The 72,089-nt window shown below is 37.8% G+C and overlaps 1 protein-coding gene and 1 pseudogene across 1 annotated transcript; one reads left to right on the top strand and one right to left on the bottom strand.

The window, feature by feature from the left end:
* Positions 1-15,502: 15,502 nt before the first annotated feature.
* Positions 15,503-43,961, top strand: LOC109021109 (annotated as a pseudogene).
* A 12,677-nt stretch (positions 43,962-56,638) lies between these two features.
* On the bottom strand, positions 56,639-57,169 carry LOC109013814. The gene has a single exon (XM_018996025.1). The coding sequence runs from the start codon at positions 57,167-57,169 to the stop codon at positions 56,639-56,641; it is 531 nt and encodes a 176-aa protein (XP_018851570.1).
* Positions 57,170-72,089: the final 14,920 nt, after the last annotated feature.

The following is a 72,089-nucleotide window of genomic DNA, read 5'->3' on the forward strand; positions in this document are numbered from 1 at the left end:
TAGTTTAAGGTCGATGGTAGTGAGGAACAAGAAGACCATTTCTGTCCACCTCCCTTCTCACACATGGACATTATTGCTCATACAACTCTCAGCTAGCATATAGCCTTCCCCTACAAACAATGGAAGTGTGAATGACTCAATGTCAAATGGAGACCTTCGCATGAAACCCCCGTACAATCTTGAATTTCATCCACCTTTTGTAATACCCAATTTGAATTTAGACCTACCTAGTTTGTATCAGATTGACCGAATGCCTCTCACCATTGTGAGAACTCCATTAAATAGAAAAGTCTGGTAGCTATACATGGAAACTCTATATATGGAAAACTAGCTATACACAACTATACAATTAGAGCTATACACGACAAAGCTAAGAAAGGAAAACTAATATGTACAACTGATGTAAATAATGTAAGAAAGATATAGATAGAATCTTCCAATCATAGAATCTGTCGATCCTATTGACATCCCCCCTCAAATTGATGCGGCTGATCAAGAAGCATCAATTTGCCAACTAGAAACTGATGTCGTGGTTATGGCAAAACTTTGGTGAAGACATCAGCAGTCTGAAGATCCATAGATATTTGAGGAAGAGTAAGTATTTTATCGTCATAGTCCTCACGAATGTAGTGACAATCGACCTCTATGTGCTGTTAATAAGATGTGCGGCAACCTATTAGTTAGGTTTGCTGCAACTGGCTTTCATTATTTTGTACAGATTATACTTTCCTTATGTCTTTAGCTTTCCTTATTTTGTACAGATTAGACTTTCCAGAATAGGGGTAGCGTGTACAGCTAGGGGATTGAGAGAAAATCTCGGTTGTAATTAGAGGAAAATGCTTTTATATCTTGATGTATAGTTTCTCTATATATGAAAGGTCTCAAGACATGAAGGCCATTCAGACAAATTGACATGGTATCAAAGCTATTTTCTGAACCAGAATTCTTTGCTGTCTAAATCTCTCGTAGTCTCTTGGTTTATCCCTTCGGGATCTTTGGTTTTCTAGTCAATTCTATGGCTCTTGGTGGTGTGTTTTCTTGGAGGATTTCTGGAATTTGAGGGTATTAGAAGTCAATATTGTTTATGATGTCAGGAGAAAACACTATTGTGCATTTTAATGGAAAAAATTACTTGGCCTGAGAGTTTCAATTTAGGATGTTTGTGAAAGGGCAAGAGTTGTGGAGCCATATCTATGGCACCAATAAAGCTTCTGACAGCGAAACAAATCTTGTTCAATGGGAAAGCAAGGATGCAAGAATTGTATCTTGGCTGTTGGGATCTATTGAGCCTCACATGGTGAATAATCTTCATTCCTTCACAACTGCTAAAAATATGTGGGAGTATTTGAGGCATATCTACACATGATCCAGTGGACATTGCACCTCGACGATCTAGCAGTCACTCAACCCCGAGATAGGTATCGTTTTCCTCATACCTCACTCACTGCGACTTTGGATACTATTGTAGTGCCTCGTTCTTATTCTCAAGCATCTTTGCAAGCTTATTGGTAGCGAGCTATCCAAGGAGGGCTTCAGGCACCATAGGAAAATCACACTTGGGATATTGTACCTTGTCCTCCTAGTGTGAAACCTATTGGGTGTAAATGGGTTTATTCGGTTAAGTTTCTATCTGATGGCTCCTTATAGAGGTATAAGGCTCATCTAGTGGCACTTGGAAATCGCTAGGAGTATGGCATTGATTATGTGAAACTTTTGCACCTGTCGCTAAGATGACTACGGTGCAGACTGTCTTGGCCATTGCTACTTCCGAAGGTTGGGCTCTCTGGTAGACGGATGTCAATAACGCTTTTCTACATGGGGGCCTCAACGAGGAAATCTATATGACACCTCCCTAAGGTCTGTTTTCTACACCATCTCCAGATGTTTGTTGCCTGAAACGTTCTCTGTATGGCTTAAAGTAGGCACTGCGTGCTTGGTTTGATAAGTTTTGTTCCACTCTTCTTGATTTCAATTTTGTTCAAAGTAATTTTGATTCATCTCTCTTTCTCTGAAAGATAGCTACTGGGATTGTCTTGCTTTTGGTCTATGTGGATGATATCGTGATTACAGGAACAGACTCCCAGTTGATTAAGTAGTTACAACAACACCTCAAGGCTTCCTTTCATATGAAAGATCTTGGTCATCTTCAATATTTCCTCGGCCTTGAGGTTCAAACCACATTAGAAGTTACATATTTGCATCAGCACAAGAATACACAGGAGGTGATTACTTTGGCTGGTTTTTAGGAAGGAAATTATGTTCTTACACCTTTGGAGGTGAATTTGAAACTGTAACAAGGGGAAGGGGAGCTTCTTTCTAATCCCTCATTCTACAGGCAATTGGTTGGGAGTTTAACCTATTTAATGATTACAAGACCCGATATTTCCTTTGCTGTCCAACAAGTTAGTCAATTTATGTAGGCACCTTGCTAGCTTCATCTTGTTGCTATTCGACGTATCATTCGTTATCTCAAAGGGACTTCTCGACATGGGTTGTTCTTTCCGGTTGGATCTCCTATTCTACTGGCAGGTTACAGTGATGCAGATTGGGAAGGATGTGCAGACACTCATTGTTTTGTCACAGGGTGGTGCATGTTTCTCGTAAATGCTCTTATCTCTTGGAAGAGTAAGAAGCAGGCTCGTGTTTCAAAATCCTCTACAGAGTCCGAGTATCGTGCTATGTCTTATGCCTGTTCTGAGATTGTGTGGCTTCGTGGGTTGTTGGCAGAACTTGATTTTCCTCAGCTCCAGCCTACTCCATTTCATGCTGACAAAACGAGTGCTATTTAGATTATTGCTAACCCGGTCTTTCATGAGTGGACCAAGCAGATCGAAGTGGATTGTCATTCCATATGTGAAGCTTTTGATAGGGGTGTGACTACTCTTCCTCATAATTTCATTGTTCTTCAGACAATTGATGTGTTCACCAAAGCTCTTACTCGACACTAACATCAGTTCATGATTGACAAATTGATACTTCTTGATCTGCCCGCATCAACTTGAGGAGGGATGTTAATAGGATCTGCGGCAACCTATTAGTTAGGTTTGCTGCAGTTGACTTTCCTTATTTTGTACGGATTAGACTTTCCTTATGTCTTCAACTTTCCTTATTTTGTACAGATTAGACTTTCCAAAATAGGGGTAGCGTGTACAGCTAGCCAGCTAGGGGATTGAGAGAAAATCTCGGTTGTAATTAGAGGAAAATGCTTTTATATCTTGCTGTATAGTTCTATATATATGAAAGGTCTCAAGACACGAAGGTCATTTAGACAAATTGACATGTGTTTGGTGTGTTCATGGAAGACCGGATTGGCAGCAATCTGAATAGCACTAGTGTTGTCAGCATAAAGAGGAGTAGGCTCGTTCTGAGAGAAACCAAGCTCTCCTAACAACCCATGAAGCCAAACAATCTTAGAGCAAGCAGAAGACATGACACGATACCCGGACTCGGTGGAGGACTTAGAGACCTGAGTTTGTTTCTTACTTTTCCACGAAATAAGTGCATTTCCAAGAAACATGCATCAACCAGTGACTGAACAACGATTATTCACACAACCCACCCAATCAGCATCACTATAAGCCACCAATTGAATTGGTGATGCAGTAGGAAAGTAAAGACCCAATCAGAAGTACCCCTTATGTACCAGACAATAGCCAACTGTGGAAAATGAGGAGTCTGCATGAACTGACTACCCTACTGAACTGCAAAAGAAATGTCAGGCCTAGTGATGATCAAATAGTTCAGGTTGCATACCAATTGTTGATAGAGAGAAGGATCGGGTAAAAGCTCGCCTTCATCTTTACGATGCTTCACATTCACCTCCATGGGAGTTTGCATAGAATTCTCTTCCTGAAGACTTGCCAATGCCATCAACTCCTGAGCATACTTGTGTTGATGTAAGAAAGTACCGGCAGGAGTAGATTTCACTTCAAGACCTAAGAAATACTGCAGAGGACCTAAATTCTTAATATGAAAAGAGGCTTTGAGATGTTGCTGGAGCTACAGAATCAATACAGAATCGGTCTCTATAATAACGATATCATCCACATAAACCAGAAGCAAGACAATACCACTAGCCGTCTTGCGCAGAAACAAGGAAGAATCATATTGGCTCTGGACAAAGGAAAAATCAAGTAAAGTAGACCGGAACTTATCAAACCAAGCTTGAGGAGCCTATTTCAACCCATAGAGTGGCCTTTTTAATCGGCACACATCTGAAGGTGTAACAAACAAACCCTATGGTAGAGTCATATAGATCTCTTCCTTAAGATCACAATGCAAAAAAGTGTTCTTGACATCCATATGTAGCAAAGGCCAGCCCTTTGAGGCACCTATGGCTAAGATGATCCGTACGGTAGTCATTTTAGCCACAGGAGCAAAGGTCTCCTTATAATCCACCCCATACTCTTGCCGATTACCAAGCACCACCAACTGTGCTTTATACCTGTCTAGAGAACCATCAGACTTTAGCTTGATGGTGTATAGCCATTTACACCCAATGGGCTTAATACCAGATGGACAAGAAACAATATCCCAAGTATGGTTCTACTGCAAAGCCTGCAGCTCTTCATCCGTAGACTTTACCCAACAGGCTTGCATAGCTGCCGAAGAGTAAGAATTGGGCATACTGATCTGAGCTAAAGTCGCATTGAGTGACGTGTGGGAAAATCCATACCTTTCTGGTGGATGAGAAGGTTGGGAGGAGCGTCGAGGAGTAGAAGCTTCAGGAATAAATGTCGGATCAGAGTCGGGAAGGGGTGGATGAGAAGGTTGGAGGTTGCCGTCTCTGATAAACAACACCTGGTTTTAAAGCGCTCAATAGGCCGAGATACATTATCAAAGTTAGGAAGCATAACCAGGTCAGAACTAGGAACAACATGGCTTTGAAAGAAATATTGATTCTCAAAGAAGATCACATTCCTAGAAATACGAATGTGATAAGCTGCAACATCAAAGCACTCAAAACCTTTTTTGAGGCACATTGTCTCCCAAGAAAGCACATTGAATAGATTGAGCAGCAAGTTTGTGATGTTCATGAGGACATAGACGAACAAAGCACACACATCCAAATGTATGCAAGATTTGATAACTAGGATGTGAACCAAACAGACGATAATATGGTGACTCAAAGTTCAAAATATGAGATGGCAAACAATTAATCAGATAGACAGCAGTGGACAAAGCTTCCACCCAAAGCTTAGGAGGAACATAGGACTCTAAAAGCAAAGTCCGAACAACATCTAACAGATGCTGATTCTTCCGTTTAGCCATACCGTTCTATTGAGGTGTATAAGGGCAAGAACGCTGAGAAATAATACTTATATTCTGCAAAAAGCTTGGAAAGCATGAGACATATACTCACCACCATTATCTGACCTCAAAACCTTAAGACATGTAGAAAACTGGGTCTCAAGGTAGGCAACAAAGGTCTCAAAAACCTGAAGCACCTCCCCCTTAGAATGGAGAAAATACACCCAAGTAAAACGGCTATAATCATCAATGAACGTCACAAAATATTTATAATGGGCATGCGAAGCAACTGTTGTAATACCCCAAACATCACTATGGATAACATCAAAACATTTGGTAGCGCGACTACCATGCATAGGAAAAGAAAGAATTTTGCTTTTGCCAAGTTTGTAAGAAGTACAGTCAATAGACAAGCCATGAGTAGAAATCTGATCTTTATTGCCCAGAAAACCATGCTTAAACAAATGATGTAAAATCAGAGAATTGGGATGGCCTAATCGCTTGTGCCAAACGTCACTCTGATTGCTTACAGTACTACAAGCCAAAGATAAAATGCTAGGAATAGAAAACTACAGAGGAAACAATCGCCCCACTTTAGGCCCCTTTGTGATCACCTTCCTCTACACCTGATCCTACACAAGACAATCACCACAAGAGAAGGAAAACGTTACAATTATTATCCACTAGCTGTTCAACTGAAATAAAATTAGCAGATAACCCAGGAGACACAAACACGTTATGGAAGGAAGATCCAATATCTCCAACTGCATTAATAGGTAGGTGACTCCCATTCACAATCTAAATGTATTGAGGACCATTATAACTTCGAACATTAAGCAATGATTCAGACTGACTAGTCATGTGATTGGAAGCTCCTGAATCAACAAAACAAGGAGAGGAGACTGTCTTACCATTACCTTGAAGTCCAAATGTAGAAAAGGCTGAGATGATCATCTGCTGGACCATCTCAGGAGTGAGGGCAGCCTGACTAGTACTTGTTGTAGTGACTGTCAAAGCTACAATAGGTGAAGATTGTGTTGCAAGTGTAGCTTGGATAGCAACTTGAAAGGCCTGTGCTTGCCAATTTTTAGGACGGATTGGACACTCTTTAATGATGTGCCCCAGTTTCTTGCAATATTTACAATATGGCTTTGTGTAGTTGGTAGCAATATGGCCTAATTCTTTGCAACTGTAGCATTGGCTTTGACATTTTCCTCTTCCTCTTCCTCTTCCCTGGGTTGCATAGGCGACATTCACCATCTTTGAATGTAGCCTCTCTTGTCCCATTCTTGCCTGAGTAGCCAATCTCTGTTCTTCCCGCAGCAATTCTCCAAGACAAACATCTAATGTAGGAACTAGATTTCGGTTTAATAACCCAGCCCGTGTAGCCTCATATTCTGGCCTTAATTTCATCCGAAATTGATCACGTCTACTCTCCTCATGAATTGTTTGAAGTGCGGACATCGCCTCCTTGGGTACCTTAGCATGTATAATACCCAAATTTTTGCTCCACAAGTTCAAGAAACCTGAATAATATTGCTCAATAGAAAGGTTACCTTGATTGAAATTTGCTATCTCCAATTCCAGCTGAAAACGGCGTGCATTGTTGTCTTGATTATATATCTACCCTAGATATTCCCACATCTCTTTAGTTGAAGAAAAAGACCTCAAGTTGTTCACCATATGCAGTTCAATGGAGTTCAGCAACCAAGAGACAATGCGTTCATCCTTGTCAAATTGGTCTGAATACCCTTTCCATAGGGTTTGCTTTCATTATATAGAAAAGATTTACATATTGATTGCCAGAATTCTAGCGCCTAGAAAACTATACAAGGTAAGTATTTCCAATCTTATTTCCAAGCTAATTATCTGCTAAATACAATCTAGATATGAAGGAAAAACATTCCTAAAATAGTACAAATCAAATCTCGTAACATTCCCCCTCAAATTGATGCTGGTAGATCAAGAAGCATCAATTTGTCAACCAAGAACTGATGCCAGTGCCGAGAAAGAGCTTTGGTGAATATATCTGCAATTTGATGTTCAGTTGAAATGTGAGGAAGAGTAATCACATGTTTGTCAAAGGATTCAAGTATGGAATGACAATCGACTTCGATATGTTTCGTACGCGCATGGAAGACAGGATTAGCGACAATCTTAATAGCACTGGTATTATTAGCATGAAGAGGAGTGGAATGAAGATGAGGGAAACCAAGTTCACCCAATAATCCACGAAGACATGTGATCTCCGAGCATGCAGAAGACATAACACGATACTCAGACTCAGTGGAGGACTTGGAGACTCTGTCTTGTTTCTTACTCTTCCAAGAAATGAGTGCATTGCCTAAAAACATGCACTAGCCAGAAACAAAGCGACGAGTATCCACACATCCGGCCCAATCAGTATCACTATACCCCACCAACTGTAAAGAAGATTCCTTAGGAAAGAACAACCTGCGTGTAGAGGTAACCTTCAGATATCGGATAATGCGGCGGACAGCGGCTAAGTGAAGATGTCGGGGGGCCTGCATAAATTGACTGACCTGCTGCACAACAAAAGAAATGTCAGGACGAGTAATCGTCAAGTAGTTCAAACTCCCAACGAGTTGTCGATACAAGGATGGATCTGATAGAAGCTCGCCTTCCTCCTGACGAAGCTTAAGATTTACCTCCAAGGGAGTAAGAACGGAATTACCCAATTGGAGACCAGCCAATGAAATCACTTCCTGTGTGTATTTGTGCTGGTGTAATAATGTACCAGTCGAAGTTATCTGCACCTCAAGGCCAAGAAAGTACTGCAGGGGACCAAGACCTTTCATGTGAAAAGAAGCCTTGAGATGTTGTTGTAATTGCTTAGGGCTCGTTTATTTTCAAAGATGAGATGAGATGAGTTGAGATTAAAGTTAAAAAGTTGAATAAAATATTGTTAGAATATATTTTTTAATATTATTGTTGTTTTGGAATTTGAAAAAATTGAATTGTTTATTTTATTTTGTGTTGGAATTTGAGAAAGTTGTAATGATGAGGTGAGATGAGATGTTTTTGGAAAACAAACAAGGCCTTAATTAACTCAGTATCAGAGCCAGTAATCACAATGTCGTCAACAAATACTAGAAGCAATACAATTCGTGCAGAAGTCTTGCGAAGAAATAGAGAGGAATCAAACTCACTCTGAGTAAAGTGAAAAGCAAGCAGAGTAGAGTGAAATTTATCAAACCATGCACGTGGAGCCTGTTTCAGTCCATACAAGGATTGGCGTAGCCGACAAACCTCTGAGGAAGGTGTAGCAAACATGCCGAGAGGTAGAGACATATAGATTTCTTCTTTCAAATCCCCATGTAGAAAAACATTCTTCGCGTCCATCTGCCGGAGAGACCACCCCTACGACATAGCAATGGCCAAGATAGTCCGTACAGTAGTCATTTTGGCAACAAGAGCAAATGTCTCTTCATAATCAATACCATACTCTTGTCGGTTCCCAAGTGCCACAAGACGGGCCTTATATCTGTCCAGTGAGCCATCAGACCGAAACTTGACTGAGTATACCCATTTACAACCAATAGGTTTGACACCAAAGGGACAAGTCACAAGATCCCAAATGTGATTGTTTGGAAAAGCTTAGATTTCTTCTTGCATGGCCTGCTACCAACATGCTTGGGTAGCTGTCTGAGAATAAGAGTGAGGAATAGAAATAGTGTTAAGAGTGACAGTAAGTGAGGTATGATGAAAACCATACCTATCTGGTGGATGTATAACCCGGGTGGAACGCCGAGATATAGGAACTTTAGAATCAGATGACGGAGCAGTGTCTTGAAGAGGCGTTGAAGGAGAACGTCTGTGATACACCAAACCTAGTTTAAATCGCTCAATAGAAGAAGACAAATCATCAAAAGCTGGTAGAAGAGTAATAGGAAAATCAAAAGTAACCTGAGACTGAAAGAAATATTGATTTTTGAAGAAAATCACATTCCGGGAGATTCGGAATTTGTTTGCATGAGCATCATAACAAACAAATCCTTTCTGATTAGGGCTATATCCCATAAAAGCACACGTGACAGACTGGGTAGCAAGCTTGTGATGATCAACAGGTAGCAGAAGAACAAAACAAACACACCCAAAACTATGAAATGATTGATACTCAGGAGATATGCCAAATAATCGAAAATATGGAGAATCATAATTTAGAGTGGCAGTAGGCAAACGATTGATCAAATAAACAGCAGTAGATAAAGCTTCTACTCAAAACTTAGAAGGTACAGAAGAATCAATCAATAAAGTACGAACAACATCTAAGAGATGACAATTCTTATGCTCAGTGACTCCATTTTGTTGAGGGGTATAAGGACAAGAACGCTGGGAAACGATTCCTTTTTGCTGAAGATAAGTCTAAAAGGAATGAGACATATATTCCCCTTCTGAGTCGGAGCGTAAGATTTTGATACAAGTACTAAACTGTGTCTCAACAAACGCAACAAATTTTTGAAAAATGGAAAACACATCAGCTTTAGAACGGAGAAAATAAATCCAAGTAAATCGACTATAATCATCGATAAACGTCACAAAATAACGATATTGACCATGAGAAATAACATGACTAATACCCCAAACATCAGTATGCACAATCTCAAAGTAATGAGAAGCACGACTACCATGCATAGGAAAAATGTAAAGTTTTACTTTTACCAAGACGACAAGTAGCGCAATCAAAAGATATAGGAAAAGAAGAAAATAAATCTTTATTGCCCAAAAAACCATATTTCAAAAGATGAGTCAAGACAATAGAATTAGGATGACCCAATTTCTTATGCCAGACTTCATTATTATTGGCAGTAGCCGTACAAGTAAAAGAAACAACATTAGGAATAGAAAACTGTAAAGGAAATAGACGTCCCACTTTAGGCCTCTTCGCGATCATCGTCCCCGACACCTGATCCTGCACAAGACAACCATCACGAGAGAAGTGAACATCACAGTTATTATCCACCAATTGTCTAACAGAAATCAAATTGGTAGATAATCCAGGAGAGATAAAAATATTCGAAATGAAGAGCCCAAAGTACCAACAGCAGTAATAGGAAGTGTACTACCATCATCAATCTAAATAGTCTGCGTGCCTCCATACTTACGAACACCATGGAGACCCGTCGTACCACCGGTCATATGATTTGACGCACCCGAATCAACAATCTAAGAAGAAATGGAGTTAGGATCCGTACCTTGCAGGCCTAAAGCCGTAAAAGCAGACAGAATCATCTGTTGGACCATGGCAGGTGTGAGAACAGATGAATTAGAGCTTACAATGGGGGGTGCAGAAGAAGACGAGGGTTGAACAACAGCTTGAAAGGCTTGGGATTGGAGATTCTAAGGCTGCACTTGATAGTCTTTGATGATATGGCCCTCCTTCTTGCAGTAGTTAAAAACTTTCTTCGGACAGTTACGAGCAATATGACCGAACTCCTTGCAACTGAAACATTGCAACTTGTTCCTCCCTCTCCCTTGAGCTGCATAGGCTACATTCACAGCCTCAGAAAAGACCTTCTCAGAATTTATACCCATCTGAGTGGATAACCGCTATTCTTCACACAATAAAGCTCCCAAGCAAATATCCAAGGAAGGAACCGGATTACGGTTCAATAAACCGGCTCGAACAGGCTCAAATTCAAGTCGAAGCTTCATCAAAAATTGATCGCGTTAACTCTCAGCATGAACTGCGTGAAGAGCCGCAAGTGCCGCAGTGGGAACCTTAGCATGAGTAATAGCAGAATACTCGCTCCAAAGATTAATAAAACCAGAATAAAATTGCTCAATGGTCAAATTACCTTGAGTGTAATTGCTAATTTCCAACTCTAATTGGAATTTTCGAGCACTGTGGTCTTGCTGATAAATACGATGCATGTAGTCCCACATAGCCTAAGCTGTAGTAAAACAGAGAAGATTGGTGACAAGATGGGGCTCAATCGTCTCCAATAGATAGGAGATCACCTTAGCATCCTTGACCTCCCATTGGGCAAATTCCTTTTCATTAGTGGGAACTCGAACAGAGCTATCAATATGATTAGATAATTCTCTCCCTTTCAAGAACATTTTAAATTGAAATGCCCACGTAGAAAAAGTCTTTCCAGTAAATCGTACTATAGTATTTTCAATAGACATGATGAAAGCCCACTAAAAAAGAATCAGCCGAAGCAGTTAATAAAAATAATAGCAAGCCCAAATCAATTCAGTTCCAATTTAGAATGAAAAAGAGGCCCAAGCACGCAAGACAAATAAGAGAAAAACCAACGGACAACGTACGTAGGTCCATGAAAGAGTAAAAGAAAAGGTAAACAGCCCAGCACAAAGACTCAACAAACCGATACCTGCCTAGCACCCAGCACAGACGGCAACAGATGTCACCGATCACCTCGTCACCACCACAAAGAGAGCCGACATGCCAACAGTGACCCAGCCACCACAAAACGATCATCAAGAGAGAAAAGACAGCCCAAAACCAGAACAACGGCCACCAAGAGAAGGTTGAACACCACTCAACCACCACAGAAAACGTCGAACACCACCCCAAAAAATGTCGAACACCACCACAGAGGAGGTCACCTGCCACAGAACAGTAAACCCACAACGTGGTTCACACAGAAAGGATCGACACACAAAGAGCAAGATGGAACTTGCCGAAACAGAGGAAAAAAAGTATTCCCTTCGCACACGAAGGATTAAGACCACAGAGATTAATATCAAAGTAGGGGCTCTACTACCATGTCAAATTGGTCTGAATACCCTTTCTATAGGGTTTGCTTTCATTTTATAGAAAAGATTTACATATTGATTGCCAGAATTCTAGCGCCTAAAAAACTATACAAGGTAAGTATTTCCAATCTTATTTACAGGCTAATTATCTGCGAAATACAATCTAGATATGAAGGAAAAACATTCTTAAAATAGTAATAATCAAATCCCGTAACAATCCTTTGCCTCCCATGGACCGAGTTCCTTGGGGTCTTAGAGGCTGAAGATGTCCCATCAATATGTCCCCACAACTCCTTTCCTTTCACAAACATCTTAAACTACAACTCCCAACTAAGATAGTTCTTCCCATTGAAAGGAAGAATAGAGTTTTCTCCAGACATTGTGAAGATAGAAATAGCCCAGAAAAAACACCGTAAAAGAGCCTAAAAGCTGAGAACAAACCTCCAAATGACCTGAGAATATCGAGAGTCAAAGATCTCCAAGAGCCCAGCGGCAAAGAAACCCAAAGAAAATTCCAAGATAGCACCACAGATGTGCTGTCGCAACCACCAGAAAAACAAGAACCCAAAAAAAAATTGTGCTAGAGTCTGAGAGCCCCTAGGCTAAATCCGAGAAAACCAAAGAAAAAAAAAAAACTAGGAAGCGTGTTTACTCTAGGTTCAAAACACAAGCTTTGATACCATATTAGATTGACTGTAGCGCCCCAAACCGGGTGGCTTGGAGAATTACTATCTGCCACTTATAAATATGTCTCCCAACACATCTAAAAAATCTCTAAAGACTTCATAAGCAAAATCAATCTCATATCTTCTAAATAACTCATTACAAACTCCACATAGTCTATAATGCATTAATAATAAATCAAGGGGTCCACAATCTTCCGGTGATGATAACATACCAAACTGATAAAATCATAGGTCCTACTAAACCAAAGTATAATTAATTCTTAACATAATAAACTGATACATCTTAAGTCTCAATAAATCTAAACATCAAGAAGAACTTCAAACTCTTCTTCTCACAATGGTACCTTAGGTACACAACCGTCTATCCATATCTAGCCAAGCTCTCATTTCTATTCCTGACCCCCAGCTGGGTCATCAATATCATCTGAAAAATAATGAAGATCAGGGGGGTGAGTTATCAACAACTCAGTAAGCAGAAAACCTATACTAGTGTGTAAACATGAGCCATTTTTAGAAAGTTTGGTATGCAGAAACAAAACATTTTATTTTCATGTGCATATCTCAATACGTGTTATTAGAAAAATCAGAGCGACATTTCAACATTTTCTTATTCATAAACCATTTCATATACAAGAATACTTTGGCATAACATAACTGAATATCTTCATCTTATCATATCAAATACCATGTTTAACCCTCGTGGTAGGGTCGTGCTATCCCCGGTGGCCAAACCAGGTAGTATCATATTGTGAAACTTTCCCTTTTTCAATCTTGGAGTCCTGAGTGTGCACACAGGAAAGAACACATAAAAGACCACTTTGTTTCCAAAGTGGTTGCACTCATATCATATCATGTTGGTACCAACCATATCACGTGAACCAGTATCATCATATCAGAACCATATTCAGAATCAGAATAAAAACAGATAAGTATGCCAAAGGTTTTTCACATTCATATCATATCAAACCAAGTGTCGAACATATTCATATCATTTCCATTTTATCATAAACAAACCCAAATTATTTTATATTATACAAACAAAAATTCACAGATATCATATTCGCTCTTTTGCACATTTCTTATACGTGTCAAATGTTGCTCACGTCCACACTATTCATGTCAAGAAAAAGTATTTTCTCTTTCATTTAGATTTTTATGAGTGAATACAAAGCACACATACTGAGGTCATTTTCACATTTTCTTTTAAAAACATATCATGCATATTTTATAAACCAACTTTAGTTCATTTTCTTTATTTTTTTATGTAAATCTAGCATAGGAACCCCGCTTACTTGACTCTTGCAGCGTATTATCTAAACCTTGAAAATGACCTTTATCAATCTCGTCACCTATTCATAAAATAAGATATATAAACTAAGTGTTAAAAGACAATTGACACAACTTCTATCTAAATAAATAAAACCCATAATCCCAAACCATATAATAGCAAAAATAACTCACTATGACAACCATATAGTAATCTGGACAGCCCACATTCCAAAACAAAGTACCATATACTAATCTTAATATTGTCCAATACAACTATCAAAATTAATGTCAACTCAACTCATCAATAAATCACATTTATTTCAGCAGCTCATGATCCCAAGCAATCACCAACAATTTAACTAAAACGACACAACACAATGCACATTTCTCTCCGTTCACAACTCTACAACAGAAAAATCCCAACACTGCTAGATGTTCATCGGCACCCAACAAACTCCCTTCTAATTATTTCTAAAACACCAAACCAACAAACCAAAATTTATAAAATACTCAACAAAGTGAAAAACTTACAATGAATGCTCAACATTTAAGTGAAACCGAGAAGATTAAGAACTCACTGCACTGCAACACAACACACACAAGGCGAACCGAAAGAAAAACCACCAACTCACGGACCACTGAAGAAGCTCTCGGCAACCAGTCACAATATTTGTTTTCCACCCAACTTCGTTCAACAGGCCTCAACGTCACTCACAGAGATTGCCACTGCAACTCCAAGTAAAATGCGGAGAAAAACAGAGTAAGAGAGAGGGAAAACTAGAAAAAATAAAAGAAACTAAAAGAGAAAGAGGGGGTCGGCTAGGAGGATGTTATTCAGGGTCATAATTGCAGACTAAAAGAGAGGGAGGAGGAGATACCTAGGCAGAAAAATTACCAAGTGGAAGAGGAAGAGCCATGTATGCAGAGGGAAAAACCAGCTATCGAAAACAGAGGTACACGATAGGGAGAAACACAGTGATTTGCTGCAATGGAGGGAAAAATTGAAAATGAGGAGATTTAGGCCATGTGATTCAAACGCACAAAAACAACCAAATGAAAACAAGGAGATGCGGTCGGTGAAAATGGGTTACCTGTGAGAGAGTGCGTCTACGCGAGGGAACCCAGAAGAAGAAGAAAAAGAAAAGAAACCGACGAGAAAGTGGGGGAGAAAGAATCAGGGGGAAAACAAGAGAAAACTTACCCCCAAACGACGCCGTTCGCACACCTCCAAGGAAAAGGGCTAGGCCCTCGAGCACGAACCGGTCTCACACACAAGAAGAAAACTGGGCCTTACATCCTCCTCCCCTTACAAAAATTCCGTCCTCGGAATTTACTACAAGCTATAAGAATTTCCTTCGAACAAGTGAGGATACTTAACTCGCATCTCTTCCTCGAATTCCCAAGATGCTTCACTGATAGCATGATTATTCCACAAAACTTTAACCAACGGAATAGTTCGAGTTCGTAACACTTGCTCTTTCCTGTCCAAAATTCGCACTAGTTCCTCGGTGTAGGTCATATCCTTTTGAATCTGAAGGGGTTCATGATCTATAATGTGGGTAGGATCATGGATGTACTTCCTCAACATAAACACATGGAACACGTTATGCACTCCCGAGAATGCCGGTGGTAGAGCCACCCTGTAAGCCACTGGTCCAATCTGATCAAGAATCTCAAACGGTCCAATATATCTAGGGCTCAACTTACCCTTCTTTTCGAATCTCATAACTCCTTTCATCGGTGCAATCCTCAAAAATACCTTATTTCCAACCTCAAACTCTAACTGGCGGCGGCGTTTATCTGCATAACTTTTCTGTCGGCTTTGAGCTGCTTTCATTCTAACCCGAATGGTATCTATCTTCTCAGTGGTCTGTTGAATAATCTCTGGCCCTATAAGTTTCCTTTCACCTACTTCATCCCAATACAATGGAGATCTACATCTTCTGCCATACAAAACCTCGTAGGGTGCCATCCCAATGCTAGCCTGAAAACAATTATTATAAGCAAACTCAACTAATGGTAAATGTCGCATCCAAATTCCCTTAAAATCCATCACACACGCCCTTAACATGTCTTCTAAAATCTGAATAGTTCTTTCTGACTGTCCATCTGTCTGAGGGTGAAAAGCAATACTTGTGATACGCCATATGATATGGATAAGAGTAGGTGGTGTATGAGATCCCACATTGTTTGGGAATGAGAAGTTCTTGCTCTTTATAAGGTTCCAATGGAGCTCTAATTGTATCATTGACTAGTCCTTTTGGAGTATAGGCCATGTGGTTTGAGCCTTCCATTGGGGTGTTTCAAATGGTATCAGAGACTATCCCAACCAGAAATGTGGGACTTGAGCCGTGCCACCTACAATGGACAGGCCCGACAAGAACGTCAGAAATTTAAGGGGGGTAGATTGTGATACCCCATATGATATGGATAAAGGTAGGTGGTGTATGTGATCCCACATTGCTTGGGAATGAAAAGTTCTTGCTCTTTATAAGGTTCCAATGAGGCTCTAATTGTATCATTGACTAGTCCTTTTGCAGTATAGGCCATATGGTTTGGGCATTCCATTGGGGCGTTACATTGACCGAATGCCTCTCACCATTGTGAGAATTCCATTAAATAGAAAAGTTTGGTAGCTATACATGGAAACTCTATATATGGAAAACTAGCTATACACGTACTATATAGTTAGAGCTATACACGGCAAAGCTAAGAAAGGGAAACTAATATGTACAGCTGATGTAAATAAGGTAAGAAAGATATGGATAGAATCTTCCAATCATAGAATCTGCCGATCCTATTGACAATTTGGTCCCGAAGGCAACAAGCAAATAGGACTCGGCTCATACCTAGACTCCTCCAGCCCATTCTTAGAATAGACAAAGCCATCCCGCTCCCTCCCAACCTTTAAGTATAAATCTGGGCAGGTAGCTTTCTTGCTAGTTTAAGGTTGACGGTAGTGAAGTACAAGAAGGCCATTTCTGACCACCTCCCTTCTCACATAGTCCTACGTGGACGTTACTGCTCATACAGCTCTCAATCGACATACAATTAGTCTTCCCTTACAAACAATGGAAGTGTGGATGTCTCAACGTCAAATGGATGAATTTTGTTTTTCTTTTCAGCAATAACATGATGAGACGACCCTTTCACAAAAACCTACGGATCCTCCACCCTATCCTGCCATTTCATTGGTTGCTTAAACTCATCCTAGAAGAAGAAGCCATGTTTATTATGAGTAAACTAGGTTTTCCTTACTCATCTAAAAATAAATAAATAAATAAACTAGACTTTTCTTGGTCCTCTAGGTCTTTGTAACTACCTGTCTGAAAATGCTTTCAATTTGCCTTTTAGACATCTAATTCTTTTGATCTTGCCTTTTGTTAGCTCAGGCATGCTTCCTCTTACTCGATGGCATCCCTTGGTGCTTGTTTTATTTCCTTTTGCTTGCGTTCTTAGATTCTCACTGCTTTCTCTAATGCTAGCTGTTGGCAATAGCATTTGTACTGCTATAATGAAGTTTGCTCCTGGAAGATGGGAAAGGGGGTAGGGGGATGTTTGCCAGCCAGGCCTTGCTCAAGTGACCAGTTGCTTAATAATAGTTGTAAATTAAACTCACTCACCCCAAGGGGAGAAAAAAGGAAGAAGGGGAAAGACTTCTTTACTTGAAAATGTTTCTACCACCCAAATGTACATAAATTACTTGATGGCCTCTTAAATCAAGTTGCTTCTAGTCCTGAAAGGATGGTTCACTTTTTTTATTTTTCTTGGGGGTAATCAACTCCCCTTCCCTTTTGACATGCCCACATAGGACGGTGATGGGTTTTGGAAAGGTTCAAGTGATTCAAAACTCTTGACTCTGGGATGTACATGGACAATGAATGAATTAATGCTTTATTTAGGCTAAAATGAATTAATGCTGATGCTGATAACTTCCACAGATCTTTGAATGATAATTACCGGAAAACATCCAACTATAAAATGTTCAATGAAAGCATTAAGAAACATCATGTGTTCGAGAGGATTGCTATAACTTTTCTAATGGCAGGAAAATATGCTTTAATAATGCAGAAATGAACTTTACTTGAAATAACGATGTAAGAAATTTACTTCGTTTCTTATTCATTCCAGTAACTCTTTGTATATATATTATGCAGGTCTATTGGCCATAACAATTTCTCTGGAACTCTCCCTCCAGAACTTGGTAATTTGGTCAAACTACGGGAACTGTAAGTTCTAACATTTATTCTTTTTAATTTTTTTTCTACGAAAATTGCATGTTTCAACATTTCAGATGATGATAGTGTATACATTGCTTCGTATTACAGTTATATAAATAGTGGTGGGTTGGGTGGTGAATTTCCCTCAACATTTGCTAAGCTTCAAAACATGGAAGTTCTGTAAGCAGGACTGCTACTCTCACTCTATATGTTTTAAGCTGCCCCCCCTCCCTATACCATCTTGTGGTTGCCTTACTATCAGTGAGCTTTTTTTAATTTCAGGTGGGCATCTGACACTCCTTTGAGTGGAAAAATACCTGAATTTGTTGGTAATTGGACAAGACTTAAGCAATTGTAAGCAATAAAAAAAGATCTTTTTATTTCATCTTCTAGTTCATTATTATGAAAGTAACCTGTATTTCTGTGATAGATATTGGTCTTCTTGACAAGTCATCCAATTGTTTCTGTAGGAGATTTCAAGGGAACTCGTTTGAAGGTCCAATACCATCTAGTTTTTCTATGTTGATCTCACTGAACTCTCTGTGAGTAAATATTTGTTGCTGATTCAGGCTCCGTCTCTCTCTCTATTTCTCTCTCACTTCCCACTTTAACAAGGGAAGAAAAGACTAACTTCGGTAATGTTTGGGTATAATTGTCCAGACGGATCAGTGATTTATACAATGTGAGCTCTTCCCTTGATTTCATAACTAGCTTGAAGAACTTAACAGATTTGTAAGTGAGCATGCTACTCCGCACACTACAAATATATGCATTTTTTTCGAGTTGCGCATTTAGTCTTATCGTGTTAACCATTAGCTACTCCATTTTCTTTTTTGACACCTAAGAGTTCTGAGGAATGCCCTGATCGGTGGAACTATTCCTTCTAATATTGGAGAACACCAAAGTCTACAAATATTGTAAGCTCCTGAGTTTATGATTGAAACGTCAGCTTCATTATTGGAGTTACTGATAAAAAAAAAAAAAATTACTGGAGTTAGCTTTCATTAATTTGGCTATTTAAAATGCAGGGATTTGAGTTTCAACAACTTAACAGGCCGAATACCCAGTGCTTTGTTCAATATGAGTTCTCTTACATACTTGTAAAAACCATACACGCTCTATCTTCCCTTGCTTTAAGATATTTACTCATACAGCTATAATTGATTTTTTTGGTATGACCTTTTCTCACTTCATGATGTTTTGCCTTTTCTTTCTCTTTTCTTCCACCATATCGCAATGGCAGGTTTCTTGGAAACAACAGTCTTTCTGGACCGCTTCCTAGCCAAAAAAGTGAAATGCTTCAAAATATGTGAGTCTTAATGTCATAGAAGTCACAAGTGTACTGCCTTCAAATGAGTTATTACTATATAAGGTGGTATAGTTCTATTTTAGGTGGCTACAAAAAAAAAATCAAACTTAAATGTCAGGCATGGTGCATGCTAAAACCTTGCTTGTTAGAACATCAGGCTATCAAAATAATGTATCACCAAAGATTGTACTAGAAATGTCAAATGTAATTTACTCCAACCACTAAAATGCTCTCCAAGATTTGTTACTTAACAGCAAATTTGGATTCTAATGCCCCTAGAGTTTATAACGCAAAAACACTACCAACAAAAACGAGCAAGTGCATAAAAAATTTCTCCTGCCTGATAAACCTCAAAATACAGATGAAAACTCATGATAGGAACAACTTAGAAAACATGAAATAATATGTGAATTATCAAAAGAACAATGGCAAATTTCTTTTGCAAGGTGAGAACCCAATTTGAGTTGTTGCAACAATGTAGTGTTAAGCTTCTTAAAGTAAGATTAATTTCATGAATTGCTTAATACATTAGGCAGTAAACCAAAAAGAACTTAGTTTCATGGAGATTTCAAAAATAGGCATTAACCAAAGACAAAGAGATGCCTTCCATGCCACAAATATCCACAGTTAAAATACATTAGCTAGCTACTTACGTACTTAGCAACTTGCAAGAGGATCCAAGATTTCCTTCAAGTGTCTTAAATGAACTCAAATAGGGACTTACAAAGAATGGATAGACTATCAAGACTGACACGATAATTAGAGGGTCATATTACTCAGCCCCACAATTGACCAAAGTTTTTAATTTTTTTTTTTTCATAGGGAGGTCTCAATTACAGCTTGCACACTCAATTTGACAAGGCGAAAACCAGATAAATGAAAGCCTTAAATTACAATTAAACTTTAGTTTTAATAATACAAATCTCAGATCGAACTTATCTATGATATGAATTTGGAGATACAACAACTTAAACCCTACATTATTTTTTCTCTTTATCGGTAAACTAGTTTTTATTGATCAAAATAGTAGGCAAGAGCCCAAGTATACAGGATATGTACAAGAGTGATGCCTAAGCGTGCTAGTTTAGTGATACAAGTAATTCATGAAAGGTCATGCCATGAAAATCAATTACAATCGACCAATGAAGTAATGTATTGAAAAATAAGTTTCTAAGCTCATCCATTGATCGCTCTTGATCTTCAAAACATCTTTCATTCCTCCCCCTCCAAATGCACCACCATAGGCATATTGGGACCATCTTCCACATTGATGAAATTTGAGAGTTGCCCTGAATGCCTCTCCAAGAAGCTAGGGAGTCGCTTACCCTTGTGGCATCACCCAAGCTAATCCCAACCGAGCGAAGACTTCATTCCACTAAGTCATGGCAATCTCACACTGTAGTAGATGGTCAACGGACTCTCCACTCTTCTTGCACATACAACACTAATCCATGATTATGATTCGACCTTTCCTCAAATTGTCTAGAGTGAGGATCTTCCCCAAGGAAGCCGTCCATAAAAAAATGTTGCTTTTAGAGGTGCCTTTGTCTTCCAGATGCTCTTCAATGGGAATGGATTTGTGTTGTGATTGATCGTCACTCGGTAGAAAGAGCGTAATGTGAATATTAACTTCTTAGAGGGGCACCAAAAAATCTTGCCTTCAACTCCTCCGATCTTGTGCATATATGAGGAATGTAACATTCCATTGGGGAATACAATTGGAGATGATTAATAGGTCTGCAATTGAGGCTTCTTTCATTCTTGCTAAACCATAAACTTGTGGATAAGTTTCCTTGAGTGCCTTATCGCCGCACCATACATCATGCCAAAATTTGACATTGGCTCCGTTACCCATAGTAAAATGGATATTACTTGCATATATATCCCAACCTCTTCTAATATGCCCCACTCCATAAGGCCCACCCACCTCACTAGAGCACCATCCTCCCCATGGTTCCTCATGCTTCAATTTGATAAAAATTCTCCACAAGGCCCCTTGTTTGTAGTGATATCTCCATCGCCATTTACCAAACAAGGCTATGTTGAAAGATTTCAAGTTTTGAATACCCAAACCTCATTTGATGGGAGAGCATATTGTTGCCCATTTCACCAAGTGAAATTTAAACTCTTCATTTATTCCCCCCCTCCGAGAAGTCCCACTGGAGTTTCTCCATAGGATGAGCCACCTTGGTGGGGAGCGGAAATAATGAGAGGAAAGAAGTTGGCAAATTGGAAACAACACTTTTGATTAAGGTGACCCTATCACCTTTCGATAAATACATCCCCTTCCAACTAGCTAATTCATCTCCATTTTTTCTAGAACATCATCCAAATAGATTTTGATTTGAACGTTGCACCCAACGGGAGGCCAAGATATTTTATGGGCAGCTGAGATATCTTACATCCCAAAATGGAACCCATACTCTCCACATTAGGAACATCCCTCACTGACACTACTTCTGATTTGGCCAAGTTCACCTTTCAAGCCTGATACAACTTCAAAGCATAATAGAAGAGCCCTCAAAGCTCGACTTTGATCATGGCTGGCCCCACGAAAAACTAACGTATCATCGAAAAATAATAGATTAGATATGTTGAGCGAGCCAGTACTTGCCTCCCCCAATAAGAATCTAAATATAAACCCACCCTCCATGACACCTAAAATCATCTTACTAAAAGCTTCCGTCACAAAAACAAAGAGTAGTGGAGATAAATGGTCACATTGTGTCAATCATCGTGAGCTTTTAAAGAAGCCTTTTGGCGTGCCATTCACCAATATAGAGAAACAATTTGTGCATAGAGATACAATGATGGATCCATGTACACCATTTCGTACCAAAACCACATCTCTTGAGCATGTATAGTAAGAATCTCCAGTTGACATGATCATAAGCTTTTTCCATATCCAGCTTGCACAAAAGCCCCGACTCTCCCTACTTGAGTCTCTTATCCAAATATTCGTTGGCAATAAGCACTGAGTCAAGGATTTGCCTACCTTTGACAAAGGCATTATGAGGCTTCGATATTAACTTCTCCAACACCTTACTCAACTGATTCGCTAATACTTTGGAGAGAATTTTGTACAACTCACTGACCAAGCTAATGGGATGATAAACTTTTACCTCTACAACGCCTAACTCTTTTGGTATAAGCGCTATGAAAGTTGCATCAAGGATTTTTCCAAACCTTCCATTTTCATGGAACTCATTGAAGACCCCCATGATGTCTTCTTTAAGCACTTCCTAGCTTGTTTGAAAAAAAAATCCATAGAGAAGCCGTCTGGACATGGACCCATGCGTTTTAATACTTGCCTGAGCTCTAGCTTGTCAAATGGCCTTTCGAGTTGTTCCATTTCATGTGAATCAAGGACGTCAAAAGCAAGCCCATCCAATTGCCATCTCCAAGAAAATTGTTCAGAGAGCACATTCTCATAGTAATTGACAATGCGATATGTGATCTCATAAACACTACATTAAGTGCAAGCTGAAAACATAATTCTCAACTATTCTCAATACAATCACAACCGAATTTAATTGAGAATTCAAGCTTAAATTTTTAGATGTTTTTCTTGTAGTAGCGCAATTAATTTGCAGAAAACTTGATTGGACCAATAAGTTCCCAGAATCATGCATAATTGAAACTTTAACTTTAATATTCCTTCTGTACACCTCAATATAATTGAAATGAACCTAAAATTAGCTCAATTAGTCTGAAAACTTTGGCCTTTGTACCTGATATGGTTCAATTCATTGAGAAATGCCAAGATTAGAGTGAGTCTGGTTTAGATCATATCAGTGGTTTATACGCCATTCCTGACCGACTCATCTATGGGTTGATCTATAGATGACCCAGATTGCATTTTGGGGTCTAGGTGATTGTATTTAAGTGTGAAGCATGGAGAGGTATATATAAAACAGCAGTGCTACATGCAAGCGACCCACGAAATCGTGGGGGAACGGTGGCTGAAGTGGCTAATATATTAAAAAAAACAAAACAGAATGGAGGGAAAGTTGAGATTTCAGATTTTAGAAGTTCGCTTCTGGGTCTGGACTCATTGCATAGAGGAACCAATACCTGCAAGGGTATGGGATGTGCTCTTTTTGACGGCCTTTGCAACAACTCAATCCTGGTAGGTGCAACACTGACTCTGGATAAAGAACTACTGTTTCCAAACCTACTGCTGCTCCCTACCATTGAAGCACCAGTCACAATGCCCTAGAACAGTCCCGATGCAATCATGCCTCCCATGTTTGTCTCCTGCTCCAGTGTGGCCACGTGCAATCAGTGCGGCCACGTGCACTCTTTGTGCAGCCTGGCAACGCACATCTCTTTCCACCACCATGGGCAACACAAAACTTAGAAATACCTGCTTTATTACACGTTGCGCAGACAATAAGAACAGCAAAATTGTGGCAGTGATCAAAGTGCCCATTCTAGAATAAATAAATAAACAAAAGCAACTTTAGTTGCAAATGACTAAGAACACACGGCAAGCACATGTGATAACTTTTACCAATTCCTAGCCCCGTGCATGTGTTAACAGTTGATGTTCCTCAATAATCGAACCCCTCGAAATACTATGTAATACCAACATCGGTGATGACGGCAGCTCATCTTGTACTTCGGCATCTTCCTTTGTATCCATTTTGAAACACCTTCAAAGACCATCAATCCATTGCAATAGACAACCCAAAGACCAGCATAACACTAACCTCAGTTCATCGAACTTTACTGATTCCATGAGATATCGACCTAATTAAGCAGACCCAAATGAGAAAAAACACCAAATCTCACATGGGTACGCTTTATTTCTTTGTGATCGTCAACTCAATGACTACCCAAATCCAGAAAATATTCGGAAACGCTCAAGATATCTAGAAAGTCGTCACTTTGACACGGGACATATGTGTACTCAAACTAGTTGATGCAGGTAGTCAAAAGCTGGTTAGCACAAAAACAAAAACAGGGGAAGTTTCAATACAAACACAATAATACATACATTAACAGAGAAAATAGACTTGTGAAACTAAGTTCTCTATTTTATTCGATTGCTTGTGGCTTGAAGGGGGGAAAATAAGGCTTCGTGGGTTGAAGAGAAAACATACTTGTGAAACTTGAGGAGACAAAATCAGATCTTGAGGAGGAAGGAGGAAAAGGGAAACTCGTCAGACTAGACGAAACTCAGAGGATCTTGCGAAGATGGAGATGGAGAAGGGTAGATGGAGAAAGATAAGAGGAGAAGCAAGCAAAGTGGACGGGAGAAGGGGAAAAGGGAGAAGGAGATAACAGGCAAAGTGTATTCGAGGAATGCATATCTCAAATGAAACATTTCGTTTCATTAAGCCACCTGGGACATGGTTATACGACGGTTACCCCAGTCGGTTGTATTCAGCATTTTCGTATATAAAAAAACAAGAGAAATGTGTGTGTGCGTGTGTGTGTGAGAGAGAAGGGGGGACTGATGGGGGGAGAAAGAGACTTGTCAAGGGTGGGGTCTGTTACGGAAAGCATGGTGCATCGGTCTAAGTCATAACTAGTGTATTAGAGCTGTCGAGAAAGGGGGAAGAGAGAGAGAGAGAGAGAGAGAGAGAGAGAGAGAGAGAGTGGCAGTCAGGCTCTGTGAAGGCTCAATTGCTTATTATACAATAAAAAGCAAGAAATAAAAGAAAAAACTGCGGCTTTATTTTTATTCGATTATCAAGGATTACCATAAAAATGCTGGAGATTCCATTGCTACATCTCTGATCGGTTTCATGTCTATAATAGGTCCTGGGAGATCATTATTGGAATTTCATTGGCAGTCAATGTACTTCCATCTCATCTTCAATTTAAATATCCTTGTAATATCACGAGTGTCCTAGGCATGCTTCATGACAATGTGGCTGTTTTAAAAATATATTTCACCGGAAGGAAAATCTGTTCAAAATCTATATAGAATGTTGTAGTTTGCTGTGACTGGACACTCATAAGCATTCTCATGCTAAGTTTGGATAAATCCATCCCTTTGTTTCTTTGGATAAGTAGATGCATCTCATGCTAAGTTTCCTATATGACCTATTGAATATCTCCTTAATAAATGCGAGGAAAGAGGACATCTTCCATGTGATAGCATGGAATCAATCTAATTGCTTTTCTAATTTTTTTACTTATTCATTCCTATTAATATGATTTTGGATGCAGAGATTTATCTTACAATGATATATCAGGAAGCTTTCCGAGTTGGGTAACTACCTCTGGTTTACAACTGTATGTCTCTTATTCTTATACATCTTTTCTCACAAAAATTTTGCTGGCTCTAACATTTTGCTTTGAAACATTAGGTATTCTGGTGCTCATATAGAGCTTCTTTTCTATCTTTTCTCAAGCATCACTTGCATAATCTTTCTTGAACAAATGTAAAGAATCAACTACATATTTTAATTAACCAATTATACAAGTATTAAATAATCTCATGCTTGTCCGCCTATCATTGGGTTTCCAGATAGTTATTTTAAACATTCCACTTGTTTTGAATGCTTGAATCCCTGCAGTGACATCTCTTTCTCTCTCTCTCTCTCTCTCTCTCTCTCTATGCATGTGTGCGCATGTTGGGTTTGGCTGGTACTGTTGGGTAATATTATCACTTGCAAAATTAAATCTATTATCCAAGCATATAACTAGAGTGATTAAACAAGCAAACAATCAAAACAAAACACAGCAGATATTTTACGTGGAAAAACCCTCCAGTTAAGAGGGAAAAAAAACCATAGGGCAACTCCGATCAAATCCACTATAATAATATAGAGTTTACAATACTCAAGTTTATACCCAAAACTTGAGTTCTCAACAAATTGGAAAATACAACAATAATTAATCTCTAAGAAAACAATAATCTCACCCCAAACCACTAATTTGATAATGCCTGGGAGATCCCCATTTTGAATACTACAACTCTCTAGAGTACCCAAAGAGAAACACCACTTAGAGAAATTCTCAATTTTTACTGTGTAGAGAAATATCTGTGTGAAATCCACACCCAAACGACAAAAGAAAACTTTTTGCTTTTCACTTGTTGCGCCGTCTCCCTCTCCAGCCCATCATAAGAGGAGATTATAATCTAACATCTCAGTTAGAGTCCAAGCAAGCTGATCTAGCACAAAACTCCAGCTTCTCTATTCCCTTCCTTTGATTGAAACCTTTTACCACCAATCGACCTTTGTGTTTTACTAGCTTTCCATCATTACTCTTACACTTGAACACCATTTGTTTCCTAGAGCCTTTTTGGCTTCAGGGAGCTCCACTAACTCATAAGTGCCATTCTTGTGTAAAGAATTCATCTCTTCCTCCATAGCATTCATCCACTTTTGTTGTTCCTTATGAGTTTTCACTTCTTGAAAACTTTCTAGCTCCCCCTCATCAGTAATCAAAACATAATCGGACTCAGGATATCTAGTTGATGGACGATGCTCCCTTGTAGACCTCCTAACCTTTGGTTCTGGTGGAGTAGACTGCTCTCCCTGCTCGACACTCTTTGTCCCTACTTCATCATTCTCATCAACTGCTGCTGGCTCATCACCTTGATCTTCAACTTGTATCTCTTCCCCATTAGTGGTACTCTCTGGAGACAAAGAGATAGGTGTAAGTTTAGAAACACCTTCAGCTTCTTGTTTGGGCTTCTCTACTTTCTCAAAGTCTGCCAATGTTTGGTTTTCTATGAAAATCACATCTCTACTTATGATGATTTTCTTCTTCTCTGATTCCCATAGCTTTTAGCCAAATTCTGCATCTCCATAGCCAACAAATACACAAGGAGTGGTGCCCGAAGTATTCTCCATTTAATTTTTGCAAGTTCACCACACCCACACAACCAAGCTTTGATACCACTTGTTGGGTAATATTATCACTTGTAAAATTAAATCTATTATCCAAGCATATAACTAGAGTGTTTAAACAAGCAAACAATCAAAACAAAACACAGCAGATTTTTTACATGGAAAAACCCTCCAGTGTAGAGGGAAAAAAAACCATGGGACAACTCCGATCAAATCCACTACAATAATATAGAATTTACAATACTCAAGTTTATGTCCAAAACTTGAGTTCTCAATAAATTGAAAAATACAACAATAATTAATCTCTAAGAAAATAATAATCTCACCCCAAACCACTAGTTTGATAATACCTGTGAGATCTCCATTTTGAATACTACAACTCTCTAGAGTACCCAAAGAAAATCACCACTTAAAAAAATTTCTAATTTTTACTGTATAAAAAAATACCTGTATAAATCCACACCCAAACAACAAAAAAAAACTTTTTCCTTTTTCCTTTTCACTTGCCGCCGTCTGCCTCTTTTTCTCTTTGTTTTAGTTACTTTCTCACGCACCCACCCGTAAAGCACGTCATCTTCCTTTTATAATTGCAAGAAGGAGCCCTAATGGGCTTAAGTGAGATTTGGGCTGGACCCACTCAACAGGTACATGAAGACAAAAACATAATAAGGTTCTTTTCATGGAATTATACAGGAACTTGGTGGCCAACAATTTCACGTTTGGTAGCTCAAACGTAAGGTGAGTAATTGAATTATGGTATCTCTTATTCATTCATTATAAACCCATTATTGAATACAGAAATGAGAAAAAAGGAAAACAAAAAAAGAAGAAAGAAACGATAGGAGGAACAAACCTTTCTTCTGTGTTTTCAGAAAACAAGAAGAAAGTTTAGAAGGCCTGGGTTTATAGTACACCTCATGTATGGTAACGCACATTTCCACACTGATTAAAAAACACATCATACTCATTCCAGTTATCCAGTCCCAAAACAAGAAAAGAATATGGAACACATTGCATTGATATTCTATGAGAATAGGCTGTCTTCAACAATAATTATCTGAAAATAGTTTTTGAAGATATGTACAAAAATTGCTTTTAAGAACAAGAGCCCTACCATCCCAAATTAGCTGCAATTTTTCACTTCTGCAGATGATAAATGTAACACCCCGTATTTTAGTGTAATTTTTACTGAAGGATTTTTATTATTTATTCAAAAATTTATTCTCTTGTTTTAAAATTGTTGGATTTATAGTTGTGTTATTTTTATGATTTTAATTCTGTGAAAATTATTTTTGAAGTGCTTTCTCTAAATTAATTATTTTTATGCGTTTAAATTTCTTCTCAAATTAAATTAACTTGTTGTGGGGTTTAATTATTTATTTTCATTTTAATCATTACGTTTGAATTATTTTATTTTACTTGCTGTTTTAAAATCGTTTCCGTTGGATCTTTTTTTGTGACCCAAGATTTGAGGATTTGGACCTTATTTCTTTCCCTACATTTTTTTTCTCTTTTCTCTTTTCTTTTTCTTCTTTTTTTTCTTTCTTTCTTTTTCTTTTTCTCCCCCCTGCTGCCGCGCGGACGTTTCTCTCTCTCTCTCACGCCGTGCAACCGTTCCTCACCCAGCCCACCGCCGTCGCGCCGCCGTGCGCGACACCGCCCACCCCATCGTGCTCCCCACCGGCCGGCGACCTCCCTCTCCGATTTCCAGCCCCAGCCGCGCCGCCGTTAGCCTCCACGCACCACACGAAGCCGCGGCATTCCTTGCGCCGCTGCGCCGCCGTCGTTCCACCACCGGCCACCATCTTCCTACCACTTCATCCCTGACCTCTTGGCAACCCTTTGGACCCAACCCCAGCTCCGATCCGTCACCGGTGAAGCCCCACCAAGTCCATTTACGATTTGTACGTTTTTGGCCTTAAAACACCATTTGCGCCGTCATCCACGGCAAACCACCACCACCATTGGCTTCACCGACCTCTCTAGGCCCTACCCTATCATTTTGGGGTCTTCGTTTGTCTCCGTTGAAAAGTGGGTATTTGTGACCCACGGCCACAGTGTATTTTACACTGTGGTGTTGCTCAGACGTCGCCTTTTTCAGTTTCGTGATCCTTCGGAAATCATTATATAGCAATGTAAGTATTTTTTTTCAAAGAATTCTCGTGAATTTAATGTATTTTTGCACTAGCACATTACACTGTATTTTAATTGCTGGTTGGTTTTGCCGGACTGAGTCCGAGGAGTAACGGAGTTGATTGGATTGGGTGATGGAGTTGTTAGTATGATTGGTTTAGACTATGAGATTTGTTGGCTGTTCGGGTTTAAATATTGGTGTTTTGTGTATGATGTGGGTTGTGGTGGATATTGGTGATTTTATGAAGTAATGATATACTTTGGGATTATGAAGATTTTTTAAGTTTGGAGAAATTAAGATAGATTATTTTAGAAGCTTAGGCTTAAATATGGAAATCCGTAATTGGTTGAAAACTTACGGAAATTGTGTGATTATTTTTTTATAGGTGACGATTATTAGTCGACTCAACATTTTTTGAAGAAATTTCTGAAAAGCTAAGAAGTCCAGGTAAGCGGGGTTCATATACTAGTTTTGCATAAAAGAAATAAAATGAGGTTGACTTTGAGAATAAACGTGTTTGTTTTTGAAAAGAAATGATCTGAAAACAACCTCAGATGTTCTTTTTTTTCTGCATATGCATAAATTCAATATATGAGAAAGTATTTTCTGTCATGACTGGTGTAGACATGAGCAAGTTTTGTGTACTTTATTTCTGAACTATGTAAAAGAGCGAATATGAAAATCTGGAAGTTTTGTTATGAACAAATGAGAATATTTTGTTTATGTTTATCTCGAACATGTGAAATGATCTGAAGCCTTTCAATGTTTTGTTTTGATATGAGGTATCATCTGAGAATCTTGGCATGATGTTCTGATTCTGTATATGATTGTAACCGGATTTTCGATGAAATCCGTTCTGTTTCTGTTAAGGCCCAGCCACGGGTATAATGGTGGTTTATAACCCTACCACGGGGGTGAAACATGGAAAATGGCCCAGCCACGGGTATAATGGTGGTTTATAACCCTACCACGGGGGTGAAACATGGAAAATGGCCCAGCCACGGGTATAATGGTGGTTTATAACCCTACCACGGGGGTGAAACATGGAAAATGGCCCAGCCACGGGTATAATGGTGGTTTATAACCCTACCACGGGGGTGAAACATGGAATATGGCCCAGCCACGGGTATAATGGTGGTTTATAACCCTACCACGGGGGTTAAACATGGTATTGTCCCGATGTGATATTAAATGAAGATAAGATTATAATGTTTCAGTTTAGAAATGTCAACGGATTCTATTTTTGGAATAAGTTCATTTTTCTGAAAATTTCGCTCTAATGTTTTTGTACAAGTTTTGTTTCTACATTCTGAAAGTAAATGTTCTGTTCGGCTTATCAAATGTTATAAATGCTCATGTTTACATGCTAGTATATGCTCTCTGCTTACTGAGTTGTTGATAACTCACCCCGTTAATCTTCATAATATTTCAGATGACATCGATGGCTCAGCTGAAGATCAGTATTAGAGTCTATGGAGAAGATTAGCATTGTTTTGTTGTTGGGTATCTCATGATATTAGTGTTGGTGTTGGAGGTTAATTATCTTTCTTAAGTTTGCTTCAATGGATTTAGACGGTTTATGGATACTTATGTTAATGTTATATTATTTCTAGTTGTTATTTGAGACATGAAGAAGAGTTGATTTTATTTGGGTTGTTGGATTGAATATTGGATAGATGAGTTTATTTGATTTATTTAATTGAAGTATATACGTTCGATTTGAGGTTTGGGAAAATGGATAAATTCTTGAATTTGGAAGTACTCTAGCCTTGTTAGAGTTCATTATCAAGTTTTATGAGTTAACTCTCCGGACCCTCAGGGTCGGGGTGTTACAATAAAATTTCTGTCTAGATTGAGCATCTATCATTTTCTGTGCTTGCAGTACTTTGCCAGGGTTGAATTGTCTACAGAAGAGCTTTCTGTGCAATAGGAATTCTCCACGTTGTAAGTTTTTTGGTACTCTGGTTTCTTGTTTTGCTTGGTAATTTCACCAACTCATGGAAAAAGTAAAAGTATTTGTATTATACTTTTCTTTTCTCTTCTAGTTGTACCATATATATTAAACCCACCCGTGGGAAGCCCAAGTAGTAAGGGTGAACTTGCGTGCATGAGTCCTATGTCACAGGTTTGGTTCCCCCTAGGAGGGATTAAACTGCAATTTAAGTGGGAGGCCATGGCAGGGGTTGCTGTGCTAGTCTCCCCAGAGGTTTAGGTTTCATGGGTGAGTCCTAAGGACTTTGTCGTGAGGTGGTTTCCCCGTCATCCAATATATATATATATATATATATATAATATATATATGTCATGTATATAACCAAATTGGACTTGGATGGAAAAATGCAAAAGAGGTATGAAGGAACTTCAGAAGAACATGGGAAGGATTCAAATTACACATTTATCCACATACTCATTGCTGCCTGAAGATGTACAATGAAGTGAGGAGCACGTTATTGAGAGAGTAGTTTTAGTGTTTCGTCTATATGTTATAGCTTTCCTTCAACTTCCAACTTGAGTCCGATAAATTTAGTTCCTTCTCTAGGGACAACATTACTGGAACCACTTCGAATTATTTTCAATCATCTCAGCTCCACCATGAAACTGAGATTTTTTATTACTTATTTTAATCTTAAAAGAGTATCCCAGTCAATGAAATGATTTCTTATAACTGGTTCCTAGAGGGTCAAGCCCCCCTTGGTTTACCTATGTATACATCAACACCAACGCTTTCATTTTGAATCTTACAGATGCAAACTTTTCAATCAAGTGCGGTGACAGAGCAATGATAACTGCTGATGGCACGGTGTATGAGGCTGAAAATGCTTCTCTTGGTGCAGCTTCGTTCTATGTAACCAGATTTGACAAATGGGCAGTGAGCAATGTGGGGCTGTTCTCTGACCGCCAAAATACATCTTATGTAGCAAATACCTTCGCACAAGTAACTGGGACGACTACGCCAGAGCTTTTCCAGAATTCAAGAATATCCCCTGGATCACTTAGGTACTATGGCCTGGGTCTTGAGAATGGAAAATATACTGTAAGAATGCTATTTGCAGAAACAGGTTTTGCAGATCGAAGCTCACAGTCTTGGAAGAGTCTAGGGAGGAGGGTATTTGATATCTATATTCAGGTAAGAACTGTATAAAGCAAAACTCTAAACTATCCCTCATTGACGTAGAACCACTAAAATGTTTCTATATGCTAAACCTTCAATGCATTATTTTTCAGATAGATATATCACTATGCCCTCTCTGTTGCTTTTTTAGGGGAGTCTCCAACAGAAAGACTTTGACATATCAAAGGAGGCAGGTGGTGTTGATAGAGCACTTGAAAAGGTTTTCAATGCTACTGTTTCGGAGAACTACCTTGAAGTTCATTTGTTTTGGGCTGGTAAAGAGACCTGCTGCATACCAGTGCAAGGTTACTATGGCCCAATGATTTCGGCCCTCCGTGCTATTTCAGGTACCATTTGTAACAGGATGCGGCTACTATACCGTCCCAATTTGACCGCTGGGCTTACCGCCCAGCGTTAATTTTTTTTTTCTTTTTTTTTTCATATTTTTTAACATATTTAAATATATTTAAAAAATAAAAAAAAAATACATCAAATATATTTAAAATAACTTTTTTAATTATTAAATAAATAAAAAAATTTGACCAACGATCAAATTGAGATGTCAATTTGAAAAGGCAAAGTAGACTTTTCCTTTGTAATAATTTACAGGTCTCTATTCAATTTCAAATGGCATAATGTTCGTCTCTACCTTTGACTGCTACTGATCATTGGCTTCTATTGCTCAGATTTCCAGCCTACTGTTAGTGGAATTCCACCAAGTACTTCAAAAGGGAAGAACAGGACAGGGTTGGTTGTTGGTATTGCAGTCTCTGTAGGAGTTGTTAGCTCAATACTGATAGTTGCAGTTTGTTTTATGAAAAGAAAATCAGACAGCAATGACGAGGAAGGTAAGCGCATGGTAGTTCTTTCAACAAAGCCTGTCCGAGTACTTAGGCTATGCCTATTATTTCTCATTAATAAAATTCTTATTTACCGATCAAAAAAATTTATTTCAACAAAACCTTTATTTCTTACTCTTTCCTTGTTTGTCTTTGCAGAGTTTCTTGGTATTGGTCCTAGACCAAATACTTATAGTTATGCTGAGCTCAGATCCGCCACAGAAGAATTTATACCTTCTAATAAGTTAGGAGAGGGAGGATTTGGACCTGTTTACAAGGTAAACATTCTTAATATTACATAGCCATTTAATACACAATGACGATTCGATATTAAAAATAATTAAGTGATTCTAAATATTCTTCACCAAAGGAGGGCTTGTTTTTTCTTTTGTTTAACTGTGGTACATTATAGGGTACGCTTTCTGATGGGAGGGTAGTGGCCGTGAAGCAACTTTCAGTTGCGTCTCAACAGGGGAGGAGTCAGTTTATTGCTGAGATTAATACCATATCTGCTGTACAACATCGCAATCTTGTGAAACTGTACGGATGCTGCATTGATGGAGATAAACGTCTCCTCGTTTATGAATATCTTGAGAACAGAAGTCTTGATCAAGCACTCTTTGGTATGATACTAAATAATCATCTCGTGTTTTTTTTCTTACTAGAGAAACAGAATTCTAAAATTTTTGAATAAAACACAAAAGAACAAATTGTACAGGAGAAACATCTAACTAGAAATAGAAAACTGTCAAGATTGGTCTAAATACCTCTTTCCATTGTTTTCCTTCATTTATATAGAAAAGGGTTACAACCGAGCACTCATTCCAGTGCTTAATTGCTACTAGTCTTACTATACACGTCAGCTGCTATTTACTGTACACGAAGAGTCTATTTACTGTACACGTTATCTATTTATCTGCTATACTATCTAGATATAGAAAGTATCTCTGTAAAAGTATCTTTGTAACATCCCCCTCAAATTGATGCTGGTGGATCAAGAAGCATCAATTTTTCAACCAAGAACTGATGTCGGTGCCGAGAAAGAGCTTTAGTGAATAGGTCTGCAGTTTGATGTTCAGTGGAAATGTGAGGGAGTGTAATCACATGTTTGTCAAATGATTCATGTATAGAATGGCAATCGACTTCGATATGTTTCATACGCTCATGGAAAATAGGATTAGCGGCGATCTGAATAGCACTGTTATTATCAACATGAAGATGAGTGGGATGTAGCTGAGGAAAACCAAGTTCACCCAATAACCAACGAAGCCATGTGATCTCAGAGCATGTGGAAGATACAGCATGATACTCAAATTCAGTAGTGGACTTGGAAACTCTGTCTTGCTTCTTACTCTTCCAAGAAATGAATGCGTTGCCTAGGAACATGCACCAGCCAGTAACAGAGCGACGAGTATCTACACATCCAGCAAAATCAGCATCACTATACCCCACCAACTGTAAGGAAGATTTTTTAGGAAAGAACAACCTGCGTGTAGAGGTGCCCTTTAGATATCGGATAATGCGACGGACAGCGGCTAAATGAAGATGTCGGGAAGCCTGTATAATTTGACTAACTTCCTATACAACAAAAGAAATGTCAGGACGAGTAATCGTCAAGTAGTTCAAACTCCCAACAAGCTGCCGATACAAGGATGGATCCGATACAAGCTTAAGATTTACCTCCAAGGGAGTAAAAACAAAGTTACCTGATTGGTGACCACCCAATGAAATAACGTCCTACGTGTATTTGTACTAGTGTAACAACGTACCAGTTGGAGTAAGTTGTACCTCAAGGCCAAGAAAATACTGCAGGGGACCAAGATCTTTCATGTGAAAAGAGGCCTTGAGATGCTGTTGTAATTGCTTAATTAACTCAGTATCGGAGCGAGTGATCTCAATGTCATCGATATATATGAGAAGCAATACGATTCTTGCAGAAATCTTGCGAAGAAAAAGAGAGGAATCAAACTGACTCTGAGTAAAATGAAAAGCAAGCAGGTTAGAGCAAAATTTGTCAAACCATGTATGCGGAGCTTGTTTCAATCCATACAAGAATCGGCATAACCGACAAACCTTTGAGGAAGGTGTAGCAAACATGCCTAAAGGTGGGGACATATAGATTTCTTCCTTCAAATCCCCATGTAGAAAAGCATTCTTCACATCCATCTGCAGTAGACACCACCCTTGCGATGAGGCAAGTGCCAAGATAGTCTGCACAGTAGTCATTTTGGCAACAGATGCAAATGTTTCATCATAATCAATACCATACTCCTGTCGATTCCCAAGAACCACGAGACGGGCCTTATATCTGTTCAGTGAGCCATCAGCTCGAAACTTGATTGAGTACACACATTTACAACCAAGAGGTTTGACATCAGATGGACAAATTATAAGGTCCCAAGTGTGATTATCTTGAAGAGCTTGGATTTCCTCTTGCATGGCCTGCTGCCAACACGCTTAGGTGGATACCTGAGTGTAGGAGTGAGGAACAAAAATAGTGTCGAGAGTGGCAGTAAGCGAGATGTGAGGAAAACCATACCTATCTGGTGGATGTGTAACTCGGGTGGACTGCCGAGGTATAGAAACCTTAGAATCAGATGACGGATCAATGTATGGAAGGGGTGTTGAAGAAGGGGAAAGACATCGATGATACACCATACTTGGTTGAAATCGCTTAATAGAGGAAGACACATCATCAAAAGTGGGAAGAAGAGTAATAGGAGGATTAGAAATAACCTGAGACTGAAATAAATATTGATTTTCAAAGAAAATCACATTTCGTGAGATTCGGGATTTATTTGCATGAGCATCATAACAAACAAATCATTTCTGAGTACGACTATATCCCATAAAGGCACACATGACAGACTATGCAGCAAGCTTGTGACGCTCAATAGGTGGCAGATGAACAAAACAAACACACCCAAAGATATGAAAGGATTGATACTCAGGAGATATGCCAAATAATCGAAAATATGGAGAATCATAATCTAGAGTAGTAATAGGCAAACGATTGATCAAATAGACAGCAGTAGATAAAACTTCTACCCAGAACTTAGAAGGTACAGAAGAATCAATCAACAAAGTACGAACGACATCTAAGAGATGACGGTTTTTACGCTCAGTGACACCATTTTGTTGAGGAGTATAAGGACAAGAACGCTGGGAAATGGTCTCCTTTTGCTGAAGAAAAGTTTGAAAATAGTGAGACATGTACTCTCCACCTAAGTCGGAGCGTAAAGTTTTGATATAAATATTGAACTATGTCTCAACAAGCGCAACAAATTTTTGAAAGACAGAAAACACATCAGTTTTAGAACGAAAAAAATATATCCAGGTGAATCGACTATAATCATCGCTAAACGTCACAAAATAACGATACTAACCATGAGAAATAACAAGATTCACACCCCAAACGTCAGTATGCACAATCTCAAAACAGTTGGAAGCACGACTACCATGTGCAGGAAGAGGTAAAATTTTACTTTTACCAAGACGACAAGTAGCACAATCAAAAGATATAGGAGAAGAAGAAAATGAATTGTTATTGCCCAAAAAACCATGTTTCATAAGATGAGTAAAGACAACAGAATTAGGATGACCTAATTTCTTATGCCAGACTTCATTAGTATTGGCAGTAGCCGTATAAGCAAGAGAAACAACATTAAGAATAGAAAACTGTAAGGAAAATAAACATCCTATTTTAGGTCCCTTCGCGATCACCGTCCCCGACACCTGATCCTGCACAAGACAACCACCGCGAGAAAAGTGAACATCACAATTATTATCTACTAATTGTCTAATAGAAATCAAATTGGTGGACAATCCAGGAGAGACAAAAAAAATCCCCAAATGAAGAGCCCAAATTACCAACAATAGTAATAGGAAGAGTACTGCCATCAATGATCTGAATATTTTGCATGCCTCTATACTTATGAACACCATGGAGACCTGTCGTATTATCAGTCATATGATTAGAAGCGTCCGAATCAACAATCCAAGAAGTTGAGTTAGTATCTGTACCTTGTAGGCCTAAGGCTATAAAACCAGACACAATCATTTGTTAGACCAATGATGGTGTGAGAACAGATGAATCAGAGCTTACAGTAGGTGGCGCAGAAGATGAAGAAGAAGACTATACAGCAGCTTGAAAAGTTTGGGATTGGAGATTCTGAGGTCGTACTTGACAATCTTTGATGAGATGACCCTCTTTCTTGCAATAGTTGCAAACTTTCTGAGGACAGTTGCGAGCAATATGACCAAATTCCTTGCAATTGAAATATTGCAACTTGTTCCTCCCTCTCCCTTGTGCTGCATAGGCTATATTCATAGTCTCAGAAAAGACCTTCTCAGAAGTCATACCCATTTGAGTGGATAATTGTTGTTCTTCACTCAACAAATCTCCCAAACAAATATCCAAAGAAGGAACCGGATCACGGTTCAACAAGCTAGCTCGAACGGGCTCAAATTTGGGTCGAAACTTCATTAAAAACTGATCGCATTGACTCTTAACATGAACTGCTTGAAGAGCCGCGAGTGCCGTAGTGGGAACCTTAGCATGAACAATGGCAGAATACTCGCACCAAAGGTTAATAAAACCAGAATAAAATTGTGCGATAGATAAATTGCCTTGACTGTAAGTACTAATTTCCAATTCTAATTAAAACTTCCGAACACTATGACCTTTGTGGTAAATACGGTGAAGATAATCCCACATAGCTTGAGTCGTAGTAAAACAACGAAGATTGGTCATAAGTTGAGACTCAATGGTCCCCAATAGCCAAGAGATTACCTTGGCATCCTTGACCTCCCATTTAGCAAATTCTCTTTCATCAGTAGAAACCTTAGCAGAACTATCAATATGATTTGATAATTCTTTCCCTTTCAAAAACATCTTAAACGAAAATTCTCACGTAGGAAAATTCTTTCTAGTAAAGCGAACAATAGTATTCTCAATAGACATGATGAAAGTGACATAGAAAATAGGAATATATCCAATCAAATAAACTCAGGCAGTCACGACAAAGGAAAAAATAAGAAACAGATGGCCAACAGTAATGAAGCCCAGTTAACGCCAAAAAAAAAAAAGCCCACAATAAGCCCAAGTAATGATACCTGCCCAGCACAAATGAATTGGCAAACCAGAGTGCCGATAGGCCCGATATCACGCAGAGAAGAAGGTGCACCCCGCACCGACGTCAACCAGAGGAAGCCGAGCACCTCACAACCGCCACATAAACTGTTGTCTGCCACAGAGAGAGCCGATGGTCCCACAACGACCCAACCACCACAAAACATGCACCGCGAGAGAGAAGAACTTGCCAGGAAACAAACGGCAAACCAAACCATGACAAAAATGACTGATGGTCACTCAGCCACCCACAAACAACACCGACAGCCACAGACGGTGCCGATAGCCACACAGCCAACCACAGACAGTGCCTACAGACACCACAGACATCACATACACCAAAAAAAGCGAACCCACCATCGAGAACAATTGAAACAGCCAAGAACCACCACAAATAGCTCTGACTCTGCAACCATGAACAATCGAGAGCAAGAAAATCTTGCAGAGACAGAGGAAAAAAAAATTCCTCCTATCGCACATGAAGGATTTAGACCACAGAGATGAATATCAGAGTAGGGGTTGATACCATGTCAAGATTGGTCTGAATACCTCTTTCCATTATTTTCCTTCATTTATATAGAAAAGGGTTACAACCGAGCACTCATTCCAATGCTTAATTGATGTTGGTCTTACTATACATGTTAGCTGCTATTTACACGTTAAGTTTATTTACTGTACACAAAGAGTCTATTTACTGTACTCATTATCTATTTATCTGCTATACTATCTAGATATAGAAAATATCTCTGTAAAAGTATCTTTGTAACAAAAACTAGACATGAAAATCATGAAAACTCAACCCATTAAAATTTATAGATGATGCCCAAAGGAGAAGAAAAGTGTTGGGAAAAGAAAGTTTTAAGCTCATCTGTCGTTCGCTTGAGATCCTCAAAATCTCTATCATTTATTTTCCTCAAAATACATCTCACTATATGATCAGAGACAATTTTCCACATTGTTGCAATGTGTGGGCTGCCATATAAAAAAGGGTTACTATCCTTCAAGACATAACCCAAGCCAATCCGACTTGACCGAAAAAAACATTTCACAAGGTACTAGCAATCTCAATGACATTAAAGGTGTCCTATTCTTATGTCCCTTATGTTTGGGCTCTTCCCTATTCTTATGATCAATGAGATTTTGTTTACTAATAAAAAAAGCTGGCCTACAAATTTCTCACTCTTTCTGTCATACAACACCAATTTATCACAATGAAATGGCATTTCCTTAAGTAATTAGTAAGTTTTTTCCATCAAAAAGTGATGGTGACTCTAGTTCGTCATAAAAAATGTTAAGCACACTGAGACCACTAGCCCCCATAAAAAAGCCTGAGAGAAAATCTCCATCAACAGTTGCTGATAACATTTTGCCTACTGGTTCCATGAAAATAATGAAAAGTAATGAAGACAACAAATTACCCTATCTTAAACCATGAGAGCTAACTGAAGGAATAGAAGTGCCATTCACCAGTATAGAAAAGTACACCAAAGAATAGAAATGCAATGTGCTATTAAAGAATGTCATATCTCCCCCCATATCTCCCAAGCAAATTATAAAAAGATTATAAATTAACATGATCATATTCCTTCGGAAGGAATATGGATTTCTAGAGTGGAAAATGATGTGTATAGGCCTAGGGTGTGTAAGCCCCATGCAAGCCTTTTTTTAAAAATGGAACCCACCTGAAAAAAATTACTTCTAAATGGTGGGTCCCACTTTTGTTTAAAAGGCTTGCGCAAAGCTTGTCACTTTTCCTGAGCACCCTTGGCTTACTTAAGCTGAGCCTACCACCAACGAATTCATCAGCAATTACATAGGGTTTAAAATTTGTCTACTTCTAACAAATGCAATTTGTAGCTTTGAAATAATCTTCTCGACAACCCTACTTTCATTGAATTGTCGAAAATACAATTGGTTTCTATACACAATATCTATACACAATAAAGTTACTTTCATTGAATTGTTAGCGTACAAAATTTCTCCTTTTAGTTTGTTTTGTGGGAAAACGCAACATAAATTCATATATTCAGATCTTGTCACCTATCACTCAATACTATGGCCAGAACACGTACTGTGTTCTAACCTTTGCATCGAATCCCGTTTGTCACCGTATACACCTCATAACTAGTGGGGTCATGTGGGGAAGAAGCTCTTGCCTTGCCCAACTTTATACAGTTTGATTCAATTCATTCAGGTCTAGTTTTAGGTTTATTTCAACAGCCGGATGTAGTGTTTCTTGCTAAACCTGGAGAGAAACACAGATTATATCTAGAGTTTAATGATTGAAATTCTTTAGAGCTATGTTGTAACCTCGATCAATCCATTGTGAAATTTCTTGCTTTGAACGTGGATGCAGGCCAAAGTTTTAATCATATATATACTTATTTCACTGCTTTGTGTTGACTGTCTTACTGTTATCTCATTAAATTTTTGAACCATTTGAAGCTGAATAAGCCGTCATTGTACGTAGGGTATTCAAAATTTGTAAAACTATCGTAGGCGTTTTTTATACGTTCTGGAGTATTTTCATGTTTTTATTATACATGGATGAAATTAATTAACTATAAAGTTTTGGAAAATTGCGCTTTTCACCCTTAAAATACCACCCATTATACATTTTGCACCCTAAACTACAAATAGTTGCACCATAAACTATTAAATAGGTTTCACTTTGTACCTTCCATTCAAATACATGACCATTAAGATTGTGCCAATCCACATTACTCACTCTTAACAGATAGATTTGATTCAAGGTAGAAAGGGAAACCTATTAGTAGTTTAGGGTGCAAATTCAAACCTTTGTAGTTTAGGATGCAAAGTGTATGATAAGCGGTAGTTAGTGGGTGAAAATTGTAGCTAACGTATATTTTTTTGCCCCAAATTACTCGAGGTTATGAATATTAACCACCACTTCGCAACTGTTGAAGTTTTATAAGATGGCAACCACTATTTATACAGGGAAAAATGACCTGAATATTGATTGGCCTACCCGGTTCAGCATATGCATAGGAACTGCAAAAGGACTAGCTTATCTTCACGAGGAGTCAAGGCCAAGAATCGTACATCGAGATGTCAAGGCTAGTAATATCTTGCTTGATGCAGAACTTTGCCCCAAGATTTCAGATTTTGGATTGGCAAGGCTATACGATGATAAGATAACACACATCAGCACCAGAGTAGCTGGGACCATGTAAGCTATACTTTCAACCCCTTTCTAAATGTGAGAAGGAAAAGGAAAAATAGTTTATTATAAGGATGATTGCATAACCATTACATACAAACTTAAGGGCTTGGAGAGTTTTTTTTTAATATATGGCTGATCTAGGCTACTAATAGATTGAATTGAGAACAAGAATGACTACTTTAGCTGGATCCATCGCCTTATCACATTGGTCTTAATTCCATGATTTTTTTTTAAAAACCGCTGCAGAATCTGACTGGTGTTGGACAAAATTTGTTATTTATCAAGGTACCGACAAGTTGTTGTATGGTGGCCAATAACATTGGAAGATATTGCTGCTATAACTTTTAAACACGGGAAAAGTGAGTGTATATATTTACAAATTGAAAAGGTATTGAATCTTGGTTGTCAAAAAAGAAAGCTTTGAGCTTGTTGGAATTGTCAACTTTAGCAGATATGTTTTAGGATATCTAGGTTAGATTTTATTGGGGGAAAGGTTGGGAGAGTTTGTTGGTTTGACATTATTTTATGATGCACAAGAGGGGTATAGTTTGGGCTTTAAAATAAGCAAGAACGAGAACAACAAAACTAGTCTGTGGAGTGCTCTGAAATTGTGAGCACCTTTTTAAGTGTTTAGGGTGTTAGTTTTTATGCTGAAAAATTATATTTGCAAGCCAATGTCGAGGACATACCCTCCAAACCGCGGACATAGCAGAATTTTGATTTGCAGGAGAGTATGATTTTAAACTCCTTTGCAAATGAAATTCTGCCTTGTTAACAGTGTGGCATGTATTTTCTTCACACTGGCTTACAAACAGAAGCCTCTTCGACATTTCATGCTAGAACTCCCATAATCCAACAAAGAGGAGCTAAAAGTAAAAGATGACCAAAATAAGATCCTGGGCGAGTATGGCCCATGTCCGGTAAATTTTATAAATTGAGGAAATAATCCAGCCGCTTAAACCCAAGGAAATATAATTAGAATTACCCAGAAGCTTAATGTCAAGAAACACAAAAATAAATAGAAGTAGTTAGCATAGCCTTCAGTCGTGCCAACCACGCCTACGAAATTTGCCAACATAATGTGTTGACTAGACCCCAAGTCAAAGTTATAGCATATTTGTTCATATATTCTTTAATTTGCTCATTACACTTTCTCTTTTGTGAGCCTATTGTTCCTGATTAACTCAGTCATGGAAATATCGTCAAGGGTTCTTCGCTAAGCAATTTATTTTTAATCATTTTCACTCTTTTAGTGGCTATCTAGCTCCAGAGTATGCAATGCGTGGACACTTAACAGAAAAGGCAGACGTTTTCGGTTTTGGTGTTGTTGCTCTGGAGATCCTCAGTGGGAGGCCAAACTCAGACAATAGCTTGGATACTGAAAAGATTTATCTGCTTGAATGGGTATAGAAAATGAATCTCTTTCTCTCAAATTACTATGTAATTGATATATATTTGTTTTTTCTTGAGATAATCGCCATTACGTTTTCTAGGCATGGACTCTTCATGAACATAACCAAGCTTTGGGATTGGTGGATCCTAAATTACTGGAGTTTGATGAAAATGAGGCAACTAGAGTGATAGGAGTGGCTCTTTTGTGCACTCAGGCATCACCAATGATGCGGCCCCCATGTCACGTGTTGTTGCCATGCTTACTGGAGATATTGAAGTGGGCACTGTTACAACAAAACCAAGTTATTTAACAGATTTGGATTTCAAAGACATCACAAGCAACTTTTTAGATGAAGGTGATACCGTGTTAACTGCCTCGAGTAGTATTAACAGACAGCAGAAAAACCAAGATGGCAACACAGCTGACGTGAGCCCAACTGATCCAACGCCCTCACCTATGAATGTCACCAAATCGATGGTCACTGATATTATTGGAGAAGGAAGATGAATAGTATCTTGTCTTGCTATATAATCGTGTCAATCATCGTGATATTGAATTTGCCTCATCATCAATCACAGTTGCGTTTAAGTTTCTACAAAATGTGTGTTTATAGAGTGAAATGATATATCAACATATGTACCAGATAACTAATGGGGTTTTAATAGTTGTGAAGGTATGGATTTGTACCATAAAAATGTTTCAAAACCATGGTACCTGTATAACAAGATTTCACACAGAAGTCTCTATGCCATATATATATAGGCATGGTGAGCTTAGTGCCTCGAGAATATGCATGCTAGATATATGTCAGATCATTAAGGTGACTTTTCATGTTTATTTTGCAGAAGTTTAATGCACTTTAGAAATCCTTATGTTTTCCTTTGAATTTTATAGAAGTAGCACATCTAGTTCGAATTATTTTATATGGGAGACTATTTCGGAATTTGGTTTTCTACCACGAACATGATACCCCCCCCTTTACTCCTATATCAGGCTTCTACCCCCGTCTCCAAACTATGGGGATCTTTGCCTGCTTTTATGAGTAACCAATCGATTACAGTTGGAACAAACGATGTTGCAAGATTTTAAAGAGAAAATTACTAATACGCAACTCCAATTTCCCCAAGTTAGTTCGGTTGTCCTGAAAGCGACAACAAAATGGCCATTTTATACTGTTACTCAACCAGCCAAAGCCATTTTGTGCTGTTGTGATTAGCCAAAAAAAACTGATCTTTTAGAAACTCGAAAGTTATGCCTACCGTTGGCAAAAGCATTTTACAATCTGGCTTGCACTCTGGAAAGATTCTGGAACCTCTGTTTAGTATTTTACTCCCTCTTGTCTATTCCCCAAGGGAACACAACAAATCTATCTATCTCTCCATGTCTATCTCTAACATCCTAGAAGAACTCAGGGGTCTTGAGGATCGAAGATAAAAGGCAAAAAGATCAAATGGGTATGGTGATGGTGATTTCGGTGCCTTTGATTCTCTTCTGCATACAACTTGGTTTTGGGTGTTATTTCTTGGGCAGAGCCAAAGGTAGACAGGAAGTCCGTAACAATGGTCAAATTTATGGGGTACCAACTCCACCCCATTGAATTCCAAGCGCAGGAGCTCCTAATTCTCACCCCTCACCCCTTCCAACTCAGTGCAAGCCCCACAACTCTGCCCATGTTTAATTGAGTCCCTCCACCATACTTATGGTCCTATGGAGCTTCCTGTTTTGCTAATCCCATGCCCGCAGCTTAGTGATTCTTTGCCATCGACAGTGATGCTTTGATGTTTGATATTTGATGTTGTTATATTTGTGTGAATTTACTGATATCAATATATATATATATATATTTATATTTATATAGCTCAATTGGGCAGTTGGTTTTGATTTTGGTTTTGGTGTATATTGGATGGAAGTGTAATTGAATAACAATACTTCTTTCCTAAATCTGCTTGTATAGTATAGCTTTTGTTTTGTTGCAAAATTCCTAAAGAAGGCCACTCCATAACTTTGGTTTTTTAATGTCGTATTGTCGGTTTATAAGCATATATTTTAGTGTCTCGAGCACAAACTCTTGGCATCCAATCATAACTTCATGTCTAGGACACACGAAGCAGAATAAAATCTTAGATCTTTTTATCCGGATCTCGTCTAGAACCAAAGCAAACATTCCCTCTGAACCAGACCAACTTTGTGATCTCAACTCAAACCACTTCAGAATTGAAAGCACCCAGCTCATCATTTCCTCGACAAAAACATCCTAAACAACTCAATTCAACACGGTAACTAACATTCCTTTTAAATTGGAATCATCACCGGAACGAAATTTAAAACTTTAGTTTGACTACTAGGGCTAAGCAAAAATCCGATTCCGACGAGTCGGAATCGGAGTTGGAGCCTTTTTTCCTTGGGAAGTCGGAGTTGGACTCCGACTCTGCTCCGATCTGACTCCGAGACTCCAACTCCAACTCCGCTTGCAACTCCGACTTTGATATTGTACATATTTTATAAAAATATATATATTTCTATATATTAATCAAATAAATTTTATATAGTTAGTTAAACTCAATACTATACTAGCATAAGCTAATTATTATAAAATAATATATTTATACTATAATATATAGACTAAATTGACTAATAATAGTTTAGTATATTCAAACATCATGCTATTACAATATTACTACCATATAATACTAAATTACTAATGTATAATAACTAAAGTATTAATCATATAAATTTTATATAACTATATCTTATATAGTTAGCTAAAATACTAGCATGAGCTAATTATTATAAAATAATATATTTATACTATAATATATATAGACTAAATTAACTAATAATAGTTTAGTATATGTAAACATTATACTATTAAAAAATTACTACCATGTAACACTAAATTACTAATGTATAAATATAATAACATGTAATACTAATGTATAAACACTAAAATGCATAATAATATGTAATACTAATGTATAATAACATGTAATACTAATGTATAATAACTAAAGTATAATAATATGTAATAGTAATGTATAATAACTAAAGTCTACTAACATATAATAGTAATGTATAATAATCAATGGTCTAATATATAATAACATGTAATACTAATATATAATAACTAATGTATAATAACATGTATACTAATGTATAATCACTAGTATAATAACATTAAACATAGAATACTAAGTCTAGTATATTAATTAAGTTAGAAACTAATATAGTAATATGTAATACTTTGTAGAACAACATGTAATTAAATACTATAGTACAAGTCTATAATACTAATAGCCTATTAAATACTATAGGAATAACTTATAAGTTAGAAATTAGTATAAAGTATTACATTGAGTTAATAACATGTAATATTTTAGTATAATAACATGTAATTAGACACTAGTTAAATAATAATTGTTAATAATAAATACTAACAATTAAAATTAAGTGATAAAAGAATTATAAAAACTATAAATAAAAAAGTTAGGGTTAGAACATAGATTAAAATTGATTTAGGATCTAGATTAGGCCTTTAGGGCTTGAATTAGGGTTTAGAAAAAAAAACCCAATAGGCCAACCCAAAAGGGCCAAAACGTCAGCCCAGCCCATAGTCCATGTAAAACGGCGTCTTTTTTATATGGTAAAACGGTGCCATTTTACGTGGTAACAACTTAAAACCCTCGAGCTTTCGAATTCAAACCCCCTCATCGGATTCTTCATTTCCTCTTCGCACTGAAACCCTAGGCGCAGCTCCCCCTCGCAACACAACCTCTCTCAAAATCCCACCGCACGACCTCTCTCTCTTTTTGTAAGCCCCTATCTCTCTCTTCTCCCTTTGTCTTCTATATATCTTCTCCCATCGTGCTCTCTCTCTCTCTCTCTCCTTTTGATTTTTTATTTTCTCATAAAGGGTCTTGAGGCTAACAAAGCTCCAAGATGTAATGAACCTAATTAACATGGGCATGCTTGATGGGCCTTTAGTAAATTTGTCTTCTTTGTTGTTTGGCTAAGTTACTGAGTTTGTTTTGGTGGGCTAAATTTGTAATGTTAGCCCAGATTTTATCAGCTTTAGTTATTTGCCTTAGTCTAGCCCAGGACCTTATTTGTCGTTGTCCAATTAGGGGTCCCTTCCAGTATATGTACGAGAGGTAGTCGGTTGTGGTGGGTATTCTAGAACCTTGAAGAACTTGTTTGATTTCCTGGAGGTTGGGGTACCTCGAATACCCTGTGTAATTATAACATATATGAAGTAGCTTTCATTTCCATTTCTATTGCTTCCATCGATTTACATGCATCCATTACGATTGGTTCTATTCAAACTGTGGGGTGTATAACAAGTGGTATCTAGAGACGTCGATCTTGATATGGCATAATTGAATAATGCATAACTTCATCACTGTGCACTCTATGATAATTATATAGAGATCCTAGAGAAAGGGTGCTTACAATGAAGTCTTTAGACGGTAAATGATATGAACCCGCGGGAATGAAATCCCTTGAACCCACAGTCAATTTGAAAACTCCCCAAGAAAGCCAAATTCAAGTCAATGGATGGAAAACCTAGACCCGATGAGAACTCGTTTCAAGAACCTAGATTATATTAAAATCTAGACCCGTTGAAGAACCCGTCTCAAGAACCCAGATTATAAAGGAGGAACGCCACAAAGGTTGTGATTTACATTTAATAAGTTCAAAAGTTCAATTAAGAACAAGATGAGTAAAACTCAACTCACAATGAATAAATTCATCAAATTTCATAAACTTCATAAACTACTTAACATGAGGCAACAAAGTGTATTTAAACTAAAACTTAATTAAAACCCTAGCAAAAATAATGCCCCATCTTCTAAAAATACCCCTGAGTGAATAGTGACGCGGCTACTGTACGGCGCTACAGTATTCGGCTATAGTAGCCCTAACCCTAGTTCAATAAAATAATAAATTTTCCAACATGCCCTTGCATAGGCCCCCTTAAATGCTTTCCATAATAAACTCAATTACTATAAACTAATGAAATAAGTCATTTACAAGAATTAAATAAGTTGAAAGTCTTCAAGTCCCTATGGCTTTTAAGTCGTTTTGTTGCCCTTTTCATAGCTTATCAAATGAATCAAAGCTGAATCTTCATCATTTAAGCCCTTTCACTTGTATTTGGCCTATCTGGAACTTGCAACGTATCTTTAAGACTAGGCCCACCTTGGTTCCCATCATTCCCCCTCTCCTCAAAAGGATTCGACCTCAAATCTCCACCTGGATCAAACGGAAAAATGTTAGTAACATTATCATTGATTTCATATGCATTATCATTAATTTGTTCAAGAATTTGAGAACATCCATCCAAGTTACTCCTATTGTCAACAGATAAAGACATTAAATCTAAAGGAGTAAATAGATTATGTCTATAAACAATTTCAAAAGGAGAATATAAAGTGGTATTATGCATGGTCCTATTATATGCAAACTCTATAAATCCATCCATAACCACAAAAATAGAATCTTTACTCCTTTTTTTCCTATGCAGCCCCAAAACAAAGTCCATAGATATGTCTACCCATAACTCACTAGGAATAGGTAAGGGTGTATACAACCCATGTGGCAAAAGCTTAAATTTGGCCTTTCTGTATGTAATGCACATGCCACAAATGCGATTGACATATTTCTTCATCTTAGACCAACATAAATGTTCATGCAAAGTGTCTAAAGTTTTCTTGACACCAGAATGACTACTCCAATTATACGAAAACTCAATGAATGGCATGCAATACTCCTACAAACGTTCATGCAACATGTTAATGAATGACAAATGATACTTCCACAAACATTCATGTAACACTTCAATGAAAGGCAAATGATACTCCCACAAACGTTCATGCAACATATCAATGAATGAAAAATGATACTTCCACAAACGTCCACACAACACGTCATTGAATGGCAAATGATATTCCCAAAAACGTTCATGCAACACAACAAAAGTCTTCCTTACACCAAGGTTATCCAAAAAACCAGTATGTCCATCACACACAAGCAACTTACACATAAAACTAGTAGACACACAAAATCTATTCTTTCTAAACAAGTACCAATCTAGTTTATAGAACTTACCAAAAGATGCTTTCTCACATGTTCCATACACACGAGCAAAGTCATCATCATTAGCATGCAATTCCTTATAATATTCAAGTCTCAACAATTTTGCATCTAAAATAAAGACAAGGACATACCTTCTTGCTAAAGTATCAACCACAAAATTTTTCATACCTTGTGTGTATTTGAATACATGAGGAAAAGTCTCAATACAATCCTCCCGCTTAGCATGCAATCTAGTCAACAACTTACCTTGTCCCTTTAAGTGTGTCAATGACTCATGTTTTTCCAAGAAAGGTCGGTTAGGAATTGTCGCACCTGGCACAAAATCAATGTAGTGCTCTATCTCTCTAATAGTTGGCAATCCACTAAATACACCACTTGGAAACACGACCTCATATCCCTGCAGCAAAGAGACAACAATACTAGGCAAACATACGTCAAGTTCGTTAGTATTAAGACTCGCCTTAGCATAAAAACTCACTTTTCTCTTTGTTTTTCTCTCACTTTCTTCACTCTCTCTTTTCTTTCCACTCTCTTTTTCTTTTTAACTCTATTTTTTCCTTTCACACTCTTTTTGCTTTTCACTCTCTTTTTTTCTGTCACACTCTTTTTCTTCTTTCTCTCTCACTTTTCTCTCTTTCTCCACTCCATCCTCACTTTTTATTTTTTTTCTCAATCTCAATCTCACATTTACTCTGGCTTTTTAGCTCAATCTCACTTTCACTCTTTCGTTTTTTATCACTCTCACTCTCACTCTTTCTTTTTTGATCACTCTCATTTTCACTCTTTCTTTTTTGAGCTACCTCACTTTTCAATTTCAATTGGTCCCCATGGACTTGTGTTGGAGTTAAAGGAGCAAGTTTGATTATTTTTCCATCCTTTTCAAACCTGTATATGTTCCTTAAGCCATCATGGATCACCTTCCTATCATATTTCCACGGTTTACCCAACAAAATATGACCAACATGCATAGGCACTACATCACAAAGGACCATATCCTGGTATTGTCCAATTGAGAAAGAAACTAACACTTGCTTATTTACCCTAACCTCTCCACAATCACTTAACCACTGCAACATGTATGGTCTAGGGTGTTTCAAGGTACGTAAATTCAATTTCTCAACTAAAGTAGTGCTAGCCAGATTAATACAACTCCTCAAATGAATGATCATACTACATACCTTGTTGTTGATGTGGCATCTAGTATGAAAAATGTTCTCACTTTGCTGCTCTGTATCATCCATCTTAATTTGTGTATTAAGCACACGCCTAGTAACAAGAGCATCACCATACTCTTCTTTCTCATACCCATTTTTAACACTAGACTCACGTCGTCTCCTATCTCTCCCACCTTGCAGATTTCTAATCGCTGCTTCTTGGTGATCCATCCTATCCCTCACTTCACCCAACACCAAGTTCAACTTCTCAAACTACTGTTGCATGACTTGCAACACAAAGGATGAGTTATCTACCATCCCCTTTGGTGATGAGTCACTCCTATGAGAGATCATAATGTGTTGTACAAAAAGAATGTTAGTGGAAAACCTCACATACTCCCTTACGTGTTTACACTCAAATAATGACACTTCACTCGTGTGTAACTCTGAATTGGCTTTTCCCGATAATAGTCTCACACTCTCTTGCCTTTTACCTCAAGAGTTTTCCCACTCAAGTTCTTTAAGAACTAATTGAACACAATTAAGAGAAAGCAACCTTTTTTTATCCCAACTAGTAATTAGATCCAAGATACAAGAATAAGAAAAACACGAAATGAATAAAAATGACACGAGAATCAAGGAAGTTATACGAATGAAAGAGTAACAACAAGACAAGATACCAACTTTAATGATGTATGCAACCCCTTTGATGATAAGGTTCAATCAACAAATTCCTTTCTTTCTCTTTTTTTTTGTAACTATGTAGCCACCTTTGAATATACTACCTTTTCTTTTCCTCTTCTCTTCTTTCTGTTTTTTTTTTTTTTTCGAATTTTCTTTTCTTTTCTTTTCCTTTCTTTTCTTTTATTTTCCTTTCCTTTCCTTTCCTTTCTTTTCTTTTCTCTTCTCTAATTCAACCACAAACAGCAATATTCAATTGTGAAAACCAAGCAATTGAATTCAAACAGACAAGCATGGTGAAGTAGAAGAGAATCAATGGAACGACACTCCAAGCAATTGACAAACATAGAGATATAGGAAACCCTAGGTGATGCGAATTTCAGCCAAATCCAAAATCTTAAAAATTTCGGCAGCCTACTTTTTGTTTCTATTTTTTTTTTTTTTTGGCAACCCTAGAACAATGAAGCCCTAAAATTAAATTTAAGGATGCTAGAATTAAAAGATAGAATCAGACCTGATTGGAAACCTGGCTCTGAATATCAAATGATATGAACCCGCAAGAATGAAATCCCCTGAACCCACAATCAATTTGAAAACTCCCCAAGAAAGCCAAATTCAAGTCAATGGATGGAGAACCTAGACCCGATGAGAACTCGTTTCAAGAACCTAGATTATATTAAAATCTAGACCCGTTGAAAAACCCGTCTCAAGAACCCAGATTACAAATGAGGAACGCCACAAAGGTTGTGATTTACCTTTGATAAGTTCAAAAGTTCAATTAAGAACAAGAGGAGTAAAACTCAACTCACAATGAATAAATTCATCAAATTTCATAAACTTCATAAACTACTTAACATGAGACAAGAAAGTGTATTTAAACTAAAACCTAATTAAAATCCTAGCAAAAATAATGCCCCATCTTCCAAAAATACCCCTGAGTGAACAGTGCCACGGCTACTATACGGCGCTACAGTACTCGGCTACAGTAGCCCTAACCCTAGTTCAATAAAATAATAACTTTTCCAACATGCCCTTGCATGGGCCCCCTTAAATGCTTTCCATAATAAACTCAATTATTCTAAACTAATGAAATAAATCATTTACAAGAATTAAATAAGTTGAAAGTTTTCAAGTCCCTATGGCCTTTAAGTCGTGTTGTTGCACTTTCCATAGCTTATCAAATGAATCAAAGCTGAATTTTCATCATTTAATCCCTTTAACTTGTATTTGGCCCATCTGGAACTTACAACGTATCTTTAAGACTAGGCCCACCTTGGTTCCCATCATTGATAGGAACCAAGATGGACCTACTCTTAAAGATCATTTGCAAGTTCCAGATGGGCCAATTACAAGATCAAGGGCCAAGAAGATCAATGAAGCAATACAAGGATTGGTGCAATCCACTTGGGATGAAGCCAGCAAGAGCCCAACACTGAAGATGGGTCTGAAAGAAGAAGAACCAGCTTTGATCTACTTTATTCAAGCTGTGGAAGACATGACTTAGAGATATGGCCTATTGTTATTGGAGGCTTCTAATTTGGTTAAATGATTTATTTTATTAGTTTAGAATAAGTGGGCTTGAAGATGCTTGGCTCACATGTCTTATTTCTTATGAACTATGTTTTTTGGGAAGGCCTTGTATTTTGGCCAAGGGCTTATTTGGAAAGTTACATTTTAGGAGTTAAGGTTTCATCAATTTATTGTAGGGGTTACTGTAGCCGCGCGTACTGTAGCCAGTACTATTCATCAAGGGTAATTTTGGGTAAAAGGGGCTTTATTTTGGCTAGAGTTTTGATTAGGTTTGGGTTTAAAAACTCTTTGTAGCCTCATTTGAGAGATCAGACAATATTGAATTTTATTTGTGAGTTGAGTTTTCTCCTCTTGTTCTTGATTGAACTCTTAAACTTATCAAAGGTAAATCACAACCTTTGTGGCGTTCCTCCTTTGTAATCTGGGTTCTTGAGACGGGTTCTTCAACGGGTCTAGATTTTAATATAATCTAGGTTCTTGAAACGAGTTTTCATCGGGTCTTGATTCTCCATTTATTTGACTTGATTTTGGCTTTCTTGGGGAGTTTCCAAATTGACTGTGGGTTTAAGGGATTCTTTTCCCGCGAGTTCATATCATTTGGTATCAGAGCCAGGTTTCCAATCAGGTCTTATTCTATCTTTTATTTCTTGCATATTTAATTCTAGGGCGTCATTGTTCTAGGATTGATTACAAAAAAAAATAAATAAATAGTGGTGGCTAGCAGATTTCTTCACGATTGTTAGGGTTGGTGAAATTCATTGTTCTAGGGTTTGTGTTGACTGAAATCTCTTGTTCTGAGGGTTGCCGTATATCACTTGTCCAAGGGTTTTTGAGTTATTGTTAGGGTTTTCTCAACTGCTTATTCTTGATTGTGATCAAATCAATTGGTGAAAGGAAAAGAAAAAAAAAAGAAAAGAAAAGAAAAGAAAGGAAAAAAAAAAATCGTGAAAAAAATAAAAAAATCTGAGATTCTTTTTTCTTGAGCCTTATCATCAAAGGGGGTGCATACATTACTCTAGTTGATAATTTGTCTTATAGTTACTGTTTCTTTCGTATAATTTTCTTGATTCACGGGCCATTTTTTTTCCTTTCATTCCTTCTGTGTTTCTCTTGTTCTTGTTTCTTGGACCTAATTACTAGTTGGGATAAAATAAGGTTGCTTTGTCTTGATTGAGTCAATTAGTTCTTAAAGAACTTGAGTTGGAAAACTCTTGACGTAAAAGGCAAGAGAGTGTGAGACTATTATCGAAAAAAAGCCAATTAAGAGTGAAACACGAGTGGAGTGTCATTATTCGAGTGTAAACATGTAAGGGAAAGTGTGTGAGGTTTACTTTTTTTTTTTGCCACTAACATTCTTTTGTGTAGCACCTGATAATGTCTCATCGGAGTAGCACATCACCAAGGGGGAGAGCAGATAACACATCCTTTGTGTTGCAAGCCATGCAACAACAGTTTGAGCAGTTGAACTTGGTGTTGGGTGAAGTGAGGGATAGGATGGATCATCAAGAAGCAGCGATTAGAAATCTACAAGGTGGGAGGGATAGGAGGCAACGTGAGCATAGAGTTGAAAATCAGTATGAGAATGAAGGAGATGGTGAGGATGAGGAAGACTTAGCATCTGACGTTGGGTCGGGTAGAAATAGAAGAGTTAGGCATGAAAGAGGATTTGAGGGGAATCTAAGGGGTCGGGATGGTGTAGATAGAGACCTTGATAGCATCAAAATGAAAATACCACATTTCCAAGGTAGAACTGACCTTGAGGTTTATCTAGAGTGGGAGAAAAAAATAGAGTTGGTGTTTGATTGCCATAATTACTCCGAGGAGAAGAAAGTGAAGTTGGCGATAATTGAGTTCACTGATTATGCTATTATTTGGTGGGATCAATTAGTGACCAATAGGAGGAGGAATTATGAGAGGCCTATAGAGACATGGGGAGAGTTGAAAGCTCTCATGAGGCGAAGATTTGTTCCTAGCCATTACTATAGAGACCTTTACCAGAAATTACAAAATCTTACACAGGGGTCTAGGAGTGTGGAGGATTACCATAAGGAGATGGAGGTGGCGATGATTCGGGCTAATGTAGAGGAGGACCGAGAGGCCACCATGGCTAGATTTTTGAGTGGTTTGGATAGGGACATAGCCAATGTAATTGAATTGCAGCATTTTTGAGGTCGAATCCTTTTGAGGAGAGGGGGAATGATGGGAACCATGATGGGCCTAGTCTTAAAGATCACGGAGACAATGCAAGGATTGATGCAATTCACTTGGGGCGAGTTTAGCAAGAGCCCAACATTCAAGATGGGGCTTGAAGGATGAAGATCCAATTTTGATTCATTTGATCAGCTATGGAAGATGGCAACAACAAGACTTAAAGGCTTTGGGCTCTTGAAGGGTTACAACTTATTTAATTCATTTAAAGAACTTATTTTATTAGTTTAGAATAATTGAGTTTATTATGGGAAGCACTTAAGGGGGCCTATGCAAAGGCATATTGGGAAAGTTATTATTTTATTGAACTAGAGTTAGGGTTACTATAGCCGAGTTACTGTAGCGTGGCACTGTAGCCGAGGCACTGTTCATCCAGGGGCACTTTTGGAAGATGGGGGTTTATTTTGGTTAGGATTTCATTAGGTTTTGCTCTAAATACTCTATGTAACCTCATTCTAATCAGTTTAATGAAGTTTATGAAATTTGATGAATTTATTCATTGTGAGTTGAGTTTTACTCCTCTTGTTCTTAATTGAACTTTTGAACTTATCAAAGGTAAATTACAACCTTTGTAATCTGGGTTCTTGAGACGGGTTCTTCAACGAGTCTAGATTTTAATATAATCTAGGTTCTTGAAATGAGTTCTCATCGGGTCTAATTTTTCCATCCATTGACTTGATTTTTGGCTTTCTTGGGGAGTTTTCAAATTGATTGTGGGTTCAAGGGGTTCATTTCCCGCAGGTTCATATCATTTGGTATTCAGAGTAAGGTTTCCAACCAGGTCTGATTCTATCTTTTATTTCTTGCATATTTAATTCTAGGGCTTCATTGTTCTAGGATTGATTACAAAAAAAAAAAAAAAAAATTAGCGGTGGCTAGCAGATTTCTTCACTATTGTTAGGGTTGCTGAAATTCATTGTTCTAGGGTTTGTGTTGGCTGAAATCTCTTGTTCTAGGGGCTGCCATATATTACTTGCCCTAGGGTTTTTGAGTTATTGTTAGGGTTTGCTCAGCTGTTTATTCTTGATTGTGATCAAATCAGTTGGTGAAAGGAAAAAAAAAAAGAAAAAAAAAGAAAAAAAAGGAAAAAAAAAATCGTGAAAAAAAAAAATCCCGAGATTTTTTCTTCAGCCTTATCATCAAAAGTGGTGATTCTAGTTGGTATCTTGTCTTATAGTTACTGTTTCATTCATATAATTTCCTTGATTCACGTGCCATTTTTTTTTCATTCCTTCCGTGTTTCTCTTGTTCTTGTTTCTTGGACCTAATTACTAGTTGGGATAAAACAAGGTTGCTTTGTCTTGATTGAGTCAATTAGTTCTTAAAGAACTTGAGTGGGAAAACTCTTGAGGTAAAATGCAAGAGAGTGTGAGACTATTATCGAAAGAAAAGCCAATTCAGAGTGAAACACGAGTGGAGTGTCACTATTCGAGTGCAAATACATAAGGGAGTGAGTGTGTGAGGTTTAATTTTTTTTTGCCACTAACATTCTTTTGTGTAGCACCTGATAATGTCTCATCGAAGTAGCGCATCACCAAGGGGGAGAGCAGATAACTCATCCTTTGTGTTGCAAGCCATGCAACAACAGTTTAAGCGGTTGAACTTAGTGTTGGGTGAAGTGAGGGATAGGATGGATCATCAAGAAGCAGCGATTAGAAATCTACAAGGTAGGAGGGATAGGAGGCGACGTGAACATAGAGTTGAAAATCAGTATGAGAATGAAGGAGATGGTGAGGAAGAGGAAGATTTAGCATCTTCCTACACTATTTACTACGTGAAGTTGAATAATTTTTTGTTTTTTTTTTTTTTTTTGAGAAACAAGAAACTTCATCCATTATGATGAAACATAGTGTAATACAGTACATAAGACAAACAAAATTAACAAATACATTAAGCCCGTAGGCTAGTTTCAGCATCAACTTCCAAACTGGCTTTAATAAAATCTGAAGGATGAAACCACCATTGAAGAGTATTCTCCACCACCCTTGCATGCCTGGCCATTTTATGTGCTATCCCATTTCCCTGCCGTCCAACATGTAAAATATCATAAGATTGGAATTGAGATAACAACAGCTTAATCTCCCTAATGGTAGGGCTGTAACTAAACTCTACAATAGAAGTTGATTGAATGGCTTCAACTACAATAAGTGAATCTCCCTCCAATATCAAGTGGGAAATTCCCAAGTGAGAAATAAATTGTAAGGCTCTTAAGGCTGCAATAGCCTCAACATCTTCTACCAACAGTATGCCTTCTTCCAATCTAGACATGGCCATAATCATACTTCCCTTGTCATCCCTCAAAACAGCACCCACTCCAGACTTTAATTCCTGATAAAAGATGGCTCCATCAAAGTTTAACTTCAACTGCCCACTTGGAGGAGGTTGCCAACACAACAAAGTTTGAGGCTGCACCACTTGCATGCATTGTCGAGCCAACAAAAAACAATCAACATAAGAAAAGCAGCCCTTCACAACATCACTGACTGTATCTAAAGATTTCTGAAAAATCTTCAAATTCCTAAATTTCTAAATTCCCTAAGAAACAATAGCAAAGCAAGAAATATCACTGGGATCATGTAAATCCAAAATAGCCTCAACCAAGCTGTCAAACCGAGAATAAGAATTCAAAAGATGAAGATATTTTTCAAAATATTTCTCCCACACACTAGAACTGATGGGACAATTACAAAGTGTAAGAAACACATCCTTAGAAGCAACATGGCATAACTCACATAGCAGAATCTACTATTCGATGATAATGCAACTGATTTTTTGTGGGTAAGCCATTAGTACAAGCTTTCCACAAAAAAATCTTAACTTTATTAGGAAGATTCAGATGCCAAATATTCTTTCAAAAAACAGTATTCAAGCCTATAAGAGAACTACTTTCAACAGCAGCAGAACTTCTCAACTGAAGCACTAAATGGTAGGCAGACCTCACACTAAACTGGCCATTACGCGTGAAGTTGAATATTGAATACGCATATGGAAGACATATAAATCCATTGGAGCAACAAAAATTGATGTACAGAGAATTCCTCTTGGAAGATGATGTTACGTTGGGAGAAACAAGGGTATTTGAGGATGGATATATCTATCTTGATATGAAGATGAGCGAAAATTTGGATGTTGTCGAATTAAAGGAGTAAATGGAAGGGGCTACAGATTCGATGGGAGGAAATGGAAAATTAGTAGTTCTAGAAGATATCCCAGTTCTTGTTGGTGAAATCTCAGAGTCTTCGAAAGACTTGGGGGAATTATCTGTAGTCTTTAAGGTCGCCGACTCTGATCACAGTAGGGAACCTCAGAAGGCTTCTTGATGGCGCTGGATCTGGCTCTTTGGGCTTTTTCAGAATCACTGTTTGTCTCTAATGTTACTCTATCTTCCACAACCACAACTGAATCGCACCTATATGGAACCTTCGACCCAGGGGTGTTTATTTTCATGGTCTTGGCTCCTCTTCTCAAGCATTAAATAAACACAGACTACCCAAGCTCTTTCTTTCTCTCTTGAGGGTTGTCTTAGAGACGGTTTCTCCCTTAAACTCCATTCCCACTTTTCCACTCGTCGAGTTCAAACACCAAGAATGGGAACGACATAGAGATGCATGTTGGATTAGCGGGGGTGATCTTACCCGAACTGAGGCCGTCGATATAGATATCGAAGAGGGTGACCGTGATGAGAAATTCCTTGCTCTTGACTCCAATGAGCCTCATGAGCCTCCTCATGCACAAGTCCTCCACAAAAGTCATGACCCCAGTGTTGTACGAAACAAAGTTCCTAATCGAGCTAAAGCAATGCTCCTTTTTTTTTTGTTTCTGCTTCACCCAGACAAAGCCCGTGATGCAGTTGTAGCCCAATTTCGTGATGTCTATAATAGGGTGGGACAACCATCGGAGATTCGAATGGTGGTTCTCAAATCAAGCGGCTTCCTCTCCGGCCTAAACCATAGCTTCACTTTTAGTTCTGTAGGCATGGAAGAAGACAAAGTGAAGGAGGTGAGTCATTTTGGTGCTTATGCTGCACTCATCTACATTTCCTTAAGTTTTTTGTTGTTAGTAGTATGTGTTTTGGGCAGTGGTTCTCTTATCTTTCAGTGGTTCCCATGGATGAATTTTGAGTGTAGAAGAGTATTTGGTTGTTTACTTGATGCGAGAGAGTTGTTTGAGAAAATGCCTCCTAGGGATGTGGGGTCTTGGAATGCTATGATTTTAATGTACGTACAAGGAGTGGTCACTAGGAAGGATCTTTTCGTCTTAAACACAGAAGCCTTTGAAGATCTGTTGAGGCCAATCAAGGTGGGACAATCAACTTCTCTAAGAGTTGGGCTGCAGTGTTTAGCTATGAGCAATCCACTTGGTTCTGATCATAACCTTCCTATTGAGGTTGTCAATAGACTGAATCGAGACATTTATAGTCAAGTTGGAGTCACAATTGGGGGAAGAGTCCACAAAGATGCTGTCATTAATCCTGGGAATAGTGACGATCCTCTTCTAGGCTCCAAAGTTGACAATAATTCTATTCAAAGCAAAGCTAAGCAGTACAAAATATGGGATGACTATCACGTGTGTGATAAAGTAGTCTTGAAGATTCTGAGGGCAATGAAAATGTGGTGGAGATACTTACGATGTTCTAGTTCGCGACAAGCATGGTGAAAATGCAAGCTTATCGAATTAGTGGGACTATGGTGCAAGGAATTTTTCTAAGAAGTACAATTGGCCCCTCCTTGAGCACAATATGTTCAACGGATTTGCTTATTGGTGTTGAGTGTGTGGCGCGTGTTGCTGTTGATGCTACAAGACAAGAAGGTGCGACTTACTACACATGTGGCTATAATGACAATAGTAGTAAAATGGTGCACTTATTGGAGTTAGGGCATCCCTGCGATAGAAGGATGTGTTCCTTATCAAATAAGGCTGTAAATTTTTTTAAGAAGATGGGAGAAGAAGAATGCAAGCCTACTTTGATCAATTTTAATGTATTTCTAAATGTGTATGGAAAAATTGGTAAACTTTGGAGTAAGATTTTGGATAAGAGTGTTGAGGTTTACCTTGGGTTGTACTCCTATAATACACTTATCCACTGCTGTTGGCGTGGCTCATTGTATGAAGCAACAACTGGAATAGTAGTAGCTCTTTCAGAAGTTTCCAATTCAGAAGCAGTTGCAAGAGTTCGAATCAGTCTTCTTGATGATAAATATATTATGAACCCAACAATGAAGGAGATGGAAGAAATTGAGTTGTACGTGTTGCTAGCTGATACAGACAATGCAATATTGGTGATAAAGGAATTGCAGATGGGCTGTTTGTAAGTTGTGTGGCATCTTGTTCCAAACTTTGGGCTCTTATTATGGATGTTTAAGGACTCATCAGTGACAATGCTGAAGGAATTTTTGAGATAGCAGGCTTGAGCCATCAAATCTATGAGAAAACTGATGCCCTTGGTGTCGGTGGGAATACCACTATTGTGATTGGCAAGGACTTTGTTATTGGACTTGCTACTCTGTCTCTATTGCTCTATTTTTTAAAGGGTTGCATCAGTGTTCTCAACCTTGAGGACACGATTCTTTAAAGGGGTGGATAATATAATGAACCTAATTAACGTGGGCATGCTTGATGGGCCTTTAGCAAATTCGTCTTCTTTGTTGTTTGGTTGAGTTACTGAGTTTGTTTTAGTGGGCTGAATTTGTGATGGTGGCCCAGATTTTATCAGCTTTAGTTATTTGTCTTAGTTTGGCCCAGGGCCTTATTTGTTGCTATCCAATTAGGGGTCCCTTCCAGTATATGTATTGGAGGTAGTCATTTGTGGTGGGTATTCTGGAACCTTAAAGAACTTGTTTGATTTCTTGGAGGTTGAGGTACCTCAAATACCCTGTGTAATTACAGCATATATGAAGTAGCTTTCATTTCCATTTCTATTGCTTCCATCGATTTACATGCATCCATTATGATTGGTTCTATTCAAACTCTGGGGTGTATAACACCAGAACCAAGAAGACACTAAAAAATTTCGTGTTGTGCCATCACAGTATCAAAGTGAGTTTTTTTAAATTTTGTGAATTTGTGTACTGATTTAATTTCGAAGTGCAAATGAAAAATGGATTGATCTATGTATGCTTTTGTTACATACATAGATCAATTGGTGTCCAATTCGGTCGCCTGCAAGATCGGTGGGTGAGGATTCCCCCGGTGGGGTGTGTGTAGGAAGATAGCTATCGGAGAAGCTCAGATCTGACTTCTCTCCCTTACTCCGACTGAAAAAAAATAAAAATAAAAAACCAAGAGGAGATGGAGAAAAACTAGACAAAGAAGTAAGAGGGGAGGGAGGAGGAGTCGAGGCTCACCCCCGGTGCGCTGGACCTGGGTTCGAAAGTTGTTTTCTAGAGAGATGCGAGAGCTTCTCTCTCTAGATGTTTCAAACTGAGCCTTCCAATCCAATCCTATAATTAAGATCTTGCAATCATACTAATTCTAGCAGAATTAATTAAATTAAGCATCTGCCTGACCTAGCTAAAAGTTATTGATATTGATTTTCCTCTCTCTCGTCAACAAGAATGTATTAAAAGTGTTTCTTGTGTTCCAATTAATATCATGAAGTTAGGTATATGTATTCATGCTTGGTGAAGAAAATTGACAAGGCAATTCATCCTGAAAATTAAGGAAAACTCAAACAAGTATTGTACGTAGCTCAAAAATATTAAGATAGTTGTTCAGTTTTTTTTCCTTGTTTTGTTCCCTTTGTCTGCATTTCAGCCCTATAAGGGAGAGCCTATTACTTGAGGTTGAGACACCCTTTTATTAAGCCCACTGTATAAAAGGCGTAAGTTCAGGAACTGCTTGTAACCCCACAACATCCCACAAACTCCATCTCAATCCACTTTGAAAAGACTCCCAGAAAGAAAAACAAAGGCAAAGGCATAAGGATTATGAAATCTTCTGCCTTCATATGTTTACCTTTGTGTGCTTATATGCTTAGTCACATGTTTTAAGTTAATGTGTATAACTCATGTCGAGAGAGATGATGGTATTAGCTAATCACTTTTATTCATGACTTAGATCAATCATTTACATAAGGATAACATATTTTATTTAAATGATCTCACTACAACAAATACATGCTTTTGCTGCGATTTTTTTTTTCAGCAATGGTTATCAGCCGGTAAAAACCAGATATTAGGGACACTTTCTATTCTTTGCATCCACTTACAGGATCACAGTCAATCTGCATCCTTTTGTGGCAACTATTGGTTGCAGCAAAAGGTATCACAACAAATAACGTCTAAATAGGTGATGATTTATAGAATTGCCTTTTTTTTTGTATCTGCTAAGAGACAGTCTCGCCACAATTGTCTTCTTCAGCCATTCGTTAGATTCAATCCCTTAAAACCGTGGCAAAAAGTTTATTGCGGCGATTGATTTCTACGGCACAACAACTCGCCGCAACATATCACGTCCAACATCGACTTATCTAATCCCCACAAGGTCTGTATTTTATTGCCGCAGATGTTAGTGACTGCTAAAGCTTGTTGCTAGAACTGATTTGGCACAAATAATTGTAGCATCGACCGACAAATCACCGTTATAACTCATTGTATATATAATGTATTGTTTTTTGACAAGGTTGGATGTGCGTTTTGGCACGGTTTTGCTTGGGTGCCCCGATTCTCTCTCTTCCTTGAACAAATTGTTGCCGCTGCTACTGTCACCACAATCCTGCTGCCGTGCCGTCGCGTCATCGCCGATAAACTCCTCTTCTGTCTCTCATTTTTCCCACCATCGACTTATCTCTCTCTATAAGTCTCACGAAGGCCCTCTCCCTCCCTCCCTCTATCTCACTAATTAGTGATGCCCTAGCCTCTCTCTGCGCTAGCTCCCTCTGTGAAATTTTTCCACCGTGTCACCGTACCAGCCCAGCATTTCAAAGCGCCGGCCACCTCCTGCGGTAAGCTCTCTTCTTCAACTACAATAGTACTCTGTGTCGGGTAGAAAATAGCATATATATAAGCTGTCCATAGGTATAGACCGAATTTAGTGATTAAGTGAAATTAGACTATAATACAACAATACTAATTGATATCTTTTTTATTCTCTATGAAATTTGACATAGCTGAAGAATATCAGCAAAATCTTATTGAACCAAAATGGAAACTCTCAAATCCTATAAAAGTCTAAATTTTGGCTTAAACTAGAGCTTTAGGCAAAAGTCCAGACCAATATAGACATAGATCCACATTGGACTAGCCATCCCAAAGTCAAAATAATAATATAATATTATATATTTTAATAATAATTTTTTTATTTTTTTTAATATTTTGCAAATACACATTTAATCTCCACAAAATGCCTATCACAGATCAAATTCAACAACATTTCCACCAACATTTAATCTCCCTAGTTGAGAAATCCACCAACTTCAGCATGTACCAAACCAACAAATGAACCAAAATACACATTTATTTTTATTCATTTGTTGGGAACATTTGTAGTTGCTATTGTTATTGTTGTTGGGAATATTTAATTTGGTGGGCACAAAAAAAATTTTTTATTGGTGTTGGGTTTCTTTGAATGAGAGCTTAAAAAAATGTTTATTTTAGTAATTGGAAGGAAATATTATTATGATGGATGTGGATGATGGGTGTGGATGATTTTGGGAGTTAATATTTTGTTGTAGTTGGAAGGAAATATTATTATGATGGATGATTTGGATGTGGATGATTTTGGGTGTGGATGATGGATGGTGGATATTATTTATTCTTAGATTATAATTTTTTGACATCTAGCATGCATGCATTATATATTATGAATTACTAATTACCGAATTATTTACTTTTGAAAGCCTACAAAAACAATTCTTTTTTAAAAAGTGGACCAAATATGAAGTTAAAAAAAACCCAAACAAAGCTCAAAATGGGACTCCGCTCCATCAAGTCAGAATTGGAGTTGGAGCGAAGGATACATCTCGGAGTCAGAGTCAGAGTCAGAGGCTGGAGTCGACTTCCGACAAAGCCAAAGTTGGAGTCAGAAGTTGGCCATATTGACTCCGACTTAGTCATGAAAGACTTTAATGGTTTGATTGGGGATGGATTCATGGAGGAACTTGGATTATCGTGATGTTAAAATCATTTAAAGAAGCTTGGCAGTAGGATTAATTGACATGTTTCACTTGACAAAATGTGAATCTCTATGCTCGAGATCAAGAGAAGGAAAAGAGATTTCAGAAATAAGAGAAAATATGAGAGAGAGCAAGATAGAAAAAATATACTTCTTTGTTATTTTTTATTCAAATGTCTTCATGTACAGATACATGTATTTATACTCTCTCAGTAAATCATTATGTGACACGTATTTTATACAACTAATACTGCCCCTCAAGATAGAGTGTATAGATCAATAACACCCATCTTGGAAAGTAAAAAATGAAACTGCACTGATCCAAGAGGCTTAGGGGTGGGCAGTGGGGCCCCGCCGCTTCTACCCCGCCCCTCTTCCGCTCCGCCTCCGCATGGCGGCCCCCCGCCCCGCATCTAGGGGCCCTAGCGGGGGCGGGTGACGGGGAGGGCCCAACCCCGCCCTGCCCCGTCCCCATTTATATATATATATATTATAAACATATATATAAACATAAATATCTATTTATATTTTACAAATTTTATATATATAAATATATATTACAATTTGTTAGACTTGTTCACAAAATATGCATTAACAATTTAAAAACTACATAGTTTAAAAATTAATACACTACAATTTACACAAAATATGCACTAACAAATTTAAAAATTACATAGTTTTTAAATTATAGTCATATTTTAAAAATTTAAATTTATAATTTAGATCTAAAAATGTATTTTTGCACTTATAAATAATTTTTAAATAAAATAAATATAGTATTTTTTTTAAGTGAAAAGAAGCGGGGCGGATTGGGAATCCGCCCCGCACCCCGCCTGCGCATCCCGGGGGCGGGGGACGGGGGTGAAAACCCCATCCCCCGCCCCATGCGGGGCAGGGTGCGGGGAAGGGGTGCCCCTGCCCCGTAGGGGGCGAGTAGCACCCCTAAAGAGGCTTAGTAAGAAGATCACTAAGCTACTAAGAATTTGGAACATGTAAAGTTTTAATGGTGCCAGCTTGAATTTTCTCACGAACTAGGTGGCAATCGATCTCTACGTGCTTGGTCCTTTCATGAAAGACCGGATTAAAAGCAATGTGGAGGGCTGCCTGGTTATCACAAAACAAAAGGGTAGGCTGTGAATGAGAAATACATAAAGCAACAAGTAAACGCCCAATCCGAATCAGTAAAAGCCTTAAGTTGAAGTGAATTATGTGCTGAAAAAAATAAACCTTGACCATTAGATGATTTAATGTATCTGAGAACTCGGTACACAACATCTAAATGAGGTTGTCTCGGTTTATCCATAAACTGACTAAGCACTAGCACAGAATATGCTGGGATCAGGTCGAGTGATAGTCAAATAAATCAAACGACCTATGAGTCTCCGATAAAGAGAAGCATCTGTCAAAAGAGGACCATCATCCTTGCTTAATATGATATTTTGCTGCATTGGGAAACTTAAAGGCTTTGAACCAAGAAAACCAGATTCTTCCAAACTATCAAGAGCATATTTTCTCTGGTTCAAAACAATTCCTTTAGCTAAACGTACCACTTCCAAGCCAAGAATAAACTTCAAATCTCCAAGATCTTTAATCTTGAATTTCTAATCAAGAAAATGTTTTAAATCCAAAATGGACTGCAAATGATCTCCAGCAACTATTATGTCATCGACATAAACTAGAAGAACAGTAAAAGTTGTTGAAGTTTGAAGAGTGAAAAGAGAATGGTCAGCTTGAGATTGAACAAATCCATAAGAAATTAAGGCTGAGGACAACTTGGCAAACCATTGTCGAGAAGCCTGTTGAAGACCATACAATAATTTATTCAGTTTACATACACTATGCTCCCCTTGTCTAGAAAAACCAGGAGGAATTTCCATGTAGACTTCTTCATCCAAATCGCCATGAAGAAATGCGTTATTAACATCTAACTGATGAAGAAACCAATTCTTTGAAGCTGCAACAACCAAAAGGCAACGAACACTCACTAGCTTGGCCACGGGAGAAAAGGTTTCTTGGATTTCAAGACCTTCAATTTGGGTGTAGCTACCAATCTTGTCTTATACCTCTCAATGCTACCATCAGACTTATATTTGATTTTATACACCCATTTACAGCCTATAGCTTGCTTTCCATTAGGTAAAGAAGTAAGAGACCAAGTATGATTATTTTCTAAGGCACTGATTTCTACAGCCATGGCATCACTCCAATGAGCATGCTGGATAGCTTGTTTAAAAGTTTTGGGTTCAAGATGAGAGGAAACTGAAAGTACTAGAGATTTATAAGAAGGGGAAAGTTTATGATATGACAAAACAGAATCAAGAGTATAAGGAATTGAAGTTGTCTTACCATGTCCTACACTTGGTGGATTGGAAATGGCATGAGCATTAGCTAGTCTGCAGTGATAATCTTGCAAGTAAGATGGTTGCTTATGAACTCTGGAAGATTGTTTGAGAACTTGAGAAGGTTGAGAAGAAGAAGAGGAAACATTTTCTATGGGAGGAATATAATCTGTAGATGAATTAGAATTAGGAATATCTGCAAAAGTAGGAGCAGATGAAAGAATATCAAGGATAGGATGTGAAGAAGAAGGAATTGGAGTGGAAGAGGAACCAAGCTGAAAAGGGAAGACACTCATGAAAGATTACATCTCTTGAGATAAACAAAGAATTAGTATCGAGATCAAATACTTTATACCCTTTGACACCAAAAGGATATCCAAGAAATAGACATTTCTTAGCACGAGAATCAAATTTATGTCTATGGATGGATATAGTGGAAACAAAGTAGAGACAACCAAAAACTCGTAAATGAGAATAAGAAGATGTTTTAGAAAACAAGACTTCGTATGGAGATTTATTGGAAAGAAGAGGTGTAAGAGTTCTATTTATCAAATATGTAGTTGTCAAGATGCATTCACCCCAGAATTTAAGAGATAGAGATGCTTGAAACCTTAAAGATCTAGCTACATTTAATAAATGTTGATGTTTCCTCTCTACGACCCCATTTTGCTGTAATGTTTCTACACAGGTCTTTTGATGTATAACTCCCTTAGAAGCATAAAATTCAAGTATATTGAACTCAAGACCATTGTCAGACCGAATGTGTTTAATTGTTCTATTGAACTGATTTTCTGTTAAGGCAAAGAAGGAAAGCAAAAAATGCCTTGTTTGACTTTTATGATGCATGAGATAGACCCATGTACACTTAGAATAGTCATCCACAATAGTTAGAAAATATCTAGAGCCATCAATAGAAGATATGGAAAAGGGACCCCATATATCACAGTGTATTATTTCAAAGGGAAAATGAGATACACTTTGACTTGAAGGAAATGGAAGTCTGTGCTGTTTTGCAAAGGGACAGACTGTACAAGGAGAATTGTTGAGATCGGACAGCTTTATGACAGGAACAGTTTTATTAACAAGAAGTAATCGAGGCAAAGACAGGTGACCTAGTCTATAATGCCACAAATCAAAAGAAGAGAAGTTGACAGAAGCAACTTTGGGTGTCAAACCAAAAGAGATGACATCAATCTTCGAGCTAGCTAGAAAATCCTTCAGCAAGTAATATAAACCAGCTTTTTGCTCACCCCTCCCAATCATCTTCCAAGAGTGTAGGTCCTAAATAAGACAAATATTGGGTAAGAATATATAAGAACAAGATGAATCAGCAATAAGACGATGAACTAAAATGAGGTTGAAGGAAAAAGGAGGAACACAAAGCACATTCTTTAGTACTAAGGAATATGAAAGATGCACAGTACCTATATGAGTTACATATGCAATAGCTCCATTAGGGAGTTTAACTGAGTGATTGATAGGTGAAGAAGTAGAAGTAAGCTAGGAAGTGGAACATACCATATGGCCAGTTGCTCCACTATCAATGATCGATTCGTGAAAGGAAAAATGAGAATAATAAGAATTAGAAGCTTTACCTGACATATTATAATTTTGGATCTCTGAAATAGGTGTTGGTAGTAAACCAGTCTGATTAACTGCTGATTGCAGAAAATTGGACTGATTCACTACAAATTTAGAGTCTGAGGTACATTGAAGTGAGGCAAGCAGCTACTGACATTGTTGTTGTACAGTTGAAAATTGTGCACGATCAACTGAGCCAGTGTCCAGACTAGAAACACTAACTTGATTCACGACTCCAGAAGAGAAATTCTTGGCTTTGGAAAACTTCCAATTAGGTGGATAACCATGAATCTTGTAACATTTATCCACAGTATGACCATTATAACCACAATGACTGCAAATCACTTTATCTTTGTGAGCAAAAGGTTTACCACCATTCTTGGACAAAGAAACAGGAGCACTGACCTTAGTGGATAAGGCAGTAAAAGTGCTGAGATGTTGTGTGTTACTCATAGAAACACCTCTCTGTTTCTCTTCTTGTAAAGTCAGGGAAAAAACTTTGCTAATGGTAGGGAATGGTTCCATTAGTAAAATATGTCCTCTAAACTGAGAGTAGCTATCATTCAGCCCCATTAAAAATGAAGAACATAGTCTTCTTGCTGATTTTCAAGTGAGGACTTCTTGGCAATGCAAACACACGCTGGTTTGCAATTACATGCCCCTAATGGTTTAAGAATGGATAGTTCATCCTAGAACCCCTTCAATTGAGAATAATAGACACTGACAGAGTGATTTTTATGTGTTAAAGCTGAGAGATCTTTCCTTAATTGAAAAATCCTAGGGCGATTACTTTGAGCAAAACGCATATGCAACTCTTTCCATATATCAGCAACAATATGAATGAATAAAATTGTAGAGGCGATGTCTAGAGAAAGAGAATTGACAAGCCATGAAATTACCATGTCATTGCAGCGTATCCAAGCAGCCAAGCAAGGATTATCATCAGCTGGTCTGAGGAGACTACCATTCACAAAAGCAATCTTGTTCTTCGCACTAATAGCCACGGACATGGATCTCTTCCATGTATGAAAATTATCTTCCGTAAGAAGCTGCGTAACCAGCATAGAGCCTGGATTTTCTCCATGATGAAGAAAATAAGGACTAGAAGAATCATCACAAGGATTTGAACGGGAGGTTTTAGACATTGTGTCTGGAAAAACCTAAATCAAGATTCTTCAAGAAATAGAAATCTTGAGAAAGGAACAGAGAAATTGCAGAAAGTGTGAAGTCAAAAACGAAAAGATACCGTTTGATACCATGACAAAATGTGAATCTCCATGCTCGAGATCAAGAGAAGGAAAATTGAGTTCAGAAATAAGAGAAAAGATGAGAGAGAGCACAATAGAAAAAGAGTAATTCTACATACAACCGTGAAGTGCGTAACCGCCGCGTAATCGCTTTGAAAAAGAGTGGGGTCTACTATTAAAAAATTAATTTTTTTCATGTGGGTCCCATATTTTATTTATTTTTTTCAAAGCGATTACGCGGCGGTTACGCAATTCACGGTTGTAAGTATATTTTCTCATAGAAAAAATATAATTCTCTGTTATTTTCTATTCAAATGTCTTCATGTACAGATACATGTATTTATACTCTCTCAGTAAATCACTATGTGACACGTATTTTATACAACTAATATCACTTGGATTATCATGATGTTAAAATCATTTGAAGAAAATTCCATTCAAGAAGAGATATTGGGACTGACCTGAAGAAAGAAACATATTTTATACGCAAGTCGCAAATATTTCCTTGTTCTTGCAACACTTCATGTGGTTGGTTGTTTCAGATATTAAACAAGCTTTTGTAGGTTTCAAAATGCACAATTAAATCTGATTTTGGTTTGAGTTTTTTGTTAAATCATCAAAGAAAATTCTGGAAGCTAAAAGAAAGATAAGTATGAGCAGCAAGCAGCTTTAATTTATTTGTTATATAAAGGTTCTATATGTTTCAACTTCTTTAGCATCTTCTTTGGTGACAAATATGAATTTTCTTCTTTTTGATGATGCTAATTTTTCTCATATAAAACGGCACTGAACCAAGTGATTCCGCGCTGATACATGTACGAAGACCTTTACGCCCTGCTTTTTACGCTCGGCCGTGGCACTCTACTACGATTTGCAACCCATTTTCGTTTTAACAATCCAAATCTCTCCCATTTTTGTAATGTATAAAATTTATTATTTATTTTGTAATTTCTCAAATTATAGGTTAATATATAATTTTAAAGTTAGCAAGTTCTATATATTTCTTTTGAAAAATATTTAAAAGTATTAAAAAAATACATATAAAAGCAAAAAGCAAAAAGCAAAATCCTAATATAACTAACAGTAGCTCCTAGTGGAAGCTCGAAGCAGTGGTTGTAGAACCATCCATAATTTTATCATATGTATTTCATATTTATTCATTATTTTAAAGGAAATACATAAATCTTACACATTTTAAGATTACAAATATTATTACTCCATTTTTTACTCATTGCAAATAGGATATGCGATAATTATAGTTTTGCTCTGTATTTATTTTCTCACATCCAGTTTGAAAAAAGTGAATAAAAATAAGATTTATGTTAAAAAATAATTTTTTTAATAATAAATTCTATTTTTTTTAAAAGCACACAAAAGTTGTAAACCTTAAGATTATATTTAATATTATGAAAAAGGAAAAAATATACGGCCGATTGAATGGTATCTCATGGGCCTGGACACTTGACCTTTTTTATTTAAAGAATAAAAAAAGAGTACGTCAGTGCGTAACTAAGAGTGCATAAAAGTCTTCGTACCTATAGCATTTTCCTTTAGATATTTTAGGATGTTTAGTAAATAAGAAATAATATATCCATCAGCCGGTTTACCATCCCACACCCTCCACACCTTACGTAGCAAACCGAGTTCATTAACAAGTGAACCAGTTCTGCCATAACCCCTTCATCTCCCCCACGAAACCCTCCCCTTCATCTCCCCCTCAGTGCCTTGTGTGTAGAAAATTTGATAAAAAAAAACAAAGTGGAAATGAAACCAACCCAAAATTGAGATCAAGGAGAGAGAGGACTTGGTGAGAGAGAGCTTGATGAGAGAGAGAGAGAGAGAGAGGGAGTGGGGGTTCGGTGAGAGAGAACTTGAGAAGAGAGAGGGGGTTCAATGAGAGAAATGGCTTGAGGAGAGAGAGAGAGAGCTTGAAGAGAGAGAAAGAGCTTGAGGAGAGAGATGGGTCTGACATATAAAAAAAAGCCATATCAACTATGGGGTGTGAGGTGAATAGTGGCTGATGTATAACTTATCTCTTTTATTAATAGTAAGGGGTGGAGGGTACCGTTTCTTTTTCTATTTTACAATTCAATTATTATTTATTTACGATTTATAAATAAAATAATATTTATTTTTAATTTCAAACGCATCAAATCAAAATCAATCTCCTAGAATATCTCCTAAGAATATCTCCAAGAATATCTCCTAAGAATATTTACATAATTACAGAGATTTCTCCTATAATCCAGGGAGAGTTGACTAAATAAATTTAGAAACTTTCCAACACTCCCCCTTAAGCTGGTTTGAAGATGTCTTCCACAGCCAACTTGCCAATCAAATTTTCAAATTGCTTCTTTGGTAGGCCTTTTGTAAGTATGTTTGCTACTTGTTCAATAGTAGAGATATAGGGTAAACAAATCAGTCCACTGTCTAGCTTCTCCTTTATAAAATGCTTGTCAACCTCAACATGTTTTGCTCTATCATGAAGCACTGGATTGTGAGCAATGGCTATGGCAAATTTGTTATCGCAATACAGTTTCATAGATAGTGGATTAGTGACTTTCAATTCTTCCAATAATTTTTTAATCCACAACACTTCACAAATTCTATGAGCAACTGCTCTAAATTTTGCCTCTACACTACTCCTAACTACATTTTGTTTTTTGCTGCGCCATGTAACCAAATTTCCACCAACAAAGACACAATAACCAGAAGTTGATCTTCTATCAGTTATATTCCCAACCCAATCTACATCAATGTATACCTTAACTTGTAAATGTTTATGGTCTTCAAACAATAGACCTTTTCCTGGAATTCCCTTTAAATATCTTAGGATTCTATAAACTGCATCAAAGTGGTCAGGCCCTGGTGAGTGCATGAATTGGCTTACCATACTAACACCAACGGCTATGTCAGGACGTGTATGTGATAGATCAAGTAGCCTTCCAACCATCTTTGGTACTAGTCTCTATTGGTTACTTCTTTAGGCTTGGCAGGTTGTAGTTTAAGATTAGGTTCTATAGGTGTCTCAGCTACTTTACACCCGAGCAAATTTGTTTTTCC

Source organism: Juglans regia, chromosome 3 (assembly GCF_001411555.2).
Source record: "Juglans regia cultivar Chandler chromosome 3, Walnut 2.0, whole genome shotgun sequence".
In the NCBI taxonomy this organism is placed as follows: Eukaryota; Viridiplantae; Streptophyta; class Magnoliopsida; order Fagales; family Juglandaceae; genus Juglans; species Juglans regia.

Bases quoted from the DNA above. Each gene is read 5' to 3' on its own strand.
- LOC109013814 (XM_018996025.1), bottom strand. From the start codon at position 57,169: ATGCAAGTGGTGCAGCCTCAAACTTTGTTGTGTTGGCAACCTCCTCCA.